Source organism: Lagopus leucura, unplaced genomic scaffold (assembly GCF_019238085.1).
Source record: "Lagopus leucura isolate 7727_CA_CO unplaced genomic scaffold, USGS_WTPT01 Super-Scaffold_100019, whole genome shotgun sequence".
In the NCBI taxonomy this organism is placed as follows: Eukaryota; Metazoa; Chordata; class Aves; order Galliformes; family Phasianidae; genus Lagopus; species Lagopus leucura.
In genome coordinates, this window is record NW_024962273.1 from 1,551,545 (window position 1) to 1,622,491 (window position 70,947).

Sequence of the window (70,947 nt, forward strand, 5' to 3'; positions counted from 1 at the left end):
ACTTATTTATTTATTTTTAATTTTATTCCATTTAAAAGTAACTGCATTGGCGAAAGAGCATATGGGCACTTTGGAATAGCATCTTGGGCACAAAGCAGACGTTGTGTCTTTGGTCATCTCACCCATTTATGACTAGAAAGTACAGATAAAAGTTCATTTGGGCTGCTTTTTTTTTTTTAACCAGGAGTATAAATATGTTACCTGTGCTAATGATATCATCTGGCAATTCATCTCCACAAAACCTGGAACAAAACGTATAAATAAAGTCATGACTAGAGGACACAGCAGCAATGCCCTGCCCTGCTGCGCAGGGACATCTCCTGATGAAGGGAGCCTATAAACAGGAGGGGGAACAGCTGTTTATGAGGGTAGACAGTGATAGGACAAGGGAGAATGGTTATAAACTGAGACAGGGCAGGTTTAGGTTGGATATTAGGAGGAAGTTTTTCTCACAGGGGGTGATGAGGCACTGGCACAGGTTGCCCAAGGAGGCTGTGGATGCCCCATCCCTGCAGGCATTCAAGGCCAGGCTGGATGTGGCTCTGGGCAGCCTGGGCTGCTGGTTGGCGACCTGCACACAGCAGGGGGTTGGAACTGGGTGAGCATTGAGGTCCTTTGCAACCCAGGCCATTCTGTGGTTCTATGATTCTCTGATTCTCTGATGCTATGATTCTATGACAGTGGATTTTGCCCTCTGGATTTGCCCTCCTTTAGAGCTTGGCTCCCAGGGCTGAGCTGGCTGCAGGTGCTCAGTGCATGCAGTTCCCCTCTGTATGCCAACACCACTGACTAAAGGCTTTTTTTTTTTAGTGGAGGGAAAAATGCAGGAAACATTTTTCAACATACGATGGAAGTAAATGATGCAAAACAAGTAAAAAGGCAATTTAACAGGGCCTTAAGGAAAAGAAGGCTCGAGGCTAAGAAAGAAAGAACTTGGTCAAGGAAAACTTCTAAAATGATCTCTAAAGGAGAAACAAATGGGCTCTATCCTTGCTTTGCTACACATGATTTGTAGAGAGGCTGTGAAAAACAGCAGGGATTGGGAAGTGCTTTTGTCACTTTGTTTCTACTTCTTCCTCTGGAAAAAATACGAGGGACTTTATACTAAAAAGATGGTTGCTAAAGAACAAGAAAAAAGCTAACAAGAAAGAAAGGAAAGAGAATTAAGGAAAGAGACACACGAAATTTTGTGAAAAAGATGATACATAACACCTGTTCTTTGGTTACAATATATTTGACTTCTAAAGCAAATGGAAACTTAAACATATTTTTACTGACACTTCAGCACCTCTTCTCCTTGCTTTCAATTAAATAAAATGCAAAATGCTGTTTGAGAGTGCTCGGTTTTCCTACAAAATCATAGAGCATCGCGATAAGCCGCTGGCTGCACGGTCTCACAGCTCTCTTTCATGCAGTTTAACAAAGCAGAAGAGGGCAAAGCACGATTTTCTGAGGCTGTTTACAGCCTGTGTTAATAGAAGGGAGGTAAATTGCCAGGAAAGATAAGTCAGGTGCTATTGCTGCAAGTGTTAGTAGCATGACAAGTGTTAATTGGATGAGCTGTTATGGTGCTTTTCTGAAACAATATTCTGGATGGAAAAAAAGAAAAGAAAAAAAAAGATGCAATCATTTGATTATTTGTATATTGAAGCTGAAATTACCTGCCCACAAAACCGCTGATATCATCATAGCTGTCGTAGATTTCCAAGTAATCAGCCATGCAGGCAGTGTCGTCTTCAACATCAAACTCCAGAAACTGGAGATGAATCCGCTGTCCATACTTTACTCTGATATGCCAGTAGCAAATTTGGTCATTTTCATACTCGTTTGGGTAGCCTGGTGACTTAAAAACATGTTTTGAATCCGTGAAGACTCCACCACATTCTTTTCCTAAGAGGAAAATAAAAACATCAGAGTCCAAGCATTCATTTTGGATACGGCAATGATTTAATGCTTTCAGCTCTTCCATGCAGCAGAACCATAGAAAATCACACAGGGACAGCCAGCGTGGTTGCATGTTCCATCTATTTCAGTAGTCAGCATTCTCAAGAAATGTCAGTAATTCCTAGCTTTTGCCTTTTACAAGTAACAGGCACGATCCCAAACTCCCTGAATTCAGTGGAAAAGCTTCCATTGTCTTTTGTGAACTTTGGGCAGGAGTTCAGTGCTTTATGTAAAAGGCACATGGGGTTTCTGACTGTGCTGAACTTTAAGCTTTAGGGCTGTACTTGCAAGTTACTCTGGCATCCAGCTTCATCCTTTCTTCTTCAAAAACCTCTTTCAAGCATGTCTTGCACCAAAAACCACAAAAGAAAACCAAACTACCCCATTTCTAAAGGTCAGTGCTGCCATGCGCTTCATTGTACCCCTGCTACTGGATGTGAGATGGAGGTGTGTTTCAAACAGGCAAGCAGTTCTGCAAGTTCCTCACGTCATTAGCAGCCCATGGAAGAGCTGAGGCTCCCTTCAGCCAGGGCTTTGCCCCCCAGGCTGCTCGCCTCCCACCTGCAGCCAAACCACTGCCAGTCTGTGCAGCAGCTTGAACGCATTTCCTTCTAATGGGAGAGGCTCAGGCTGTCCTCTGAGTGTTGGCAGCTCTGGTTCCCCTTTGTCCTCTAACCAGACACAGCATTTGGAAAGTAACTACCTCTGGTCCCAGAGGAGAAGGCTGACAGAGGAGGGAGTTGGGCTGACATACATGCACTAATAATGAACGCAGTAGCCTAACAGTTTTCTCAGTGTGCTGAACATCTGTGTGTCCCCCACCCCGCAGAGCTATTTGGTTAACAACTGCCCTGCTCATATAAACAAGCTCAAACCCCACAAGCACAAACAAAATGTGCACAGCTGTACAGACGTCACTGACAACTCCAGTTCCGGCTCTGCCAGCCAGGGCAGAATGCACAGAGCAGGGAAGCCAAGCACAGATAAAGTGAATTTTCCTTTTCTTATTGGGGCTAGCTTGTCCTATCTTTCCAGCTACATGAAGTGACATCAAGATAAACTGTCACAGTGGTCATGTCAATACCTCAGTCATTGGAGCAGCAAATGGAAGTGAATGTGGACATGTCTCACATTTGGTGAAGTCCTGCCAGTCATGTTTAAACAGGATGGGGATGGCTGTTCATGAGGGTGGATAGTGATATGACAAGGAGGGATAAACTGAGACAGGGGAGATTTAGGTTGGATATTAGAAGGAAGTTTTTCACCCACGGGGTGGTGATGCACTGGAACAGGTTGCCCAGGGAGGCTGTGGATGCCCCATCCCTGCAGGCATTCAAGGCCAGGCTGGATGTGGCTCTGGGCAGCCTGGGCTGCTGGTTGGTGACCTGCACACAGCAGGGGGTTGGAACTGGATCAGCACTGTGCTCCTTTGCAACCCAGGCCATTCTAGGATTCTACGATTCTATGATTCTGTGATTCTATGATTCTATGAAAAGAGTTGCATGCACGCTATTTCCCTCCAGAAACGTGTTTCCAACAAAGAAATAAAATAACTGGGGAATGCAACTCTACTTCTCTCACCGTCTACTTCTTTAGGTACAGATTCCCACTTGTCATCTGGACAGCCAAATCAAGACCTTGAGGCTGCACTGTTCCTGCAACATGCCACAATGCTGCTGAGAAGCCTGACAACTCTTGAGGCTCTTCGATGTAGATAAACACATCCCTGCCTTTGCAGTGTTCAATTATAGCTAAGCTTCATGCTCAAATGTCTGGCTAATAATGGAACTCAGCAACTCTCAGAAGTCAGATTTGTGTGAATTATTATTGTTTTAGAATAAAAGCTCTAGCAAACACAAAACAACTGGAATGATTTCTCTAGAATTTATTTTCTGAACACTTGTGTCTGCTTCCAAATCTTCAGCAACAGTGTTTGCAGCAGGAAGACTGAGAACTTTGAAATCAATACTGATTCTTTATGCCCGAAGTAGGAATAATGTAAAAGGCAAGTAAAGGGCAATAATTGCTGAGGGTGATTTTAGTTTTCTAAGTTATCATCTTGCTGCAGAGGTAAGAAAATATGCTTACAGTACAGGAGTTATATTTCATAGAATCACAGAATGGACTGGGTTGAAAAGGCCCACAGGGATCACATAGTTTCAATCCCCCTGCTATGTGCATGGTCGCCAACCACTATATATTTTTTGCTTAATCAACTATTACGACCAATTAGCTCAACAACTAAGCACCTGAGATTAGATATTTGTATGAAATTGTAGAGTAAATGTAAATGCCCTTATACAAAAGATGGTCATTTTAGAAGTATTACTTACCTTGTTAATGAACAAGAGCATATCATTACACTTAGTTTCTGGAGAGGCTTTGGCTAGGCCCAGTTGCCCATGGCAGAGAGCTGTGCTCTGAGCGAGCCATGCCAGCTGCTGGGGACAGCAGAGGGGCTTTGTGCCAGTTCCAAATGAGCCTGGATCAGTGTGTCCCCTTTGAGGACAGTGTATTATTGGTACAGAAGCCAACTCATTCAGAGCCTTCACACTGCCCCATAGCACTCACAGTCTTCGACCTGAGGAGCAAGGAGCTGTTTCTAAACTCACCGTTTGGGTTGTAGCAGTAGGCATCCCATCTCTCACTTCTGTTGAGGCGAATCCCATAGTCCACAATCCCAGTTCTTCCAAAACCACAGTTGGCTCCAGCTTTTACTATGGGGTAACCAACTCTGCCCTTGGCCATCCAGCCAGCAGCACACACATGGAAACCTGCATCAGGGAGGAAAAGTGGCATCAGTGGGATTAATCAATCCCAGGCAAGAAACTGCTTTTTATTCGTCTTACTTGAGGTGATTGATTACTTAAATGTAATTGGCCTAATAAAATTGAACTATGGGAAAGAACAGTGTTTTCAGTTGATAATTTTAAACATAGAATGTGAAATTGCTTTGTGTTGTCCACAGTATGATCATTCGTTCTTCATTTGAAAAGAAAAATCAAATGCAGATGGATGATGCAGTCTCCGGGGTAGCATAATTTAAGTGCTGTACCAGCATTTGTAATCACATTACACACAGAATGAGTTATGTAAGTGAATAAACCGTGTTCTTTGTTTCCCTTTTGAAGTCATGCAAATGTACTAAATCATATCTCATGAAACAATTTGCAGTATTAAGACCTGAGAGTGAATAAAATACTACACACGGAGCTAAGGAAATAAAGTATGTACTTCAAATACTTTAAATACCTAAATAGCCTCAAGTATTTATTGCTAAACAACTAGATCCTGTTAATGCACTTTGTGGCTGACGACTTAGATACAATAGCCAAAGATTGCAGTGTCTGGTAGAGACCAATTCCGTGTTTTCACTGAGACAAACTGGAACATATTTGTGGTGTCCTCAGACTCTGAGCTGCTCAGAAGAGACAAAAGTACCCTTTCTACATGTGTGCTGGTGCTGAGAGCCAGCTTCTGACTCAACAGCGCAGCCTGCACATTTCTAGAGCAGAGGATATTTTCCATTGTTTTCCTAATTCTCTGAATGAATAATCATTCCTCATCAAGAATCAAAGAGAAATGCAGTTCACCCTGAGCTGGGACACACATCTCAGCTGCTGATAGGGAAATAGCACATCTCGTCCCCTGCAGCCCCATGGCTATGCTGCACCCCCAGCTCAGTGATGCACAGCACTGTGTGCACATGCCCCAACAGCAGCTCTGTATCAGGGGTAGGAAACTGCATACAACTCGGGCAAACACCCAGAGAGTTTACAAGTCTCTTAGTCCCAGAGTTCATAACATTCATGGAAAGCAAAGACGTTACGAATGAGTGATGGATGTGAAAAGCAAACAGCTGTGATTTTTTTTCCAACCTATTTTTCTCGCTGCCTCCAGCTGCTGATAGGTGGCTAGGTGTCCTCCCTCGTATTCGCAGACTGCTTTTGCTTCTGCATAGGTGAGCTGGTACTTCCCTGAGCGTGACTCCCGGTGGTACACCCCAGCTGCTCGTTCTGTGGGAACAACAACAAAGGATTTCAGCATCACGTCCCAGCTGCCCACTCTTGGGATGCTCTCCTGTCACCCACAGCTTCCCCAGGAAATGCACCTCTGGATGGTGGCCAGATGAAAGATGCTGAGTTAGTAGCTGTGGTGTTTGCAAAGCATCGGGGAAACGCACCTCTCCTGACCCAATAGAATCACAGAATCACAGCATGGCTTGGGTTGGAAGGGTCCTCAAAGACCACAGAACCCCAGAGTGTTTGGGTTGGAAGGGACACTGCTGCCATGGGCTGGCTGCCCAGGGCCCATCTATGGCCTTGGGTGCCTCCAGGGATGGGGCACAACAGCTGAGGGCAGTTCCAGAGCCTCACCACCTGTGGGTGAAGGATTTCCCCTAACAGCCAACCTAAATCTCCCCTCTTTTAGTTTAAAACCATTCCCCCTTGTGCTATCCCTATCAGATCATGTACAAAGTCCTCTCCACCTGCCCATAAGCTCCCCTCAAGTGCTGGAAGGCTGCAGTGAGGTCTCCCTGAAGCCGTCCCTTCTCCATGCTGAACCAGCCAAGCTCCCTCGGCCTATCTTCATCAGAGTTTGGTTTTGTTCAGAAGTCTTGAACAATAGAGCTGGTCAGAGCCTGGCAAGGTTCTGAAGAAGGGAAGGTCAGCAAATGCAGGGAAGGAGCCCCACGGGACGGCTCAGCCAGCAGTAGCTATGGGAACCATCGGCCCGTGTCGGCATGGCCGCTCCGTGCATCCTGTCGTTCTGGGCTGCTCTCACAGCATACTGTTGGATACAGCTTCGGTGCTTTTCTAAGATGAATCAGAGCTTTGTTTTTAGTCTCCAGAGAAGTGAAATCAGAGCTACTTGGATAGGAGAGAGGCAGAAATTAAAGGGAATGAAAATGGGAAATAAAAATATCTGAGCTTGTGTCGCGAAGGGCAGAACCAGAACAATCGCTGGCTGACATTTCTGTGGCACAGAAAATTAATACCCTTTCTTCATCATTTTTTTTTTGCTTTGGAGGTTCAACGTGAAGCAGCTTTCCAGTGAAGCTCAGAACTTTTCAGGGCTGTGATGGGTTTTGTAATTGTTTCTTGTTTCGCTTGCCTGACACCATATGTACAGAAATCTGCCTCAGAACCAACAGGCATATTTAATCTGAACATTTTAGATTTTTTTTTTATATTTAGCCTAACGTGAGAAAAATGGCTGTCTGTAGTTATTGCTACTCGAGGAGAAAGAAAAAAGAAGCCAAACAAGAAGTGTTTTTACAGTAGTTCCTGGTGCCATGGGAAAAAAAGAATGTCTCTATTAGTGACAGGCTGCAGTTTTGGCTAGGTTGGGATATTTTTAAACAAGAGCACGGTCACCACTGAATTGTGGTTAGCAATGGTGAGATCCCCTTGTAGAGACAGTGACGTTTGGCAGTGCAGCAGTCCCTGGCCTGGTGCCTGGGGAAGTCAGTTGGTGCTGACAGGAGGCTCGGCAGGCTGAGCTGCTTCCTGCAGCATCGCAGGGAGCGTCTCTGGCATGGGCATGGGATAACATGCTCTGGAGAGAAGCCTTCCTAAGTCCAGTCCCAGTGCAAGGAAGAGTCAAAATACCCGACAGCTGGGTGATCATAGAATCACAGCATGGCCTGGGTTGCAAAGGAGCACAGTGCTCATCCAGTTCCAACCCCCTGCTGTGTGCAGGGTCACCAACCAGCAGGCCAGGCTGCCCAGAGCCACATCCAGCCTGGCCTTGAATGCCTCCAAGGATTGGATGATGGTATGTTATTTATTAAAAAAAAAAATCTTATTTAAATTAAAAAATCATTTGTAGGAGGTTTCATTTTTCATTCTTTAAATAGGCTGTCATGTCTAACCTGATAAGCCCAGGACTCTTTCTTTATGGCGCAATTGTGTTGAATTCAGCACGTATAAACTGGAAGTTTGAGTAATGCAGAAAGCAGTGCAGCACACAGCCCTGCTGCACTCTCCAGGGACAGCCTGGAAAGGCGATCATTGATCACTGCAGCTCATAGGTGAGCGAAGTGGAAGGTGAATTGAATTGCACTGACAGTGAGTTGAAACCATGGGATTTGACCCTTGGGTTAGCTGAGCTGGCTGCCTACACCAGTCAAGGAGCAAGAGGCAGACCAATCTTAAGGCTTGCTGCCTCTACAAGAGGTGCAACAAGTGCGGTCCGAAAACTTTGGGCAGAGTGGGTGCTGGCATAGGGGCCCATGGAGCCACCTGGACACCCTGCTTCTCTGCTGGGTGTGACACCAGGGACCTGGGGAGAACCACCAGCAGTTGGGATGCACCACTATTGGAGCTGATGGTAAAACCTTTGCACTGTGAGCTATTCTGACTATTCCTCCTGACAGCAATGTTTTCAACGCTAATCCTTCCAAAGGCATCTGCCTCCATTTGTTGCTGCTAAAACATCAGCACGGACAGGCATCCCATTTTTCAGAATACTGCTGGAAAGCTCTGCTTCTTCACTGTTTCTGCAAGTGCTGCTCCACTGACAGCAGCACCCGCAGTGCCTGGGTGGGTGGTGGGATCCTGCTGGGAGCAATCACCCATCTCTTTGCTACTCCTCTGGAACAAGATAATAGTAGCCTTTGGGAAGATGGACCCCACACGTGTACTCCACCAAGCCCTGACAGCTTCTGCTGGCTCGGTGTGTCACAGTTTAATCTGACAGTATTAACTAACAGTATATCCTAATTAACTGCTCAGATCTCTCAGGCATTTTTTCCTCTCTGTTAATTATATTAGGGAATGTGCAGAAAGATAAGTTACATCAGCAAAACCTCACCTAGGTCAAAGCATTGTACTTATTAACACCTTTAAAACACTAATTAAATACACGTATATTATACATTATATACATACATATCTACACAAAGGTAGGTCTGAATATACACACACAGAAACTATTATTAGTTTTCATGGGGGCAATCTCATGATTGTGCAGATAAGCATACAAGCATAAGCCTACCCTAAATGTGCCCTGTTCCTACACTGGTGTGCCTGGGCCTCAGCTGGGCATCAACCCAATAGGTGGGGATTCTATTGGATATTGGGAAACATCTCTTCCCCAAAGAGCAGTCAGGCAGTGGCACAGTTGCCCAGGGAGAGGGGGGGTCACCATCCTGGGGGTGTCCCAGAGCCATGGGGATGTGGCACTGAGGGATGTGGGCAGTGGGCATGGGAGGGCTGGGGATCCAAGAGATCTTTTCCAACTCTAACAATTCTCTGATTCTCCAATTCTGCCTGAAGGCTGCTGTCCTTACTTGACTTGTCTGAAATCTTTTCCTGCTCAACACAGAATTTCCAGCTCACCTTGCTCTTTATTTGCCTGAAAACCAGTTTACTGGGAGTGTTCTATCCATTCATTTTTCTTCTTCACTTCTTACACAAAAGATCACAGGTTACACTGCTGATGGGACATGTTTCTTCCAGCTCATATTTCTTAGAGGCTCTCCTTGAGGTCCAGAAGCAGCAGGATTTGGCAAGGACAGTGACCCTCTGCTCACCCACAGCAGTTGGTAAGAATGAACCACAGCCAACCTCTTCTGCACAAATACAGCAAGTATGGGACTTGGCCTAACAAAGTGCCCTCAATATGCATGAAACTCCTAAGGTGAAAACAAAATATTTCACTTTAAGTGGAGGACGGCCATGCAGTCTGTGGCACAAGGTGACACTCAGAGAATGGGGCAGCTATGGCCCCTGAAACTCCCCAATACATTCTGTGAGCGGGGTGAAACTGTGGATACGGGTGAGGAAGAGCTGCCCTTGGAAACCTTCTTGCTGGCACTTGAATGAGTGTGTGAGCACATCTGAACAAGACTGCTCCACTCCTCTCATCGGTTTACAGTAAGTTTTGGCTATAACATGCTTGTTTCAAAAATGAGCAACAATAAAATTCCGTGCACACAAGAAAGACATTAGCAGGATGGCAATGCAATCAGCTCCAGAAGGACTCCGTGTTTACTGAGAAAACAAAAGATCTTTTGTAGCACACAGAAAAAAAGGTACAACACGTGAGCAGTTCTACACTAACCTTTGCAGAAGATTTGACATTTGGTTACTGGCTTGCTGAAGAGAGGTGAAATGGAAATCTCCCTCATTTTCTCTCTGGTCTCAATTATGCTTTATCAGAAAAAGAGATAAGCAAGGCTCAGCAGCCACTGCACATTCCTATTTAGCAGGAGGTTCTTGCTGTAATGCTTGGCTGTAGTTAACATGAGATTACGGTTACTCGTCTTGTTCAAATTATTTCTTTTCTTAATGAAAAGATGCGTTAATTGGATGGCTATGAATGTGCCCAATTTTTCTTCACTTGTATGCAATTTCACTGAATTCCATTGGTAATTTAACTGCATTTTGGGTTTTATTTGAATATTTTTTATTACATTAATTAGAATAGATAGTGTGTTTTTAAATGAGATTCAATGGAACATAGAATGGAAAGCAAAGTGGTTATTCCAAAGAGCACACTATGCTTCCAGATTTTGTGTCTCTTTCTTTAGAGCAAGTTGTCAGTTTTAACTCTTATCTTTGGTTTTTATTTACTCTCATTGAAAATGCTAAGGTGTAGCAATACAACGTCTTAAATCCTGTTAGCTCTCTATTCCTTCATTTTAAAGATTTAGGAGACTTTCTCTTCTGACTGACTTCAATACCTACCAGGTAAAGCTACTTAGCTGATGGCTGTTATCACCAGTTCATGTTGCAGAAGCCCTGCCATCCACACCCAGCATGGCACTGGTTGCAGCAGTCACGTGGATATGACAATATTTGCAAAGAAAACACTCAGCACCCACTCTCTGGCTCTGATTGCAAGTGGTGTGGTGTGTGCTGAACTCTTCCCTGTGTCCAGCCTAGGATGCAAGCTTTGCTTCTTCCACAGAGCAGCACTGGAAGAGCAGCTCCTCTGTAAGCTGCTGAGCTGTCCTCACCCACCTGAGCACCTTGAGCAGCTATGGGACACAGGGGCATGTTTCAAGTTCAGAAGGTGAGGGGAATCATTAAAAATGTACAGCCATATGGAAAACAGTATAGATGGCTTCTCCTTCATGTTCCCTTTAGTTTACATGATCCTCTGAGACTGCAGCCACGTGGTTGCTGCACCAGCTATGAATGTGGCTCAATCCCACGTGAAACATCTGAGCGTACAGAAACAAGGACTGCCTGCAGGAATTCCTTAAATCCTTAAAGAAATATGCAGCATCTTAGACAGGATGAAAGAGTTTGTAGAAATTTGTCTATCAAGCAGAGCACTGAGTGCATGTATTTCTTTTGGCACATTTTATGGGACTGTATTTTGAATGTTTTTCTATTGTACTGGATAATTATGAAGCCTATAAAAAAAAAAACCTCTGAGAGCCATTTAAACTCACTTGAGATATAAGAAACTATTCCCACAGCATTTTCTACAGTCCTTTTGCAATCTCCTCTCCTCTGTTTAATGATGTGAACAGACCAATGGCCAAAACATATACATTTCTCCTCTTTCCTAGAAACCTAGGAAATATATTGATATTATTTCCAGACCATTTACTTTCATATGGAGAACCCCAGGCATTTGAAATATGTTCATGCAGAAAATAATTCATTCCTTTGGCATGAGTTTCGTTTCACACACATTTTCCTTCATTAGAAGCAAACTACTATTTAACACTCTTTTCGCTTCACCTCATGCTCTAGGAAAACACATTCAGATGAAGTATTCCATAGCTATTTTTTCCTGCATTTCAGAGCAACAATAAAACCAGCAAGCTCTTAAGTACAAATCTTACAGTCGTTACTCATTTAACACGACGGCCGATTTCAGTGCAGGATTTTGCTTACATGAATGCCTGGCTCACTTTTGTACCTCTAAGTGTTTGTTTTTATACTGTTCCACAAACACAGGGACTCTGGCAATAAAACAGTTGTGATTAGATTATTTCTTACCTAGCCAAATAGAGTTATGCAGCACTCCATCCTTGAATCCCCATGCTTGAGCTTCGTCCCACAGCAGGGCAGAGAAGAAAATTAGTGCAATCATCTCTTCCGAGCTGCTAGGCTGTAAATATTCCCTGTTAAAACACTCAGGGTAACCTCCTCTAGCAGCTGGCTAGATCCTATTGGAACATCTGGTAGCCAGATCTTAAATAGTGCTTTCAGCTGTGAGGTCAGCAAGCCTGCTCCAATTGTGCTTGCTGTAGTATTATTGCACAATTAAATGTGATGTCTGCAGTCATCCATGTGACTCACTTTTGGCTCTCCTCATTCCCAGTGTGTCCAAGAAACCATTCTACCCCTAACTACTGCAGCACACATGAATGCTTTTCAAGCCAAAGTCTGTTCATTCTTCAGCACTCAGTCTTCAAATTCCACAGAACAATAAAACTAATAACTATTCTATCTGCTCCCAGTGTTTCCAGTCACACCATTTATAAGACCCAAGAGAATCACACGTATTGATCCTCATTTAATTTTTTTTTTGCATATATTATATGGATTTAATTTCACAGCACCCTGATCAATTAAAAAAAAAAAAAAAAAGTCAGGAGAATATATTTAATTGGATATTTGAATCGATTCCCCAACGTGGATTTGTAATTGCAAGTTAAACTCCCTGATCAGCATAAAACTATAAGCGTCAAAAACAGATGCTCTTTGTTCTGCAAGTGGGAAATAAAACTAAAATCTTCCCCTTCAAACCACGGTTTAAAAACTGATTCATAGCCTGACAGCCGTCTGCCTGTGTTCCCTTCTGGCCAGACATGAATAGTGCAGCTGCTCCTGGTGGATGAGTGGGAGAGCAGAAAGGAGGAAAGATAAGCGTGTGGAAAATGGTCTGGTGCCTCACAGCCCTGAGCAGCCATTGGAGGACTCTGCTCTCCGGATCTGGTAAAGCTCATAACTTGGGAGTCGGGAGCTGTGCTCGTGGCCATGAGGACAATCAAGTTGAAATAAATGAAAAACAGAAATCAAAAGGAAAGGGTGGAGGACTCTGTGCCTACTCAGAAATATTTTACATAGATGACTGCTGTGCCAAAGAGGAAGATATTCTTCATCACTCTGATCTTATATAAAGAAATGAATGCTCATCTGAACTGCATGCACACACACACACATATCTTCCTCCCACCTACAACTCTGGCAGATGCTCAAGAGGAGAGCTGTGGGGAAGGGGAGCCGAGGGAGAGCCTTTCTTCCACCAAAACAAGAATGTCTAGACTTGTCACTCTTCTGCACTTACTGATGGGAGCAAACAAGTGCTCCTAATAAAAACGGAGGTCAGGCATTGGAACAGGCCTCCCAGGGAAGTGAGATGAAGAGCCCCCATCCCTGGAAGGTGTTCATCTAAATGTCCATTCTTGTTGTGCATATCTATGCCTAATCCATTCGAGTCTGAACCCTCAATGTGGGTTCTTCCTGCTTTAATGTGCAATAGGAAAGAGCCCAAGCTATTTGAATGAGACCTAGTTCAGAATTATTCTCTGACAGTACGTTGATAACTGTCTGTTTTCTAACCATTGATATCAAAGTTGTTTATCTGAAGTTACCTGGATATGAATTGTGAAGATGGCTGTACTACCTTTTTGGGTGCTGGTGAGGGGAGGAGACAGTGCTGAGCACGTTGCTCTGCAGTATCCATTTCTCATTAACTGAAGGAGACTGGCACTGAATCTTTGCTTGTTTGCAGCTGTGATGTATTTCTGATATCTTCTGGGGACCTGAGAGTAATAAAGAGGCATAAGGAAAGGAAACAAAATCAAAGGAAAATGAAAATTCAACAGCAATTTCACACATTGCTAATATAAGCAAATTACTGGATCAGATAAAGAGAATCCTTAGACCTAGAATTTCTCCTTCTGAAATAAATATAACGTGGATGTCTTTTTCTGCCCTGGCCACCTTTCCTCTCTGCCATCCCATTCAAATTCCTCTGGATGATGCTGCAACGTGAGCTGATAGCTTAATGACCCTCTATCAGAGCCAGATGTCTCTGCTGCAGGCAACTCTGTTCCGGCCATCGATGCCAATCCCACAAGACCACAGCAATCTGTATAAAGTGAGTAACTTGTAAAAGCAACGGGTACATACCAGGTTGGAGATGATTTGCAATAGACTAGCATGGTGAAATCCTTGATGAAGACACTTAGACAATAATCCATTAAAAAAAAAAATTCTATATTTTTTACTCAAGTCGACTATTAGTGGCGAAAAGCCTCAGTTACAAAAAACAACTTGGAAATCAAAGGACGTAAAGTGACAAACAGTTCTGGCAGTGAGAGAGTCTGAAGCATCTCTTTTGATTGATACAGGGTCTAATGTTTGAATGAGTGCACCTCCCTGGAGGAACCAGGCTATCTGCTAATGAGCCCAAAGCAATTCAATGGCTTGCAGATCATAGGATCACAACATAACTGAGGCTGTAAGGCTCCACAAGAAGCCAAGAGTCTCAAGTCAGAATTCAGTTGTCCACTGAATATCCTCAAATGAATGAAACCCAATGGTGTTGGAAGGGAACAGAAGTTCTGCAGGTTCACTACGTGTTCCACAGTGGTGAGCAATGGGGCATGGGGAGTATTTTGTACCTGAGGAAACAACCTAAAGTTTGCCATCATGTTGACATTAAACATAGACTCCAGATCCAGCCTATGTGTAAGTCTGTGCACCTCACAGCGTTGATAAAGTACATCTGGCTCCCAAGTGAGCTGCAAAGGAAAGTTTTCGTCTGCAAATCCTAGCAGACCCTCTCACCAACAAAAAGAGATTCCACAGCTGTACGTGGGCACTTCGAGACATTCATCTGACAGTGTTTTCTTAAGCTTTCTTCCAAGTTTTCCACATTTAAATATATCCCAGACAAATCTTACATAAATCTGGGGTGGGGATGGGGAACCTTCCTTAACTCCTTCCGTGCATACATATGTGAAGAAATACTGTTTGAAAGTTATTCTGTGGTTTTTGCTGGTGTATGAAGTGAAGATCTAACTTGGTAATTCCCAAGCTATGGTCTGAAACCTGGTATGGCACAAAGCTGATTGCAGTAAAATGGAGACTAAACAATCCTGTGGTGTAATGGAGGAACTGCTGGGGATGGAGGAATTTAAAAAGCAAAGGATCAGCAATGTATGTGGGTCACAACTCTCTTTTGCATTCATTTAAATATTAAGCATGTAAACTTCTTCATTTTCCTCCTGTTTTATAAAAACAGTGAAGATATTTGGAGCTTCTGTTCTCTAAGCTCTCTAAGATCTATTAGTGACATAGAATATATTGCAGCTATAATGTTTAGAGGTTTGAGAATGATATTGTGAATGCTATACTTAAATGGAAAGGTGTGCAGTTAGAGCCTGTTAACTGGGAGGTCTTCTGTTAGAAACCAGGAGGAGAAAAAAATTACTTCATGGAATGTGCAGGAAAAAGGAGTATAGGGATAAAGACAGTGAAAAATTAACGTTAACCTTTCCTTACAAGAGGAGTTGCTGTGAAAGGAGGAAGTGTGACAGCACTGACCGAATCCACATGGTGGGAAACCTGAGTGTAGAAGAGCTGTTTAACCTATGGAAAGGAAAAGGTCAGCTCAACAACAGCATCATCCCATACTATTGCTTCAACACAGACTGAAAGGCTAAACTCAGATTTGAACCATACAAGCAGACAACTTGTAGAACAATCAAACTACTTATGCCTAACAAACACCTAATTTATCCTGAGATGGTGCTCGAGCCCTTGGAACTTACGCCCTTTGAAGGAAGTCCACTTCCCATTCTATCTTGTTTATACCTCAGTCAGTACATATTTTAAAATCTGTTTTAAAACTCATTGTTAATGAGCTGAGCCGTAGAGGTGCAAGTGGAAGGATCAGCCCACCCTCAAGGAACTCCTTGCAGACCGTAAGTCATCAGATCCCAAGCATCTGCCACACAGCGCAGACAAGCACAGCTATTCCTGACAGATACAAGAGCAGTCTGCTCTTCTGAGCCTCCAGTGGTGGCAGTTCCACAGCCCCCTGCTGCTCACCCCTCCATACGTCTTCCTTAACCAAAACATCATCCCCTAACACAAGTCTTTCCTGCTGCAGTTGTAGCCTATTACTTCTTTTTGCTCCAGCAGACAAAAGGAACGGATCCTTTACCGCCTCTCCGCAGCAGGAAAGTTCTGTTATGTCTGTTACCACATCTCGCTTCCTTACAAATAAACAGGCTGCTCTTTTCATCTTTCCTGGAGCCACACTTCCTAGACGCTCAGCCATTCCTGTTTCTCTCTCCCGTGCCCTTTCCAGGTGGCTTGCATCCTCTGTGAGGTGTCACGCCAGAACTAAACATAGCTCCCCAACAAAAGGCTCCATGCAATCACGTGGTGATTGTCCAGATGACATTTTGGTTTGTGCAGAATCCCAGCTTGACGTTTGCTGTCAATCAGATTTCATTCACAAATGACCACGTTTTAAACAGTAAGCCAGATTTTAAATGACATACTTAAGATACCTAATTACAATCAGCTGCTTCAAGTATGAAAACAAATCCAAAACAAAAGAACCCGATGGGATTTGGTGGATCTACCTGAACATACCTAGTTATTTTTCCGACCTCTCTTCTCCTGAATGCTTTCTGCTTTAGCAGAAGCTGCCAAGTGTTACAGAAATGGTGCATTGTGGAACAACGATGATGAAAGCCTTACATTTTGGTTCTGAATTACTGAGAATTTCACTTTCCAATGAATTTACAGAACATGTTTTGCAAATTGTCACACATTTACTGAAGTAACAGAAAAGACAAAAGGAAACTTGAACCCAATTCCTAACTCCTTTGGTCCTCTACATGCTTCAGGTGATGGCATTTTAGGAGAATTTTATAATGAAACAACTTCTTGTGATTCTACTATTTACTGTCATGGTGTTAATATTTTAGAGATGTATTGTGTGTTATAACTAAATACTTTAAAACTTCCTCTCCTTTGTTTCCTAGTCTAATTCTCACCAAAATCAATGCCCATTCCGTCACAAGGGAGGGAGAACCAACTTTTGTGCATAATGATGTCATAGCTTAAAAAATGGCAAGCAAAATCTTCATGTGAAAGTAGAACAAACCAAAAACATTAGGGATTATTAAGAGCAGATGTTAAGAAACTATAATGGATTCACTTATTAAAAAGTCTGAGCGTTCGCCAAGTTAAAATGCTTGTTAGTTGAAGTCCTACAATGACAGTAATGCTAAATAAAAAAGTTGGACCTATGAAAACTAAAAATATACACTGACATAGAATTTACAAGTGTCTCGTGGATCTTCTCCCATGTTTACATTTTAGAACTCCAGAAATACATGAAAAAACCCACAACACATTCTAAAAATGTTCACGTAGATGCAGTTTTTAGAACATGACGCTGAAGAATGGGTGCCATGGTAAGGATACTCCAAGAAAAGCAGATTCCAAAGATTGCTGACAAGCTCCTAAAAGAAAAAATAACTTGCAACTCCAGCCATGTCAAAGCAACCCGCACCAATACACTGGGTGCATGTATGTGTGCACTTGAAAAGTGCACACCCAGCTGCAAAATGAATGTACGGAGTCAAGGAGTCAGATGTATGGAATTAAGTCCCATAGGATCACTGCTAAGGCACTTCCAGACTAAATATCAAGAAGTTTGGTGTGGTAAAAAACAATACCTAGCCTACAGAAGTATTTAGATTTGCAGCTGAAGCTGGGGAGCTTTAAAGGGGAATGCTGAAGGGCACCCCAGAGTAACCAAGCTACTGATGAGCACGTGCCCTTCACAGCTCAGCCATGGAGGCTCAAGCATCCTTAAGCAGAAGAAAACATGGAACCTGTGTTTCTCAACCAGTGGTGCCATCACAGAGATGTTTCTTGTCTGCTGGGAAACTGAACTTGCTGCAGCGTACAGAGGAAGATCTGCTCCCTGCATGGACCACAGAGCTTCTGTGCTGTGCTCCAGCAGCTGGGATGCTGAAGTCACACACAGGCTTCACCCCATCAATTAACCATTCTTGCTGGGCTGGCACCAGGCTGAGCTCAGACACCAGGAGGAATTTAAAGATGCACAAACACATGCACAAAGATTCTATTTAAAAGGTTAAGTGCTTTTTTTTTCGGTAAACCTGTCCATAAGAATGTTAGTGTCTGTCAAACTTACACAAATTGCCTTGTATAAAGGCAATACATTCTAGAAATGTTATATACTACATATTTTTACACTGATGGAAGCATTAGTGTCAAATCTGTGGTGCCTTTTCAACCACATGGAGGTAATTATTGCAAGAAAGACTGTGTGTCCAAACAATTTGAAGAAATAAACATTCCTGTAAGCTTACATGCTTTAAAAAGAGGGCTTTTAAGAAATCCTTTCATGTGTGCCATGCAGAGATGCTGACTTACGGGACAGTTAATAAGTTACAGTGAATAACTATTTCCACAGAAAGGAAAAAATGCTTTCCTTTTCTTACAGAATGTGTATCTACACGAATTGCCTGACTATTCACTGCTGAGGCACTGGGAGATGAATGATCCCCATCACAATGCACACAGGCAGCAGTCGATCTTCAGAAGCAAAACACTACCTTGAGTGGAGGCAGGAATACTTGTGGAAGTCTTGCCACGTACCTAAATACTTTGAAAAACTGACCTTGTAAGTGGTCAGCAAAACCTCTCCTGCTCTGTGTTCCTAATGCTTTGTTTCTGACCAATACTCATGCCAAGTATATTAGAGAAGGGAATGCTCAGACCATGCTAACATTCAAAAAGCCAGCAGCCTGCTTTGCAATATCAAAGATGAGGTCTGCTCTACATACATTTTCTTCTCTCCAACAATATCCTGGCTTCGATTGGGATTTTCTTCCTAGCAGCTGATACAGGGCAGTGTTTTGGATTTAGGAGAAAAACCATGTTGATAACACACCCACAGTTCAGTTGTCACAGGGCAGTGCTTGCGCTCGGTCAAGGACTTCTCAGCCTCAATTCACTCCCTGTCCTGATTCCCCCCTCAAACACTTTTCTTTCCAGTCATTTCACCTCATCTTGTGTGCTGTGTCAGATTTATAACTGAACACAGGTATCTTCCAGCAGAACGTCCTTTGCTAAGGACTGCATCCATCCTAGACACTGGCATGGCACAGCAGAATCCTCCCTTGGCCTCAGTCTCCTTGTAGCTCAAGGGCAGTGCCTCCAAACCCATAAAAGCTGCCCATAAACATAAATCTGCTTTGAAGTATTGTGAGAAATTCCTTTCTGAAACTCAGAGAGATGAGCATGGTGATGACACACTCAGTGCATTAGTCTCAGTAGTCATTGCTTAAGATGTCCCTTTATGCCTATAATACTCATTTCCTACCACACTGCATATTCATTCTCCTCCTTCCTGCTGTTTCAGCTTTGGAGGAAATCAAAGTTATGTCTTTTCCCAATTCTGTGGTCACTCCATGGCTTTATCAGCTTTTTTGTGTTTCATTTTCTTCCATTTCATATCATGCAGTAGATCTCTGTCTCACATTTTCTGGTCTTCTGAAAAGAGTTAGGCAATGGACTTAGGATCACAAGGTTGGAAACAACCTACAAGATCATCTAGTCCATCTGTCTCCTCATCACCACTGCCACCACTAGCACTAAAAAGTAAGCACTTGCTTACACGGGGCCATAATTCACACTCTGTAAGTTGGAGACAAATAAGGCAGTGTCTCTCATGTGCACAACTCCCTGGAGGTGTTCCAGCAATGCACAGATGTAGCACTTGGAAACATGGTTTAGTGAATACAGTGATGGACTGATGGTTGGACTTGATCTTGGAGGTCTTTTCCAACCTTAATGATTCTGTGAATTCCATGATCACAGCATTCTACAAAATGCTAACTAATACTCTTGGTAGGGTGTCCTAATCCTGGAAATGCCCAGTTGCACAAGTGGTGTCATAATATATAGACATGGTGATATAATGGTGAGGGTTGGTCCCTCTACGTCTGAGGTGACGGTGTTTGTAGGCTTTCCTCCAGGTAGTTACTGACAACCACACCACCATCTCCAGTCAAGGACTGGCTACCAGCAGTCCAGTCCTACCAAACTGGCAATCCCCAGCTTTTGCTGCCTGATGTGCAATACCACTGACTAAGTTCTTTGCTGTGGATAACATCATATTTTCCTCTTCCAATCATCCTGTGGTTCCACTCATGCTTGGTTTATTTCCCTTGGCTGTGAACCACTGTCTCCTTCCCAGGTTGTTTTGATGCATGTGTTACGGAGTTGATATTAGTCTTCCTTTATTTTTATGAAGGTACAATTTCTTTGCTCTCTTCCTCATTATGAAAGAAAATGGACTCTCTTATCTCGCACCAGCATTTTTCCATTAAATCATTTTACGTGATTGTAGTCCTAAACTCCTCCTACTCATGCATTCATGAAAGTGCCCTTTTGTTTTGTTCACAGACTTGGCAGAATGTGATTTACCAGATTTTGTTTATATAGCATTTATTTTTCCTTGTTTTTCAAGTTCTGACTGTTCTTCTCTTCCTCTGCCAGCTTTCAGCTTTGGCCCATGTTTCGTGCCATCAGAATACTCCCCTTCTAAATAACAATCCAAATAGGCAAAGCAATCCTTTCCAGGAGGGATTAACTCAATTATATGAATACATTGACAAGCTACATTTTTTTAAAACCAAAATCACATGTCAAAACTGGATAAATGTAAACCACTTAATTGCTGTTAAATGTTTTTGGTCAGAGGTGTTACAACTGCCGCTTTCTGTTTATTCAGAGTGCAGCTGATTGATATGATTTGTTTGTTATCTTACTCAGAAAGAACTGACAGTAAATATTCCTAAGTGTTCTCCCAGACGAGGCAGCAAATACAAAAATGGGGATATAAATGGAACACAAAAACGTCCTGCCACTTGAAGATGAAAAGGTAGAAAGGGAATTCTTGCTGATCTCAGGAACAAGTAGTCTGCAAGACTCCTTCCCCCACTGAAAGGGGTCCTACTTCTTACTTGAGCTTTCTCCTCTTTTTTTTTCATTTCCAGACATGTGCTGCCCTCCCTGTGGCATATATTCAGGCTTCAATTGTCAGTTGTTTGCAGAACAGCTTCAGATATCTTACAGGAAAGCCAGCTTGACTTGAGCAGAACATGTGAAGAGCTCCCCAGCAGGCAGTGTGAGCAGAAGGAGCAGGACTGGCTGTCGTTCCAGAAAATGCTGCAATGTCCTCTCTGAATATTCACAGCTGCAGCAAATAAAAAATCAATATCCCAAATACAGAGAACCGCAATGAATCTGCAGTGCTGAATGAATCATCTTTCCAAAAACCCAGAATGACACATTATCCTACCCAAACTCCACTGAATGTTGAGTGTCCTGCACTTCGATGCGAGCCTGTTACTGCCTGCACTTGTGCTGCTTAGCTAATTACTGAGAAGCCTTTGTACAGAGATCCAACTAAAGCAGTAAAAAACACAGACATCCAATTTGCTGGCCAAGCCAAAGAAGAAAAGTTAGAGAAAAATACTTTTTTTTCTGTTTCTTCAAAATAAAGTGTTGGTTTTTTTAATCAAAACAGACTAATTTGGGGTCAATATTATAATTCTGCTTGAAGTATTTCATTTTCATTTCAGGTTTTCAGTGCCTTTATTATGAAATATGACTATTTTCTAAAACACCTGAAATGAAAAGTAAAATGCTCTCATTCTGAAGGTGTTGAAACAAATATTTTGACTCCTTTGATGTATTCCTTTCCTCTGCACAACTCTTGCCTATATTTGTTAACAGTTTTCTCCTCCCTAAAATGGCTAGCTATGTTCTATGTGGGCAAATAATCAAAATACACACTCTCACATTCACACACTGTACTCTAAGGCTGCCTTCAGCTGCAGATAACATCACACTGGACGTTGTCAATGTTGATTTAGTGTGTAACAATGATGACTTGTCAGATCTGAAAAAGGGTGTCAGGGAACACGCACCACTCATTTGAAAGCTGGGTGCAGCAAAACATCTTCAGCCAGAATCAGCAGCAGAATAGTGCTAAGGAAACAAAGCTCCAAAGATGAGACAAAGCTCTTAGAGTTCGCAGTGCTGTTTGGAAGTGAGCTGGGTTAGCAGATGTTGTGCCTTCATCTTCGGAAGATCTCTTTATGTGCATGAGCATGGGAAGAATCAGCCATACAAGTTCATCTAGAACAACTAAACCTATGGTGGTTAAAGAAAAAAAGAAACAAAAAGAACGAAACACCCATGAAATCTTCTCTATATATTCCCTAGAGGACCTGTCTGTGGAAATACCTCTGTGGAGAAGGTAAGTGGGATTTCCACAGGAGAATAAGAGACAGCTGTTAGTCAGTACTTGGCTTCACACTGTTCCTTTCAATAAAAAAAGAGAGATGGAAATGAATTACGTGCACATATCTGCAGGCAGTCTAGTCAATATTCTGCAGCTCGGGCTCTGCCAAAAGGCTTCAGGATGGAGCAGAAGTTGGAAAGAGAAGCTGCATTCTCTAAAAATGTGAGCTTTTCATTTTTACTCAATTTTCCCAGTCAGGTTAGGTTTGTTAAAGCTCATGGAAGCCAATACTCAAATACTGATTAATAAATCCTAGGGCTTATCTGCACTAGGGTTTGATATGACTTGACCAAAGCAGCAGTGTCAGTAAACTAATGCAATACAGTCAGTTTCCATTAATGGTTTTTCAGGCAAAGTGACCTTCCTTCAGCATTTTGAGCTCTGAGCTTTTCCAGTAACATCACCACAGAACAGCTCGTGTTAGACCTCACAGAGCACTGGGCTCCAGCTGGCATTACCTTACTTCCCTGAGATACCCTCTAAACAGGGAATCACCATGCCTTCACTTACACATATCTACTGCTTAACTTAGCCCAGCTGCTCCATAGCTTTCCATTTAAGTCGGAATCTGACATGCTTTAACTCAGCGTTTCTTTCATGACACATGGTATGTATTACGTACTCTTTGGAAATGAAAGATGGGAGAAATCTCACAATCTCTTTCAAAAAGCATTTTCAGAGACTGAAGCGCTGAGGTAAGCATTCCCCCAAAGATTTCCTTGAAAGAGTACAATGTGGAAGCATGAAGAAATCCGGCTGACTACAAAATCTGGCAAGAAACAGAAAAGATCCTTTTTTCATATGGACAATTTCAGAATCTGTCATTCACATCCCAGAAACGCCATGCCCTTGGGCACAGCCTTTGCCATGGCCATAGCTCAGCCCATCCCTGCTCAGACCTGGAATCATGCAGGCAGTGGTTTTTATTCCTAAGGAATACAATGGATCAATTTCTAGACATCTATCACAGAAAAGAGAAGATGAGACTAACACTGCTGACAAGGACATCTCCTTGTCCCCCTCCTTCTACTGTTCCTTCCCTCTCATCTACAACCTCTCAGTATAAAATGGCCTGCATGCTGGAATTTATTCTTATATAAACCAGTAATCCCCACTGAAGCACTAGCAACATTATCTGAAAGAAGCATTTCATTAACATGCAGTGATTTACAGCCCAAGAACAGGCATGTGATTCAAGCGTAGCAACGTGCATCTTAGATGATTTCTTCTTCATTGTTTGCCTTCAAGCAGTCATGCTGGGACTATTTACTAAACCACTGTATTGCCTCATAGTACTGCGCTCTGGGACACACATCTTAGAGAAGCTGAAACATTCCCAAGTCTGTTTGGACACTCACCAGAATCCTTCCTGTAAAGGATGTAGATCGCTATAAAGTATTTGTTTCCCAACTCAGTGTTCGATACTGATTTGTACTTCTGTAAGAGAAAGATATTTGACAGCTGAAGTTGCTGGATGTTCATTTTCAGGTATATATCTCTCTCTTGCCTTGCTAGTTAAAGACTGAAAAAAGCAATACCATTTGTAATGCCCAAAATGTATGCCTCTTGAAACAAAATCTGGAAACTTCTCTATGGCCCCAAGGCTCTGTATACTACATCAGAGAATGATGCTGTATTTAGATGAGATCTTTAAGCCAAGTTGCATACCAGAACCACTGAAATAAGCCCCACTGAGCCTACTGACTCTGCTCCATGCCACCCCCTCCTGGGATGTCACACTGCTTTTTGGACACAAGATAAACTGGATGAAAGGCAGCTAAAACCCAAATTCTGTCAGGGTTTTTAAGCTGGCTAATTTCCCACTCTAAATAGTCCCTTGGTCACATAAACACTCAGGACAGGGAAAAATGAATGGCAAGAGTAGATGGGGCAGCTACTTCTGAGACACGACCATCGTTATCTCTGACACTGGACATTTGGACATTTGGCATTGGAGAGCAGTAGGATGTGAGACCTCAGCAGTGAGGTTAGAACTATCAGCAAAGTGCATAAAAGATCACCTACAGCTCCCAAGAATACAATACGTATAAGAGTTAGATGTGCTCCTCTCCTATCCCTGGCACTGAACTAAGGACACATAGAAGGCATCTCTGTTTGACCAGGTTTGTAGGTTGTTTGCAGGTTATCATCTTCCCCTTAAAGCAGGCTGGCTGCTGGAAGAACTGCAAGGCATTGCAACACATCTATTCACTGCAGAGGGGTCAAACCCACTACTCTCTGCTTTTGACAGTATCTGACCACAAGATACTGGCTGTTCTGGAGCATGGGGTCTCTGTTTTGAATGTGAAAACACTTGGGGAAAAAAAAAAAAAGAAAATAAAAAAGCACTGATTAACAGGAATCATATCTCTGAACTCCACTTACTGGAACTGAGCTCACCTTGAGCACTGTGTGCACAGTGTCAAAAGGATGCAAAGTTATTAGAGAGCTCCCACAGGAGGGCTGCAAAGACGGGGAAGGTCTGAGGGCAAGGAGTGTGAGGAGTGGTTGAGGTCCCTTGGTTTGTCTGTCCCAGAGAAAAGGAGTTGAGGGGAGTGCTAAGCCATTGCTAGCTTGTTTTGAAAAGAAGCACCAAACACGCCGGATAGCAGTGGAATATGGTTCCATCAAAATACCAAAGATCCATCAAAGCTCCATTGGAACACCTCAGTGGCTGAATCTGGCTTCATAACGTTAAGCTAAAGCATTCCAGAACTGCCAGCACTGAGATGACACTAGTGCTGTCTAGAGAACAAGTTTGTTTTGCGGCCAGGTTCAAGGGTCAGGCACTGAGCAAGGTTTTCATGATCACAGCTATGAGCTAAGCACCAAAATTCTATTTCCTTCCTTCTTCTGATCTATTCTGACTTAAAAAGAACCAGAATACTTTGCTATTCTGATTTTTACCATCAGACTGAGACGTGGTCAACTTGTTTAAGTACAAATAAAAAACAGGCTTACGGCTGTAAATACCTTCCAGCTTAATCTGGAAATTTATATCTTCTGTAATCTGCTACAGTTGAGCTCTAATACTGTGCTGCTAGAAGGATCGTGGCTCTCTTTTGAAGTTTCCAGTTCAGATTTGTAGGCTTATCAAGAGTTTTTCAAATTCCAAAAGAACAAGTTTGGTATCAATGCAGTCTGCTCACAGAAATCCCAAGAGTTTTAAAGCTTCTTGTACTCTATGCTTGTTGTACTCCTTGATATTCCCTTCTAGTTAGATTCTTTGGAGTTATGAAATCAATGCTTTTCCTATTACATTGATTCATACGTGGTTAACACTGAATTCATGGAAAATCAGTTAACACATAAACTCAAAGTCAACTCCAGAATTAAGGGACTTGCTCCAGTTCAGTATCTTCAATAACTTTCCTTCCCAAAACAAGCACAAACACATTGTTCAGTTCAAATCCCAAAGCAGGCCATGTAAACAGATTGGCTTTGCTTTATTCCCTGGAGTTTAAGAGAAAGGAGGCTCTTTCAGATCTGTGGTGACTTCCCATCATGATCATGGTTACTGGAGAACAGCCTTCCACCCTGACATTTAATTCTGAAATCTGATGTACTTAGATCATAACATAATCACCTCCTCCTCCTCCCTGGCTACTCCAGCTAAACCTCTCCCTTTTACTCATCTCATTAGTAACCAACATTGTGTTTACAAAGCAATAGTAAACAGTTATCCATTGTCAAGGCAGAAAAATTATTATTAAAAAAATAATAATACAGGGTGATAGTTTCATCCACTGGTCTTAAAAAAAACAGATAAGAACATTTGAAGCTGTGGTAATAATTTCCCTATGGGTAGAACTCCTACTGAACTTGGTGGCACAAGGTGACCGCTGTTCAAGCAGAGTGCAATTCAGTGCCAACTGAATGGCCCATAAAAGGAAAATATCTGAGATCTGCAGGCTTCCTCAAGTTGTGCACAGAGGCCAAACAATTTCTCAATCTGCTCTACAGATATTCCTGCTTCTCCCTGAAAGCACAATTCCACATCTGCTAAGTGACGATGTCATATTCTAATTCATTATCCATCGATTTGGCATATATTGAAATGCTGGAAACTAATTAACTTCGGCAGTCAGTGCCATGCAAACTATTTTGGCCAATGAGTACAAGTCTGGTTGCAGCCTTGAGGGGAACATTCAAAAAGTTAGTCAGCTCAGCCTTTAAGGAAGCTTGACACGCTTTTTCCCGCATTTTGTTGGCCTAGGCCATAGACATTCCCAAAATTTTGTTCATGACTGCAGCTCATCTGCTATGTGTATCTAAATGGATATTAACCGTCTTGAACTCCATCGGTGTCTGACTGCTTGGCTACGGTCTTGGACGCAGTCTGCTCCCGAATCCAAGAGCTGCTGATGGAAGACAATTGTGGTACTATTTTTTTTTACTTCTCCATGTTTAAGCACACACGCTTTGCACCTACCATCTGACAGCTCCTACTATGGGTTCAGTCTGTTCCACCAACATAATCTGCTGAATGAAGTGAGTCCGTACACCTCGCTCAGGATCCATATGAGATTCTTTCCTTTAGATGCTACGTGAAGAAGGATCACTCAAGAAATGAAGTTTCTATACTCCCTGTAAAGGAAGAGACAGAGCTTTTTCTACTTCAAACTTATAATCATGGGAATCTACCCCACTTTTTTTGCATTAAAAAGCTACTCCGTGAGGTCTCCTTAGAGAATGAGTGCCCATTGGCTATGACAGCAAACATCTGCAAAGATAATTCACATCAGCCCACATTTTCTGGCTTCTCTAAGCTGATTTCCATGTGTACTGAAGCTCTGCTCCTCTACCTCTGTGCTGTGCAAGTACAGTTAGAATCACAGAATTGTTAAGGTTGGAAAAGACCTCTAGGATACTCAAGCCCAACCTACCCCCCATGCCCAATGTCCACATCCCTCCGTGCCACATCTCCACAGCTCTGGGACAGCCCCAGGGATGGTGAGCCCCCACTCCATGGGCAGCTGTGCCACTGCCTGACTGCTCTCTGGAGAAGGAATGCTTCCTCATGCCCAACCTGCAGTTGCAGATCTAGTCATAGGTGGGGCTTTTTTAACAGACGGAAATGGAGGTTAATCATCAGACTAGAGCTTTAATCTGAGTCACCAAACATACATTATAGCCAGAGAAAAGACTTGAAATAAAAATCAGAGGCCTTAAACACTTAACCACAGAATCACAGGATTGCAGGGGTTGGAAGGGACCTGTAGAGATCATCGAGACCAACACCCATCTGGTTGGCTTGGTTATAGACTATTCATCTTGTGTTGCCCCATTCCAAATGTATCAGCCTCTGAGCACTTTTATGCTCATGGGAGATTTATATAGTGAAGGGTTCATAAAGCAACTGTGCTCCTCTGATTGATGAGAGAGGGCAGCCACCCCCACCATCCTGTGGACCCAAGATGGCGGGCTGCCCCCAAGTAAGCAGGCTGCCCCCAAGATGGCGGGCTGCCCCCAAGATAGTGGGCTGCCCCCAAGATGGCAGGCTGTCCCAAGATGGCAGGCTGTCCCAAGATGGCGAGCTGCCTCTGCCCCAAGGAGCACCTCTCAGTTTTCAGAGGTCTGTGTTTTCCATAAGTTGTTTTCTTATAACGCAGCACTTCCGTCAGCAATGGGTTATTTGTCACCAAGCGCTGACGTCTTTTGCCACTGCCCAGTCACCTGTTCTTTATAACACAAAATTGTTTCCAGATAAAGTGGGTTAGAACAAACAAATTCATCAAAACAAGCCTGAGGACATAAAGGCCACAGGCCGAGCTACGAGCTCCCAGCCAAGAGATGAGTGAAGTCGGGCGCTGGCAGCCCGCACACCTCCGTGCCCCGCTCCCTCCGTCTTCTGCCCCGCAGCGCCCCGCAGCTGTCCGCCCGCCTCGGCGAGCCGCGCCGCGCCGCTGGAGGAGGAGGACGAACGAACCACCTTCCTTCACGTGATTTCGAGGAAGAGGAGCGGTGACACAACGGCCCGCAGCAGCTGGGGAACCTCCGGCTCCTCCTCCAGCGGGAGGGAAAGCGAAAGCAAGAAGCCGGCGGCCGCGGGAGGGAAGGGGGCAGGGAGAGGCATCCCGACGGGAGCTCCGCAGGTACCGCTGTGTGGGGCCGGGGGCTCATCTTGGAAGGGACCCCCTGCGCCACCCCTGCCCTGGGCTGGCTGCCCCCCCTGCTCAGGCTGCCCAGCGCCCACCCGTGGCCTCGGGCACCTCCAGGGCTGCGCTTTAGAGACGCTACACACAGAGCAGAAAGGCCACCACCGGTGTTTCAGGGCTGAGATGTTCAGTTGTGCCATACGCAACTCTGCTTTCGTGTGTAGTAGGGAAGGAGGCTTCACGTACCCTGTATTTATCATTGTTGCATCTAATTCCTTTTTTTTTTAGTAAATGTTGAATCATCATATGGTATTGCATTCTGAACCGTTTGCCACTAAAAGACATAACTTTGTAATTTTTTTTCCCCTCAGGTTCCAATGGATTTATCAAGCCCACTGCATTCCTTGGAAGATAATGGTTTTGTAAGTATTTCCTGATGTATTCGGTAACAGTTTCTCTGAGTGAAGATCTGTGCTTGGACTGCTGGCACAATGCTTCCAAAACCCCTGTCCCACCTCTTTCCATCCTCAGTAGGTGGGACATTCCTCATCCACCTCCTTTAATCAGACCTTCATTTCCAGGTGACGTTGCCCAGTGTGACACCTCTGCACCTTGCACTGCAGCTGGGCCTGGCCCCGGGCTTCCTTTCCTGACTGCTTTCTGCCTCCATAGGAGAGTCCCATCCCAAAGCATCTGCATTACCAATGCTGTTAGAATGTCCTCGTCCTGCTTCATCTGCTGTTTGCTTCCATGGAGGTTTCTTAGGGGGTTTCCTTTCTCCCTGTGCTTCTCTTAACCCAGTTCTTGCAGCATGGGAAGCAGTTTGGATGAAACTTTCCTTTGGATTTCTTGTGTTTTCCTGTTTGTTTTGTTGTTGCTTTCAGGTTGAAAATTGCTGCTTTAGAGCATTTTCCATAGCAAATGGGCATCCTTTCTTCTCAGCTTCCAGCTGCAGCACATGCATCATTTTGCTTTCCTGTGCTCACTCCCACGGTGAAGGAATATTTTCTGGTTCTCAGTTATACGCAGATGGGGATTTCCCTGTTGCTTAACAGGACTTTGAAACTGGACAAAGTAGTTGAAAATAATTTTTTTTTATATGTTATTGTTTTTAGGAAAAACCCAGAATTATCAAGAGAATTAACTAGATAACCTAACAGGCCTTCTCCAAGCCTGACTCTCATGGCTCACATTCAAGTTTTATGTAATCTTAAGTCAAAGGGAGGGATTGCTTCAGTAGGTCTCCTTGGATTTTTTTTCTTCTCCTTGCAGAATATTGCAGTCATAGAAACAAAACAGAACAGAGATTTTCTCTCTGCTTGGGCTTTATCCAGTTGCTGTTTCCCTGTGCTTGTGAACTGCCCTGACATACCTACAATCTGAATTTCCTTTGTTGCCTTTCTCTTGCCCGATGTTACAGTTCCTTATCTAACTGAGCTTGGACACCTCTCATTTTGTAGGTTTTTTCTCTTCAGGCTTTATACACACTCTTAGAGGAGTTGCTGAGAAAGCCTATGGATAAACCTGTGTGGGTCTGAGGTGCTCAAGTCTCAGCAGAAGAACACAGAGACCACTGGCTTTTATGGTTTATTCACAAACTAGCCTGTGAATGCTTCCAGTTGGATAGTTAGAAAGTAATGAGCACTGACCAGTTTCCATTTTCTTAGATTTTGGTCCTGTCCAGCCATGAAGGTGGTTCATTGATTTGGACTAAGTTTTTGAATTAAGAAACAATGTTATATACTATCCTCTGGCATGCAGATACTAGGAACGTTTAATTATGAAGTACTTTGATTGTTCTCTAATTGGGAAATAAAACTCAGTGTGCCTTTTCTCTACAGCATGTGATAAACCCTGACCCTTCTGATACGCCAAAAGATGAGATGGAAAGTCTTAAACAAGAACTGGAGAAATGGAAGGCAAGTTCTGTAAAGTGTGTGGAATCGTGGAAATTAGATGAAAGACACTTGGAAGAGCATTAGTCCATCCTTCTACATCTCAATCCACTCTCCCCCCATCATAACAGATGTTTGTCTAACATGCTCTCTCTCCTTTAATGCTATTTGCCTATGCTAATCTCAGTGGTGGCTACACTTGCATGTCTAAGAGAAATATTTATCCAAAACATTAAAACTAAGTACGTGTAAAGAGTTTACCTAAGGTTTTGTTTGTTCTTGTGGAGATAGAAAATCTAAAAGTCTTTTTACCATCCAGGAAAGACTTGAACAAGCTGAGAAAACAAAAGCTGACCTTCAACTTAGCAAATTAATTGCTGAGGAAGAATATGAGAAAATACAGCATGAGCTGACAGAGCTAAAGGATGCTCAAGAGGAACTTAATAAAGAAAGTGACATGTCTAAGGACGTCTATGAGGTATGGAGAAGGCTTGCTCGTGGCTGTCAGTATTGGAACTGTGAGGGAAGTACTGGTTGGAAAAGAGTAGAATTTCCATTCTAGTTGAAATAGCTTTACCAGTTTGCAGACGGTAGGGCTAATATTTTAAACACAGGTTTTCAGTGGCAGAAGGAGAACTGGTGCAATAAAATCAGTCTTACAGTAATGAGAAACTGAGACTGATCTGATGTGGAAAATGAAGACAAAAAACAGTCTTCCAAGATTCTCCTCTAACTGATATATTTCAGCTTTGTGTGACGAAGATAGAATTGAATGGGATTGAATGGGTTGCTTCCATTGCTTCATTAAATCCCAGCACCGCCTAGAGAAGGTTACAGCACCCAAAGGATTGGCATTTCTTAAGTGACAGTAAGCTGGGCAAGGGCCAGAACTGTTCTGAAGATGGCTCTTCTTTCTGGAACAAATTGGCTCATTACCTCAAAGCGCTGTGTAGTCGTCAGTACAGCAACAGAATTTTCCACAGGCTGTAAAGGAGCTGGTTTCAGTGTCATTTTGTTTAGCCTGAGAGCCTCTGATGAGCACGTTATGCTTCCATATTGCAAGCTATTAAAATATAGTTAATAGGTTAAGCATTAAAAAATAAAATGAACAGGACTTGTCTTTATTTTAGCAGGAAATATTTACTTGCAGGGAGAATAAAAACCAGAGGATAACATAGCCATGACATTCAGCTGTTTCACCTTTGCATACAGAGTTCTGTTACAGCTTCGGTTCTGCTCAAACACATGTTGTTTCTGCTTCCATTGCTCCTTACGATTATTCTGGGCCTTTCAACTGATTAGTTTGGGTTCATGGAGAAATCCTTCTTCCTTCAATTCCTTCTTCTATCAGCGGTGCTCAGTGTTCTTAGGCACAGCTATTTCTGTGTTTTATTTGTGTGAAGTATCTCATGTGTGCAAACAACTTTACCTGTGTGCAGATGATGCTGCACTCATTCAAGTTGGTGTGTGATTCTCTGGAAGTTGCTTTTGCCTCTCCAGTCCTAAATATTTGGACTTTATAGACAGCAGATGTCATTATCATCATCAGGCTTCTGTTCCACATCATCTTCAGCTGATAGGTGCTGGTATGAACGTCTCAGGTGCTTCATGACATTAAGGGAAATCTCTTCCAGTTGCATGTGGATGGAACCCACTACATCTGCAATGTTTTCATCTCTCAGTATTTTGTTCCCTGTCTGGGAAATGCTGGATTTAGTTAGAAGGCCCTTAGTGTGCCCTTACCTGCTAGAATGTCTTCACCTGGTAAACTTTTCAGAACTGGGAATAAGAGCTACGTAGATCTCGTGGTACGAAAGATGAAATGTTTGTGTTGATGTCGGTTCTGAGATGGAACTGCTGATTTATTTTGCACAGTATATGCTTGGAAACACGAATGCTCCGTTTGAAAAGTCTTACTGTAATTTGCTTTGATCAAAACTGCTCCTTGGTGAGTGGATTTGCCTTGCAGATAGTTGTGGAAAAATGCCTCATGCGTGGCTTTCGTTTATAATATTACAAAGCTGAAACACTTTCTAATGACTACAGATTTTGCTGAAACAAACTTTTATCTTTTACTTTTATCTTCTATGTGTTTAATGTTGCATTTGATCCTTTTTGGGCTGTAGACAGAACTTTCTGTGCTAAACCAAGAGAATGCTGAGCTGAAGAGAGAGATTGAGAAGCTCAAAGAAGAGCTTGCAGAATGTTGTTCAGCGCTTTCACAGGATGGTAAGGTAATGCTTGCAATATTTTACAATTATTAGTTTAGAAGGACACATTTTTAGTCAATTCTAGTCTGTTGAGGTCAGCTGTTTAGAATCATAGAATGCCCTGGGTTGCAAAGGACCACAGTGATCATCCAGTTTCAACCCCCTGCTGTGTGCAGGGTCACCAACCAGCAGGCCAGGCTGCCCAGAGCCACATCCAGCCTGGCTTTGCATTTAAGCCTCAACTGATGTCAGTATAAAGTCAGCTTGATGCTTTATTTTCTTACTTTACTTGGCAAGATAATGTGAAGACTAGGGATGTGGAAACAAATACGAGTGTGTGTGGTACTGAAGATATGAGAATAATGAAGAAAAGCAGAAAATAATTAAGTGGAAGACATTGGAGTAAAAAAATGCACATAATATTGCATTTTTCAAGTGCTTGCATTTAATATTTCTTGGGTGAGAGGATGGCAGAAGGAATGTGTCCTTTGGCAGTAGTGAGAACAGAAAGAAAACAAGCTCCTAGATAAGATACTAGTTTTGAAGATAGGTGGCAGAAATGCTTTCATTGCTCTGGCTGTTTTGTCTTGGGGTAAAGAGTATTTTCCTTTTATTTTGAAACAGTTACAAAAGGGAAAAGAGAGACATCTGAAACTCCCTGGTATTTATTAAAGTAGGTTTTCCTCACCAATGTTTTCATGAGTATTTAACCTATCCTCATTATAAAATACTTCTGTTTTACTCCAACGGTGATATGCAAGGCAATTTATTAACAGATTCACCATTGCTGTAGGACAATAATGCAAGTAAGTAAAAATAAATGATAGTGTGATGACACTGATACTTGCATTTTGCAGATTTTACTTAGCAAAAGTATTCTAATTCTACAGACCAGAACACCTGTAGGCTTCCACTGAATTTTTCCCTTGCAGGGTCGACCTCATGTTCAAAGTTAATCAAAGGAGAGAATAGAGAAAAACTAAAATAATGGGCAAAAATCGGAGGAATAGGCATCTGCAGCAAGTCAATGTGGTTAGCAGTTATACCTCTGTGACAGCTATGACTTCAGTCTGCACGGCTCTTAACCTTTAGACATATAGGCAAGGCTGTACTATTTATTTTTCTGTTATGAAATGAATTGCATAAAGTTTGTCCTCTATCTTGATTCTAAAATACTAGATTAAAAAAAAGGTGGCAGAAATGAAAGTGGAGTTCACTCACATGGAAGACACAGAGGGTGGCTTTGCAGATACAAATACCCACTGCGTTTTTTCTGTAACAACAAGAATCCCATTCAAACTGAACCAAAACCAAGCACTGCTTACTTTGGAAGATGAAGAAGGTATGATGCATATTTTAAGTATAAAATTAATGTCTCTGATGTATTTCATTACCATAATGGCTGACTCCATTATGCATGTATATTGTAGATACAAAGGTAGGATACAAAGGTTTCAATTATTCCAGCTAAAATCTAACAGTCTTAGCAGGCATTCTCTGCAGCTGGCAGTGATGTGTTTTTACCTGTGGATTTTTGAACAAAAATACCAAAAGTCTAGTATTAATGATACAGTGAGAGTATCTTTTGACAGTATCTTTTATTCTAAAGATAGCATGGTGTTTTAGCTGATGCCTATTGCTGGTGAGACTGAACAGAAGCAGATATGCCTGAAGCTGTGGGCAGTAGGATATGGTTGCCTGTCAGTTATTTCTCCTTTAACAATGTAAAAGGAGATTTTGCTTAAGAGACTGACAGACTGTCAAGTTACAGTGATTAAACAAGGCTTTTCTTACCTGCAACCTTGTGATTTTTCCTTAGTTGCCGAGAGACTGACAAAGATGGGTAAGCATACTGTGAACCTGGATGGAACTACAGCAGATGTGAAAGTGGTGCCTTTCACAGTTGGAATGGGAGTCAAATTTGAGGTAATCAACTGAAATACAAAATTATATATACACACTTGCAGTACTTATAAATCTTTAAGTTTGGTTTTGTGTGTGTTTTCTCAATCACAAAATACACACAAATTATTTCCTTAGCTCCACGTCACAATTTCTGGAAAGAAGATCAATGTTTCAGACATCCCTGAGCTACCGATTCCTGATGAGTGGATGAGAGACAAATTAGAGCTGAATTTCTACAAATCTGAACATGGAGGAGGAGAAGTAGAAAATGTAAAATATGACAAGAGGTCCAGAACAGCTGTTATTACCTTCACTAGACCTGGAGGTATTGTCTGTAATGTTTTGTTAGCTGGATATACAAGCCATGTTGTCCATTCCCTTATGTTCTGAGTTAACTTAACCAGTGAATGCAGCTAATTCTTCCCCAAGGAGAATTAAATAGATCAGGAAAAGATGTAGGTTCACCCACACATCTGTGAGTAAAGCAGTATTCATCACATTCCTTTTTGATCAAACGTGACTTGATATGCAGCTTGTCCTCTTTGTTTCTTTCTTAACTTTGTCAGAAATCCTTTTTTGCTTTGGATTGCTAGACACTTCTCTTGTGAAAATAAGGAAAACATGTTTGATTTTTAGCTCTTGTTCCATAGCAATGAACTGAGAGAAGCATTCAGATTGCCCAACTGTAGGCATTCTGGTTTAAGTGCATGAAAATCTACAGAGATTAGTGGAGCCACATCTATTTAGAACAGCTGCTTTAGATTTATTTCAGAAGCTTTTGTGGGTATTTACTGATTTTGTTTTTTGGAAATGCCAAATAAAGGTTTGTTTTGTTTTGTTTTGTTTTCAAATTGCACACGAAGAACCTGCAAATGCACTATCATATGTTTATTTCTAAATCCAAGTGAGAAAGGTTAGTCTGCTCTTTGATGTGTGTACAGAATGCATTTTAGGTTCTATTACTGTTCTTTTTCTCATTCTCCCTTGCAGCAATGGCCAGCATTGTGAGATGTGCTAGACACCCTTTCTATGTAAATGGAAGGTGCCATAGGATTTCTGTGTCCCCAAGCACTGATGGACACTTGGAAAAGCTTCAGGTAAAATACTCTAGTTCAGGATACTCCATAAGCAGATCAGATCCATAGGAAACACAAGAAATGGGCAGAACTTTCAGTCCTGAGGACTGCCTAAGTTTTCTATACTAAGTTTCACAAACTGAGTACCAGTGTGACTCTGCAACATGCTGGTAGTCTTATATTTTGTACTGTGAGAAAAAATGATTTAAAAATGGTGTGCATACCTTACGTTGACCAGATTATATCATTACATACCATAACACCTGTGCCAGGCGGGAGGCAGACACAGAACAGTTTGTGAAGCAGGTTAACAGGAGCACAGCAATATGCTTCCATGGCACAGAGCACTGTCCTCTTCAGCCCTAATGAGAGGCCGTGTTGATAATCTCAGCAGAGCGCCTTGTTGTTCTGTGGAGCAGTTGCTGATTCATTTTTTCACACAGTCGTTTGACCCAAATAATAAGTTGCTTTCCTGTGGTGCTTGTCTGCTTGCTCATGATATTCTCACTGAAATTGTCTTTGGCTTTGTATGAGTAGCTTGTAATCAAGTCAGTGCTGTGTGTATAATCAGGCCTTTATAATTAAAGCATTGACTAGAGAGAGTGCATTTATGAGATAGCATTCTTGGCGGGTGCAGTGTGTGATGGGGTTCCAAACTCTTTTTATCTTCAGTTGTAGATGGTAGTGCATTCTCCAAAATCATAACATGTAACCAAAGATCCCGACGGATGCTTGTTTCCAGTATCTCAGGTCCTTTAGGTGTACCTGCAACAGCTGCTGTGTAATACAAGTTTGTTTCTCTTCCCTCAACAGCTCTTTTCTGGTATTTCTACAAAGACCATTCTACTGAAAGGAATTAAAGAGACTGAAGATGATGAGGAAAGTGTGCAGGATATGATTGAAATTCATTTCCAGAAGCCTAGTAATGGTGGTGGGGAAACAGAGAGTATCAAATATGTATCAAAAGGAGCTGTGTGGGTTTCTTTTGAAGAGGATGCTTAGAATGCTGTATATAAAAGTGTATCTCTCTCTCAGAAGTTCTGAGCTTTTGCTTCATCAGAGGGATAAGTTACACCAATGGTTCTCATACAATTGTGCCTTAATGTTTAGAAATTGAAAAAGAGGAACTACCTTTCTGATTTGTTTAATGGCATGAACTTTGAACAGAAATTCAGTAGAACTTAATGCTGAGTGTTCCAGGTGTTCCTGATGAAAGTCATGGAGAAAGACTTCATCTGCACACATAACCTAATCTATGATTGCTTCTTGCAAATTCACAGATTTTGTATCTTGTCCATTTTCTATAGATTTACCCCACTTTAACCGATTCCATCTTCAGTTTTGTTACAGAAGCCACTCATAACCCAGTGTAAAGCACCTTCATGAATCCACAGATCTGGGGGTTTTATTGGTGTGTGCTGGCATAACTCAAATACTTGAAAGCAACATTTATGTGATTGCATCAGATAAATTACTGAATTGGTGATAAAGCTACAACAGTAGTGATATGTATTTATATCCAACATATACATGCTGGTTGTGAAAGGAGAATGCAAAAATATCACTTATCAGATTTACTTGCAACCCATGAGAAAAGACACATCACTAATACTGCTTTTAGCTGTCAAGGTGCTGGCCTTGATACTTCCTCCACCATCTAATCCAAATGGTTCTGAGCTTCTGATGAGTGAATAGTTTGATATATTGTTTTTAACTTTTTTTTTTCCTACACTGGCATTTTTGTTTCTTTGTTTTTCCGATGTAACATCTCACAGTTGTGAAATCAGATGATTGTTTAAAACAAGTTGTTTTGGAGCTGAGCTGGAGAAACAAGGTGATGGTGCACGCAAGGCCTGAGGTATTTATTTAGTGGCATGTGCCTGGCCAGACTGCCAGCTCTGGGAGGTGATGCATTAGGGGGCATTTGGAAAAAGGCACAGAGGGTTTAGGGGAAGTTTGTGGGGTTTTTCTTGCATGTAAACTTGCCCTTTTGTTTCCAGTTCTGACTCTGAAAGAGCTTTGGAATAAAACAGAAATGCAAAAGCTGAGGATTTCTCCTCCATGAGTGGGTGTTTTCTCTGCCATGATCCAATATTTGGCCTTCCAATATTGGAAAGGTGCGTATAAACAGGAGAGGGAACGGCTGTTTGTGAGGGTGGACAGCGATAGGACAAGGGGGAATGGTTTTAAACTGAGACAGGAGAGGTTTAGGTTGGATATTAGGAGGAAGTTTTTCACACACAGGGTGGTGAGGCACTGGAACAGGCTGCCCAAGGAGGCTGTGGATGCCCCATCCCTGCAGGCATTCAAGGCCAGGCTGGATGTGGCTCTGGGCAGCCTGGGCTGCTGGTTGGCGACCTGCACACAGCAGGGGGTTGGAACTGGATGAGCACTGTGCTCCTTTGCAACCCAGGCCGTTCCGTGGTTCCACGACACGTCAGGCGCTGCCTGCTGGGCGGCTGAGCGCGGGGCTGCAGCTCCGCTCGGCGTTCGGTGCGGGTAACGGCACGGAGCGCCGCTCGGCTGTGGGAGCGGGGAACGGCAGCGAGCGGGGGATCGCGAGCGTCCGTGCTTTCCCTGAACGGCGTCGGTCGGATAGGAAAGGAAAGAGAGGGAAAAACTGGGTTCAGCCCGCCAGCGACTTCAACCCCGCTGAACGGCAAGCAGCGCAGCCTCAACGGAAAGGAAAGCGTTACCGTTGTGCCGTGGTGTCCCGGAGCGGGAGGAGCGAGAAGGCTCTCAAAAGCGAGAGCGATTTTAACAGAGCTCCCGAGGTTCGTGCATCGTTCCGCTCCTCCCGGCGCTTTCAGCGTTTCCACCTCACCGCCCACCCGCCGCTCCGCCCGTGTCCTCCCCAAGCCGAGCCCTCCCTCCGCTCCCGGCGTCCCCCGGCAGGCTCCGTGCCCGGCCCGGCCCTCACCTTTCGCTTTCGTTTCTCTCCGGCCGGGCCCGGCGATCGGCAGCCGAGACGCGGGCGGTGCTCCAGAAACCGCCCGCCCTCCGGACGGCGACGCCTCGGCAAGTGTGGGGCGCGGGGTGGGGAGTGGGGGGCGCAACACGGAGGCGGCAGCGGGGTCCGACACCGCCGCGGTTGGCGGGAGCGCTGTGCGGCACAGCCGAGGGCCTGCCGAGCCTCTTGCCCTCAGGCGAGCCGCCGAGCTGCGCTGTGTGCATCCGGGCAGAACGTGCGCGACCTGAGGGCTCCGTGAGTGTCCGTGATCCGCACAGCGCAGAGCAGGGAGGCTTTGTCGGAAAAGCGTGGAAGATGGAAGCCCTGAGAGGGGCATGAAGGGTGTAAGCTGAGAGAAGCCTGAAGAACGCGGGCTGAAGGACGTTCCTCGCGTGGTCACTCCGGGGCTAGCGACAGCTCGTTGCCGCGAACACTAACCGTGCAAACGGGATCGCAGAATGGCTCGGGTTGGAAGGGACGCCAAGGATCATCGAGTCCCAACCCCCTGCCGCAGGCACGGTTGTGTTGGATCAACAAACGTGCTGAATTGTTTCCTTCCGTCCTTTCCTTCATTCCAAGCCAACAAACCATTGCAAAATCTCCTCAGAGTCCCATCATTTGTGGCGTTTTTCTGTATTTTCACTGAAATAATACTGTTTATGTAGCAGGAGTGGAAAGAAAAGATGCTTTTCCTAACAAGGCATAGATGCAAATCCTATTTAGGATGGGTTTCGTGTATTGCAGCAATGGGAGGTCTGGCTCTGATGAAAATCATGTGTGTCGTTATTTTATGCACTGCAGGTTTCAGATGGCTGGGATTACGTTCTTCCAATTTAACAAGGTTGTCCTCTGAGTAAATGGAGAGAGCTGAGTCACAGCATAACCCTTCATCCCAGCTCTTGTGAATTTAACAAGTAAGGACTGTCTGAAGCTGACCTTGACACTCTGAAAAGAGAGTCCTTGTTGAACAGTACATGCAATTAACATTTTCCATTTCCTTCAAATCTTGCATATTAGAGCAAACGATCGTACCAGCCTAACACTGGGCCTTTCATTTGGGAAGCTGTTAAATGTAGTTCTAATTTTTACTGCTTTAACAAAAGGGGATACCGAGGGTGTGGAAGCGACACTTTTTTATTGCACGGTAATGTGAAGGTGCCTGAGGGAATCTGGCACTCATTGAAATCAGAATCTGACAAAGCAATCTTAGTTATCTATGAAAGGAACAAAAGGGAGCCAGTTCAGCAGCCATGGTGGCTCTGGGTAACCTCTGTGCAGGTCACTGTTTTGACAGCATGCCATTTCTCTCTGCGCAGGACATGGGACAGGCTGCTAAATCAGCAAGGACCATCGTCATCTCTGGTGTTCCGGATGGTGTTCTGAACGATGATGTCATGAGTGACATTCTGGTGATCCATTTCCAAAAGGCAAAGAATAATGGTGGAGATGTGGAAGAAGTGAAATATCCAACAAGGGAAAAAGGAGTTGCATATATAACTTTTGAAGATCAAGAAGGTATTCACACTAATAGAGCATAGGAAACGTTCTCCCAAAAATTAGCCGTAGAACATTTACTCTAAAACAAATGATTATACATTCCTTACTGGCATTAGGATTTTATGTGCCTTTAGTCAGTCAGAGTTGTAGGATTTTATTTCTGTTCAGTGAAGTAATGACTCTGAAGAGACTTTGCACAAACTTTTGTTTGTTTCTAGAAACAAACTTAAACACTGCACAACGTGATTTTTGTAGTCAGGCCTTTGGGAACAAATCTCTGACAATTATTGTTGTAAGGAGACAGGCTTCTGTCTCTCTGAACCATTTTGACTCATGCAAATATATTAGGCAAGTGAATTGGATCACCTGTGTGTATGTATGGAAATTTTAGGGAAAGCATCAGGAGGAAAACACCCACACAGTGATGTACTGTCAGACTGGCAATAAGACATTATCCTAGTGCCAAACAAGTGAATCTGCTTTCTCTTTAGTTGTAGAGAGTGTTCTACAGAAGAATGAGCATCAACTAGAAGACAGGAGGCTGCCCAGATACTATCCTCTGAAAGTAACCCCTTACTGTGAAAATGTAAGTTCATCCTCAGTTTATCTAGTTGTGCTTCCTTAGCTATGTTAACCATTACCTAACTTCTCTAATTCACAATTCCAGGTCTTCAGCTCTGTCACAGCTGTCCTCGATATGTCTGTTTTCAAAGATAAATTTGTTTTGGAGGATCTAGTACAAGAACTTAAAAAGAAGAGCACAGCTTTGAGCTTTGGTTCTTTGCAATCCAATGGGCATATTTCTGTTCAAGGGTCATTTCCAACAATCAAATGGCTAAGAGACTTCCTTTTACTAAAAGCAAAATCCCTCTCGGAGGATAAAAATGAAGCAAGTAAGTCCCATCAGAGACCAAAGAAAAGGCTGAACAAACACACACTCACCAGAGAGGTGAATAATTTTGGTCATGATGCTGAAGGGGAAAAGCAAGTGGTTGTTCTTGACACGGATATATACCACTATATGAAGTGCTTCTTTGCCAAGGAACTCCTCGCAAATGCTGATGTTGTGATTTCTGACATCACTGATGGTGATATAACTACACTGCATCTTCAGAAAGGCAGAAACAGGCCTGATAGTGGCCAAGTATTAAGAGTCAAGGAGAAAATTGAAAATCTGTCTATCAAACTTCTTAACAGTTTACGTAAAGAAAGGATCGGCTTTGAGAAGTGCACCAGAGATAAGAAGAAATACAGATCGGTGTGTGAAAGTGTAAGATCCCGCTACCCCGATGTTTTGGTTATTCCTTATGATACTCATATTGATGTGATAGGGAGTTCTTCTGCAGTTTTTGAATTTACACAGGAAGTGAACAAAAAGGTTCAGAGCCCGTTTCAAAACAGGTAGAAAGATAGCATTCATGTTTGTTGCACATTGCGCTTGTAGCGAGCTGTTCTGGTGCAAACCTTCGTGTCACTTCAGGTCTGCTTCATTTCTCCTACATGCAGTCTGGGAATGCTGCGCATCAGGATGAAAAAGCCCATTCCTCCCCAGATACCAAATAAAGAGCAAGGAACAAATGATCTTTGTATCTCTGGTGAGCTTCAAGATGGAAGAAATGAAGTTTCTTCCGTCCAGACAGAGACACATTCTTCCTTTCACTTGCTGCATTCTGGCCACATGCACTCTTGTCTTGCTGTCGTGGAGCTTACGATGTGAAAAGAAGAATTTTTGAAGATTTTTCTTTAGCATAAGAAATGGTAACTGTAAAGCTGGGTGAACCAACCTGGTATGAAATCCTGCACAGAAATTCACGTGTTTCTTTGTGCAGGGAGATGACCACCAAAGATAGGACTGGTGGCTTGCTGCTGCTGCCCTTATCTGCAGAAGAAAGCTCTTGTTGAGATGCACAGAGTACTGTGCTTTAGTACTTGAGTACTTTAGTACTTGAGAAGATGGAATGCTTGATAGATCTGTAGGCTTCTCATGTCCTGAAAAAGGCCTTACAAGGTGGCGCCAGAAGTTCCTGAGAGAAGAAACTGAATTTGTCTTTGTAGGAGCAATAGCAGGTTTTTATCCAGTAGTAACAGCAGCTGCAAGCGTCCCTGGACAGCATGTTATTTAGACATGGAAGTATATCCATAATTTTGATGTAAAATCTTGGCACATTTAAACTTTTAAATCGTACCCTATTTATACAGTTCTTAGGCCCAATGTGGGAATAGTTTTTCTGATCCAAATCATCTAGTGGTGTAGATACACCAGATAGGAGCAGTCCCTTTTTTTTTCCTGTGCAGAACTGATAAGTTAATGCAATAACTAGTAGTTGTAACTGAGAACAGGAACACCTTTATCCTATTAATGCTTTCCAGTTGTGTTTTCCAGACCGTGTCAGAGGTTCAGACTGCGGAGATTTCTGCCATCTCCTGTAAGGACAGGGCAGCCTGATGAAGACTTAGTGTTAATTACTTTCTAAATTGAATGCCTTAGAACACTGAATATTTCTTTTGTTAGCAGCTGTACACATTTTCAGTTTTTGCTAGGTCGAGGTATGCATATAGTTTTAAAAAACATCCTTAAGTCTACTGTTTGGACTTGTGTCTGCCTTGCCCTTTGCTTTCATTTCTAGAGTTAAGTGCCTGGAGTTAAAACTGAGTGCTCACTACAGAATTCCATCTGATTCACGCGTTAAAATGGAGTGCTGTAAAAGTTCAGCCTCATTCACTGAGATTGGGGATCAAGGCAGTCCACAGGAACGTGACAGCTTAGAGCATGTGTTTTAAAGTTAAACCTTTTCCATGGAGATCCATTATTAGTCCAAATGTGCACCCTTTTGTGATCTTTTTAGAAAGCCAAGTTGAAAGTGTGTTTTGTGATTTCAGAATGTGCAGATTGCTAAGACTTGCAGACTAGTTCTTTTACAGGAAAATCTTATGAAATTGAATTTATGATCCTATTAAAGAAATGTGTTTCAAAATGCTTTGTGTTCTTTAAGCAACTCCTAGACTTTTAGTTGGAAGCTCATCATGCTTAAGGCATTTTCTTGTCGTGACTGATTACCCACTGCAGTTATGCCAACGAAAGATAAAAGTGGTTAAACTAGTACCAGTGCTGTGTTTTAAAATACACTGTCAAAGTGGGAGGATGATGAGCTGAAGTGATGTGCTGAACTGGGAGGGAGGAGTGCTAAAAGGCTTATATCTATGCCAGATTCCTGTGTAGCAGTAGTACATGCAGAGGCTGGAGGGGGGCAGGACAGAGTGCCCAGAGCCAGGTCTGGTAGGGCCCCTCCTGCTCCCCACTGACCAAACCTTGCCCTTTTTTAGTGCTCCCCACAGAGCTTAAGCAAGGATGGGATGTTTTTTGACCTCATAAAGGAGAGAATTCTCCATGAAGGTCAGAGCTTTAATGTAATGAGTTCTCTTTTCTAATGTCTGTGTTGACCTTCCATTCTCCTTTCTGCAGAGTCTCGGTGTTGGGGTTTTTGATTCCTAGAGTTTCCTATGCACTTGCAGGAATGCTTAGGGCTCATAAACCAGCAGCACTGATCTCAGTCAGAATACCAGCAGGTCAGGAAAGGGCTGAACTACATCCATTGAGTCAACTTTGACAGCAGCACTGGCAGAGGTACTGCTCACTCCTTGTTGTCTGGGTTTTAGGTCAAAACCTCAAAGTCCTTTAAAGACTGCAGTTGAATAAAACTTTTATTGCTGTTTTACAGCAGTTGTCACAGCTCCTTTTCAGATTCACTGGTCCATCAGCCCATTGTCAGCTGAGCATTCGGGCCACCAGGTGCACTGCCACCAGCACTGCCTTGTTTCCTGGGGTGTCTCATCTGCTGCCTCTGGTCCCATACCTGGATGTCATTTCTTTAGAGTAAATTGGGATGTGAGTCCATGGTGGACCAGCACATACCATCTATTGTTATGCTCCTGATCTCTGGGGCTGCTAGTTTAGGTGGGTTTTGCAGCAGCACTGCCTTGCAATACCTCACTTTTCTCATCTCTTCATCTCTAGTGGTTCCTTGTGGCCCAGCAAGGGCACAGCTCAAAGCAAGCATCCCACACAGGGTCAGTGCTGGTAGCCAAGGGGCTGTGCTGTGACTGCCTGAGCTGCTCTTTTAGATGTAACTCCACAGAGCAACCTTCTTTTTCAGCAGGTGAAAACATGCACTGTGGTCCACCAGGATAGACCCATGTTTGCTGTAAGATATAAACAGCGTTTCAGCAGAATAACCTTGTAAGTGAAATGTATTCCTTCCTTCCATCATAATGCAGTCACTGTGAAAAAAAAAAAAATAGATGTTCAGCAAAAAAAAAAAGAAAGTTTGATTTTTTCCTTAGTGTGGAGATATAAACAAATACAGCAAAGCAGACTGGTGTTAGGTCTGGTAAGAGGCTTGCCAGCTATTATTCTCACAGTCACTTTTTATGGCAAGCAAAGCACTGTTATAACTTGAGCTCCACTCAAAAAAGGGATTTAATATTTGTGTATATTGCAAAATATCTGGGAAAGCGTATCAGATGCAATTCCTGGATCTAAACCATCAGTGCTGACTCAGTATTCTCAGCACCAGATTTGCACTTTTAATTTGAAAAGAGAATTCACTCCTGGGACCTCAACAAAATATTTGTCCTTATTGCTGTGCCGACGCTTGCTGCCCTTTACCAGATGGGGAAATGTAACAGTTCATGGAGTAAAAAAATACAATGCCTAATTTTGTCTGAAGGCACAGTTCTCACTGACATTAAGACAAAGCCTTAACGATAAAATAAAATAAAATAAAATAAAATAAAATAAAATAAAATAAAATAAAATAAAATAATCAGCCAAAACAACCAGCAGAATCAGCCCTGTTCCTGGCAGGGCAGCACCGCACTGTGGTCAGTGGGTAACCGCCTTTTTGTGTTGTCTGGAAACCTGAGTGTTAGAGAGAGGATTTGACATCCCTTAGCAGGAAAATATTATACAATTTGGTGGAAAAGCAATCTCACTGCTGGCCTGAGGGGGTGGGGGAGGCAGACATGATTTACTGGAGTGCTTTTGCCATCGCTGATGCAAAGCTCTGGTGTGGCCCAGGGAGGACAAAGCCTCTGTTACTCCCCATTGTACCTGCACATGTAATAGTGCAGTGTGAAAGGTGCCTGCAAAGCATGTGGGAAGGGGGTTGGTTGGTATGTTGGAAGATCTTTCTTGCAGGTATAATTGTTGTCATCCAATCTGTCTCGGCAATGTTTGAATCGCATTGAAACTTCCTCTATGCATTTGTTCAAAAAAAAAGAATCCAACACCTACTACAAAAGACCTGTCATGCTTATTGAAAGGCTGCAATGCCAGAAAGACATTTTCTGACGGAAGAAGTGCTGCTTCGGGGAGACATCTTATTAAATACATACATATAGGTAGGAAAATTCAACGACTGATTCTTCAAGACGACTGTCAGCCTCGTCCATCTCCATCTGGCCACCCCGGAGACCCAGAAGCATGACACTTGTGATGAAAGCATGCCATGGCCATCAGCCAGGGGCGAGCTGGGGTGGTTGGTGAGTCAGTGTGGGGTGGATGGGGATGCACTCCCACTGGGACAGGAGGAGATGAGCTCGGCACTCTGTGCATCCGGAGGCGCTGAGGCTCTCACTTGGCTCTGGTCCGGCCCTCAGGAAGCTCCCACAAGCAAACACACACGTTCCTGTTTTGTTGTACATCTTGTGCAAGAGAGGAAAGCAGCTGTCGAGCAGGGCCAAGATAGCACTGAAAAAATTCCTCTCTGTTGCTCAACATTTCCGTGGTGATTTTGTCCATCGCATTCAGAGAGGCTGATGGGTGTTTACAGGATATGTGGCTTCTCTCCAAGCTATCACTGCTGACTGCTTGGCTACACACAGGAAAACATCTATGAGTGTGGCCCAATGTCATTCAAAATATCTCATTTTTTGGCGTTTGGGTTTTTACCCTTCAATCTGCCGCAGATGCTGACAAAAGGACCTTTTCCATCCCTCTCTTTAGTCAACACTGCACAACAACCTGGAGCTGCTGGAGCCCCGTCTGGTTGTACTTACTTTTTCCCTTTCAGAATGTCTGCTGGAAAACAAGTCTCTTTCTGCTTTGCCTTGCATAGCTTTCCTTCGTCTCCTGACACCCGTTAATGACCGTCAGAAAAACATCTCAGAGTAACTGAGTGAAGAAGGAGTACTGCCTCTAATGGCAGCAGCTGCCGCTGGATTTAAGCCATTTTTCAGGTGGATTTCCCCTCCCATCACTGCTACTGCCTGTTTAATGGCCGTAGTACAGAGCAGGACCAGCCAGGCCAAGTGCTTTACCCGAATAAAACATGGTATGAGATGCTGGAAAAACAAAGTTCTGCTCTCTTTGTGCAGCTCAGGGATGGAAAAGCCATCCCACATGGCTCTGCTGGTGCTGGGGCTGGCACTGCAGCCAGTGAGCAGCACTGGTGCACATCCACACGCTCAACTTGTACTTCAGACATGCTTTAGAAAGCTTTTTTTTAAAGCCTTTCATTTTGGTGTGGGTACCAGCAAATCTCTCCCAGCGTTACAGTAAAGCAACCTCTCTCTTTGGCGTTGCAAGCAGCCATGCCCTGTGTGCTGGGACTCTGCAGAAATCCATCTCTTTTAGCACCGTCTGGAGCTTCTCTTTATGAGCAGATTGCTCTTGCACGGATACAGCCAGTTCTTAACAACTGGAAAACTGTAATGCACACAGTAAACACCACCGAGAGCTCTTTTTTCCCCCTCTAAGTTACACGAGCACTTCCCCCACGAGCTGGGGGATTTGGCATTTCTCTTGGGTGTACTTTACATTTTCCAAACTTTCTGAATAACGCGTTGAGAGACTTAAGCATCTGCACTGCCAAACGAAATGAGAGAAGAAAGGTTCTGCGGGCTCATTAATGCCTGGCACTGACAGGCCTGGAGGGGCTGTGGGTGTATTTACATAGGGCAGAAACAGGCCTGCGGGGACGAGCTCTGCTATTTACATAGGGAAGAGGGCTTCCTTTGGGGGGGCTCATTTAAATGCAAGCGGCACAAGAGCTGACAGCAGCCTTCTTTCCATACAGCTCTATCTGTGCTTCCAGAAAGAGGCCTGAAAATGTGGTGCTTCGTGCTGTGTTTGGAGCTGCTTTGTTCAGGCAGGTGGGCGATGCCTCTGCTGGCAGAGCATCCACGGCCTTCCTTACTGTGCACAGTGTCCAGGTGAATGGCACTGATGGCAAATTTCAGATTTGCCCTGGATTCTGGCTGCTCTCTGTTAGCTCTGATGCCTGTCTCGCAGCTTTGGTGCTTCTCCTGGTCTTGCTCATGATGCGCAACCAGCATCATTGATGCTAGTGTGCAAAATAGCCCTTGTGCCTCTTGTTTGCACACAGTGCTTGCTGTGATCATGGACCAGTTAACACATCTGCTCGCCTAGCAGCCCTGTGCTCACAGAGATAACACAGCAACCTGGCTGGTCCCTTCCAGCTCTCTCAAGCAGGCGTCCCAGATGGACAACCACAGCTGAAACATAATTTAGTTCCTTTTAGACCATTTCAGGTGCCTGGAGCCTGTGATTGTTTCTGTATCTGATACAGACCTTTCCAATCAGGTGTGTATCAGATGTGCTCCTGCAGGGGCAAACGCTGCATGCTAAGAGCTGCATTGAGCTAAAATGCTAAAAACAAGCGTGCCAGAGGCTTTGCAGTGAGCTGCATCTGGCTGCCTTGACACCGCTGTCTGAGCTGATCTCAAATCCTCAGCTTCATGCCAGCTGACATTTATGCTGCTGCCTCTGCACCAGCCAGTCCCATCCATCACCCTCCCAGCTTTGCATGGCAAATGCAAGCAGCAGTAAATAAAGAATTCCATGGGTCTCAGCGCTAAAGAGTTAAGAAAGCATTGTGCTCTCCCCCAGGGGAGAGCCTATTGCAACTTGCAAACACTTGCTATCTGTTTCCAGGTGGTAATTAAAACAGCCACCCCCACCAAGATGGGATTACATCAAGAGGCTGACAATTTCCTGCAGAAAACAGCTGTGTTTCCACTAATGAGCCACAAGATCAGCAGAACCCAGCAGTTGCCTGCAGTTGTGGGTACAGCTCTGGCATGTGAGGCCCTGGGACCTTTGCGTGATTGGTGCTGCTGTTTCTCAGAGACTGCTGATGTTATCCCAGCTTGCACAAGTTTGCTCATCCTGCTGTGAGATTTCTCCTTTGCAAATGCTCACTGTGGGCAGCAGCTTAGTTAGATGCTATGCAATTGGCCCTGCCTGGAGAGGGTGAATCAGGGCACATTAACCACAGAGGGAGGGGGAAGGCACAGCCATTGTGTCTCTGGGAGTCGTTAAGGATCCCCAACCCCACGCACTCCCCCATGCCCACTGCCCACATCCCTCAGTTCCACATCCCCACAGCTCTGGGACACCCCTAGGGATGGTGACCCCCCACTCCATGGGCAGCTGTGCCACTGCCTGACTGCTCTTTGGAGAAGGAATCATTCCTAATAGCCAAAGTCCTCAAGTCCTGCTCGTCCCACCCTGTTACCACCAGCCCGTGTGTATGGAGTGTGATCCCACTCCGTACGTGCTGCAGGACGGGCGGCACAGAAGGGTGTGCTTACATTGCAACTGTTGTGTTTTATTGTTCTTCCAGTTTCATTTTGAGGGGTTAGGTTTTCTTTACAACACGTTTATGTTTTCCTCTGCAGTCCTTACCTGCCGCGTGGAAGCCGTTAACCTCAGCCAGATGCTTGGCAGCGATGTGGCCATTAATGCTCACCCTGAGATCGTTACCATGTTAATGAATCACGGGTCGTGTGTGCCTGGGTAAGCAGAGATGCAGCTCAGCACGAAGGTGGGAACTGAGGTTTCCCAGGAGCTCTGCAAGCCCCCAGCACCACTCGGCGATGGCAGCACCACTGCAGCCCACATCTAAGGCTGTATGGTTGTGCCCATCTCCCTTTTTGGGCTGGGACTGCCAGAACATGAGCAGGAATCATAGGGTATAGGTGGCACAGCATCTGTCTATCTGACTGTCTAAGCCGGCCCGAACATTTTACAGGCCTCAGGTTTTCAGCTGGTTTTGCATATTCATTTTTATGTGGGTTTTAATAGACTAAGCAAGGTTTTCTTCCTCCCTGCAATCGCTCCCTGATGGAAAACTTATGATGTGCTGCTGGACGTTTCTTGCTTGAAAGCCTCGGGTAGGAAATGGGGGATTGCCAGAGCTTCCTGCATGCCATTTGGGTCCACCTTTGAGATGGGGCCAAAGGAGCCGAGGTCGCAGCCAGGCCCTGTGGGGGGGATGAAGACCTGATGCTGCAGGTCAATAGGAGCACATGGGTCCTTTCTTAGGGCAAAGCAGACATGATGGGCAGGTCAGCCAGTTATCACCACTGAGGGAAGAGAGAGGGAGATCTGGGAGATGCCTTCAAGAACTAAGAGCCCATTTAATTTCAAATATAACGACTTTCTACAGTCCCTAATAATTTTGAGGTACATTAGCTGCCTGCACTCCAGATTGCTGTAAGGATGTCGTCGGGTACCAGACTGTCAGATATGAAAGCTTAATAAGTGACACGCTTTACATTTTTGGTGCAATCAAATATAAAAGCTTCCACTCGCTTAAAATTACCAGAGATAATTTCAACACAGCTGTCAAGTCATTTTCCTAGAAATTGAAGTTTTTCCTAATGTGCTTTTACTGAGATGGAGGGAAATCGTTTCCGATGCAATTGCTCTGCGTGCAGGTATTACTGGAGAGAGGTGCAGCTCAATGTTATGCTGAGAAGGCATTTCTGGATGCGGGAGGTGGTCCCTGCCTCAAATCTGAGTGGGAGCACAGGGCTGAGTACCTGAAGGTTCAGAGGATGGTACAGAGCTGGGAGGAGCGGCTGCCACCTCAGAAGGTAGGGCTGCCATTGAGGGAGACCTGGGCAGGCTGAGAATTGGGTAGAGAACAACCCAGTGTGGTCAACAAGGACAAGTGTAGCATCCTGCACCTGGGGGGGAACAACTGTACGCATCAGTACAGGCTGGGGGCTCAGCTGCTGGAAAGATGCTCTGCAGTCCCACACAGCAGTGGGACACCCCAGAGATGGTGAGCCCCCACTCCCTGGGCAGCTGTGCCACTGCCTGACTGCTCTTTGGAGAAGGAATTGTTCCTTGTACCCCCTTGCATCCAACCACACTGGGGGGAACATGGGCGCTACTGCTCTGCCTGGGTTACACCCATAGCTTGCCATCCCTTGGCCAAGCCAGGAGCTGCAGGAAGGCCTCAACCCCCCCCCCCAAACTCCCACTTCTATTCCCTCAGTGCTCCATTTTGTTTGGGACCTCTGTCTCCTTTCACTGCATGTTTCCTGCCTGCAGATGGACCGCTTTATGGGCTGGCTGAGCCCATTGCCCACAGCCAGGATGAAATCACTGCTTTTTTATTTCATCATTACAGGCCCATAACCGGCTCTTAGGGCAAATGGAGTGTTTTTCTCTAAATAGTTGTAAACATTAACGCAGTGCACTTTAAAAGCAAGAGAGAAGAGTGAGAAAGCACCAACCTTTGTGCCTGTTGCAGAAAGGTCCTACCCCAGCACTGCACCTTGGTCCCTTTATGGGGCCTCTGAGCAGAAAGGTTACAGCAGAAAACTGTTCAAATTACAGTGTTTGCACACCACTGGGAGCAAGAAAGTCAAAGCCTGGGTATGCTCTGACCTGCACTTAGGAGATGGAAGAAAAAGGAGGACAAGCCTTGGATCACATCCAATGGCACTGTGCGTGACGGATGCATCTCAGGATGGAGACATTTTGGGGGGATTTTTAGTTTTCTTTTTTCTCATTTAGCTGAACTAAATGATGCTCCAGTACTTGGGGACCAGTCAGGCACCAGACAGCGTTTCTGTTTCAGACCTCTCTTTTATGATCTCAGTGCCTTCATTTGTCCCAATTCCCTCTGCTTTCTGGGAGAAGGCGGCCGCCCCTCACCCAAAGAGCTCTTTGTGACCGCAGTGATGTGACGACCACAGCTGTGCTGCCTGGCACATCAGGTCGGACTGAGCCCCAGACCTCTCAGTGGAATGGCCTCTTCTGTGTTTTCCTGAAATTTGATATCCTAATTAAGGCTTTCCTCCACTTAACAAGGAGGAATGTGTATCACAAGCTTGCTGAGGCTGCTGCCAGACGACTTGAGCTCGGTGTGATGGGTGAAATGCCATCCCTGCTGCTGCACAGGGTGTGAATGATGCGGTCCCCAACGAAGCAGCCAGCCCAGTGCAAAGCAGTCTGTCTGGGGGGCTGTTTCCATAGCGTGGACACCAGCACTTCTCCCCTTAGCAAGGGTGGGGAGAGGGCTGTGAGGAAGGAGGAGCGACAGACAGCAGGGCAGGCTCTGTGCACACAGAACCCCTAGCATGGATACCTTTAGGGTTAGAGCTGATGTGTGCAGGAGCATTTGCATCTCACCAGGGCTTTGATCCAGCTGTAATTCTGACTCTGCTCCTCAGATCTGAACACTGCATATGAAGCAGCGAGTTAAGATGTGACTTAGGGCAGCTTTTTGCTGTTTTGGGAAGGAGCGAGGCAGCAGAATCTCCCCATGCAGAGCACAGCACTGCCCCATGCATGCAGCTGCCACGTGACCTTCTGTGGGTAAATGCAACCTAGCTATTAAGCTTCATTCCTGGCTGCCAGATATAGGAATATCTACTGTCAGATGGCTAATTCCTGGGATTTGTACAGTTTGACACAAAAATGACAGTGCTGAGGATTCGCGGCTTCCAATTTTGTTCTACACTCCGCCTTTTTTTATTGCGTTTCTCCTGCGGTTGAGAAAATCCCACCAGGCAAGCGATGGAATCAACACTACCAACATCCTAAGAGTGCTCACAGCATAATCCTGCTCTGTTTTATTTCTGGAGAGCCGTTTCTCATTTTAGTTAAGGAGAAGTTCATAAACACCTATGGAAGAGGGACAACAAGAGGGTGAATGTAGACCCTCTGTGTATCTAAGCTGGAAAGGATGAGGCAAAGTAAGGAAGAGCCCTTGGGAAATGTAAATGAGAGGTCTTGAGAGGGTGGGAGAGGTCCTGTATGCAGGCTCTGAATTAAGTGAGATAAATAATGGGTTATGCAAAAAGCAGAAGATAAAAGAGCTCTTGAGAATGCAGTTAAGGTTTTGGGTGTATGGGAAGTCAACTTAAAACAAATAGTGTTTTCATTGTGATTTCTTTTAGAGAGACATGCAGGAATGGGAAGCGTTTCAAATGCAGTTTAAGAACAGGAGTGCTGAGAATTCTGAATGCAGCTAAAGAAAAAGATGCTTAAATCTCTGACTGGGGGAAACCTTTGAGGTGATGCGAAACTTCAGCACAATTGAGAGAAAGGGGTGTTTGGGGGAGGCGTAGGGAATGGAAAGGGAAAGAAGAGGTGAAAGGAATGGGAAAACAGAGAGAAAGAGACGGCAGGAAGAGACAGGAAGAGATGGAGTGGAGGATCATCCTAACAAGATTACAGGGGATTAGACAATTGAGCAGAAACCTCGTTAATTGGGTGCTGACCTTTGGGCTGAGGCTGTCGGGGTGAAGCTGGAGGCGAGGCGGTGATGGCCGGTGGGATGGGGGCAGGAGGGCAGGGTGGGCACCAGCCCATGGATTGCAGTCCTTAGCAGTTCTTTGCTGTTCTTTGGCTCTCCCTGAGCCCCAGCTGCCAGCACAGCAGTCTGTTATAGCAGCACATATAGAGGAATATATGCTGCGATGTTTGGACACCAGAACAGCCCCAAGTTAGAACTTAGAAACCCGTGGTGTACGAAATCAAACTATCAGTGTGGATGGGCAGCTTGTCTGTGAGTGAGGTGCACCAGTGAGGTCTGGAATATTTCCTGCTATCCCCTTACATCGTGGTAGGAGGCAGAAGCCTCCCATCTCCTTGGGTCAGCTCCTTTTTCCTTCACCCTCATGCTTCTTGCAGCAGCACCAGAGGGTGCTGTGTGCCATTGCTCAGAGCAGTGCCAAGGGTTTGCTGGGGAATCACCGATTGCACGACATCTTCTTGATGCAACAGAAATTAAACTGCTTATTTACTTGAAAAAAAAGAAAAGTATAGCAGCTGCAAAGCACGTTCATCAGCCTTCGCACTGCAAGTTGAATTTTAAGCATGCAGCAGAGAAAAGACACCCTGTGTGGAGCAATCCTGTGCAGACAGCAGGAGGACTACGGCTGTGTTAATAGATTTTTACCCTCTCTGTATTCTATTATTCCATAAAACACAACTGCGTTGAATGATACGGACTCCTGTTGAATTAATTATTGATACAGCGCCCCAAAGGTTTGGAAGTACTGATTCAGTGGGTGGTGCTGGGAGAAGGCGGCCCAGGTCTGAGCAGGAGATCCCACTGCTCCCACCCCAAGCAGCCCTACGTGCCAGGCAGCAGAGACCCATTCATCACAAGTATCCACGCAATAATGGAATAAATATATGGTGCTTACAGTACCCAGTAACTCGCTGTTAAGGATTTGCGTGGGATACGGACAAAGCCATTGCTATCCTGGAAGTGAAGCCTTTCTGGAAAACATTAGCTTGTTTTTGGGAGATCTGCTGCAAGTGAGGAACTGGGGGCTGTGTGAATTGTGATGCGCTGGGAGTTGTGCTGGGGGCACAGAGCTGGATCTCAGAGCATATAATGCATAACTGGAAACTCTCTGCCCAGGTAGAAATCTGATTTTAGCAGGAGTTCCCAGCAGTTTGGGTAGCAGAGGTGCTTGGGAGGTTCAGCAACATGCTTTTGTGTGACACGGGATAAGAAACACATGCGAGGCTGGGGGAGAGGATTAATGCATGCATATGAGCTACTGTAGGAGAACACCAATTACTGGAAAATTACATTCTCCAGGAGACTAAAGTAATCTTTTTACCCACATTGCAAACATATTGTAAGTGTGCTTTGAAATGTTATGACTTCAAAACGTGCGTTTTAAAAGTAAAAAACCTATGGCACCGGGAGTGCTTCCTTCATGTTTTTGTACATCCATCACTGCATAACCAACGGCGGCAGCCAGGGGACACGATTGCTGCTTCAGTGCAGGAAATGGAAACCAGAAGGGGATGGACTGGGCTGGGAGGCTGAGGACAGGGCGACAGGCAGGTGTCCCCTCTGGTTTTTATTTCCCTTTTCTTTCACTGTTGGTTGGAGGAGTGAAGAACGGGGAACCCAAAATGACACTTTTCCACCCAAAGCTTTGCTGCTTATAGGACGGAGTGTATTTTGTTCCTCCTACAGTACTCTTATCAGTGATTTTTATTAATTAAGCTGGAGCTCGTGTGGTGTCCGGTGAGCAGAGGTCAGCCCCGGTCTCTGTCCCCAGATCCCAACCAGGCCCATTGCCAACAGGACACTGCAGCACAACTGAGCAATTGGCAGCCTCTCTGCAGGCCAGTTTTGGCACAAAATATGCAATTTATGTGGAATGGAGCCTGCTTTTGGAAAGCAGTGCATTGCCCATCCTGCTGCACAGCACTGGTGCTGCCCAAGGTGTCCCCATGCCCTGTTCCCAAGTCTCAGCAGTGCCCGTGCAGTGGTGGCACTGGAGAAGGTCGAGGCATGCTGCCCTCTGCGGTTCTGCATGGTGTGTTGGCTCCTCTCGCTCCAGCTGAGCCGTAAATTGATTTAAGGGTAATCTGTAAGGGTAAGCTTTATGGAAAGGAATGTGCGAGCTGTTAAAGGGCTTTGGGGGATATAAACCAGAGCAAAACTGAAGCTCTCAGCTGCTGAGAGCAAGGCTTGCCGCAAGGGTACTGCTCCCCACGAACACGATACGCTGAGCAGAACCATTCCTGAGTTAGAGGATACAACAAGGAGAAACACTGAGCAAATCACCCTGCAAAAAACTACTAACCCTTGTGTGCTGGAGGAATGTGAGCCATTCCTGTGAATATTCGGGAGTGCTGGTTGCATGGGCACTGGTTTTGCTGTGTTTGGGGCCCATCTGCAAATGAAGCGGTGCGAGGTCAGAGCTGAGGCCCTCCCAGCACAGCTGGATGGCTCTGCACAGGGGCAATGGTTTGGGAATTCTTAGCAAGGCAGAGCAGCAACCTGTGCTGCAAGTGGAAGACTTGGAAAAGCACGAATCTGTAATGTCTGTCGGTGTTTTCAGTGCAATTTGTATGGTTCCATGAGGCTGATGGTTACAACTCTGAGTTGCTCACCCTCCTCACCCCTTGTCCATGTGGCTCTGGGGGAAGTGCCCATCCTGCCTCTCTTAAGTGGTCACAAACATCTCATTAAAAATAATTAAGAAAGTGCCCCTCAAGGATGGCTTCTGGCATTTGTCCTGTACACCCCAGGGTCGTGCTGGTTGATGGGAGCCCTGTGGATGTCTGCAGCCACTTGTGTGCTGTTGGGGCTGCTGTGCCTCCCCCAGCCCCCGCTGCGCTGCACACAGATCCCGCTCTTCATTTAGCTTAGTCTAATTAATGTGAGAATAATTTGCAGTGGAGGAACTCACTGCTGTGCCAGGGGAATGGGGAGAGCATGGCACTGCCTTTGGTGCATGTGAAAGCTGCTCAGGGAGCTGGGGAAGCTCCGGCTTAAATCACTGCTGGGTTTTTGCAAAGCACTCTGCTCGGAGGGTCCCAGATCTGGATAAAATGTTTAAATATTAATTGGGAAACAGCCGGCAGTGCAGGTGTTCTTCCTCCTTTCCCTTCCCATGCCTCCCTCGTGGGGCTGCTCTCCTCCGACTCACCGACTATTTCCGACAGCATTCGGCTGTATGCAGTCAGCTGGGAGGGATGCAGGACGTGCGTCTGAGCACAAAGGAAATGTGCAAAGGTAGGACAGGGAAGAGCTTGCTCTGAGCTCTGGTGTGGCTCCCGAGCCCTCTGCACTGTGCCTGCGAATGCTCTCAGTGACCCAGGTGTGCAAAAATGGGAACATCCTGGCTTCACCTAACAGAGATGCTTGTCTAAATAAAGTAATCACAGTTCCACTGGTCAGAACCAGCATGGTGATTATAATTGTGTAGCATCAGAAGGCAATAGAATGGCTTGGATTGGAAAGGACCTTGAAGATGATAGAGCCATGGAAAGATTGCATTGGAAGGGTTCTTAAAGATTATAGAACCATGGAATGGTTGGGTTAGCAGGACCTTGAAGACTAAACAACCACAGAATTGTTGGGTTGAAAGGGCCTTAAAGATCACAGAACCATGGGATGGTTGGGTTGGAAGGGATCTTAAAGATGCTCACCTTAAATATCGGGGTGATGCTCTATGGGTGAGTGGTAGGGGAGTCATGCATTGATCTGACACTAATGAAAAGGGCCATCACCTATGTGGAATATCAGTATATCCACCCATAAATTGTTAACTGAATATCAGTATATCAACCCACAGACTGTCAGCAGCACCTGCATGGGCAGTTACTGCAGGGCAGAGCTCACGTACCACTGCAGAGTGGATTCCCACCCCACATGAACCCAGGCCCACTGCTCAGGCTCAGGTTCCCATTTCACCCCATCCAGGGTCACCGTTGGCCTCAACCCCTTGCAGGAAGAAGCAGCATTCCTGGGGGAGCAGCCCTGTGGCTCCAGCACATGGTGAGTAGTGCTTCCCATTTGGCTTTCAAGAAGAAGGAGGCAAGATTCTCTCCTTAGGTTGAAAGAATTGACATCAAGTAGTTTAAAATTCGTTTTGATCACTGACTGTTTTGACAGTGTTAATTGTTTTCCACTTTTTTTCCTGAAATCTCAATCAGCTGCAAACCCCTTCCTGCAGGAGCTGCTTCAACACTGGGAAAGCTGCATACGTTCCCCTCCAGGCTGATATCTGAGTGTGCTTGGAGCAAAGCTGCACAGGGAGGGATGGATTCCAGATGTTCGCGTGTCACGTGGGACTGGTTGGTTTTACAAGCAAGAGAGTTCCCTGAGTATCTGATTTTGGCAGCAATCTCCACTTTTGTCTAAAGAGACACTGCACAGGAAGTTAGAAAGCACGAGACAAGCAGTATTCTTGGGTCCCGTGTTTTTCCTGTGTTTGACAAGCTCTGGTCCTGCATGCGGCCATTCAGGAGCAAATTAGAATCATAGAATCATAGAATCATGGAATCATTAAGGCTGGAGAAGATTTCTAAGATCTCCAAGTCCCAGTCCCAGCCCACCCCCCCCCATGCCCACTGCCCACATCCCTCAGTGCCATATCCCCACAGCTCTGGGACACCCCAAGGATGATGACCACCACTCCGTGGGCAGCTGTGCCACTGCCTGACTGCTCTTTGGAGAAGGAATTGTTCCTCATATCCAACCTGAACCCAGCTTTAGTTAGAGCCAGCCGCTGCCCAGCCCACACCATTGCTTCCCTGGAGGCCATCGGCTGCTGCAAGCAGTCAGTGGTGTGGGCAAAACGAAGCAGTGGGAGCTGGCTTCATAGAAATGGGGCTTGTAGCCCTGAAGGGGCCCTCGTGAGAAATGCATGTGAACCAAGCCATTCTTCTCTCTGCATTTATGTAATGTTAGCTGTAATATGAGACATTAAAAAAAAAAAAAATCAATTATTTGACAAAGAAATAAACCTAGGAGAATAATGTTTGCTCAATATATCACTTCCTTGAATGAAATTCATTTTGCCAGGGCCAAGGCATTAAAAATACATTAAAATATTTCAATATAAATAGAATGAGTGGGTTTTACATTCTTCCCAAACCGCAAATTCGTAACTTCATTTGCATAGGAACTTCTTCTGAGTTCTTTGATCACTATTGTAACTGAGCGTACATAAAAGGAGCGTGCAGAAAATAAATGCAAAAAAGTAGAACTGTAGAAGGGAAAAATGTGAACTGTGGTTAACAGAAACTGGAAACAGTGCAGCAATGCACAAGTCAGGGCTGACTGCTCTTCACAGCATGGTTCTGGAACTTGAGCAGGACTGTCCTGATGTTGTGTAGGCTTTGAGCTCTTGGCTCTGTCACATTCCCAGGCCAGCCCCAGGTAAACAGGGTGTGGAGGAACTGCACTGTAGAGCAGCTTTGGGCAAGGCTGCTCTGGCTGCTGGGCTGTTTGCATGCACTGTGGGGTAATGTCAGTGGTGTAAATGCTGCTCAGCTGGGATCCAAAACTTCTTACATATGGAAATGTGAGTGATGATTTCTTGCATTGGCAGAACAGAAAAATAAACCTTCTGGTTCCTCATCCGTGGGGAGATGGGCCAGATCTGCTCTTTGGATTCTTGTACCTGTATTGGGCATGAACAGGAACAGCAGTTTTTTGTTGGAGAGAAATGGGTCTTGCATGGAGGTGTCTTCTGTGTAATTCCTTCAAAGGCAGAAGAGTTTCTCAACCACATCCTTTGCCGATGAAGATCACCAGACCTCTTGTAAATGGTGTGTGCTGGTGAGGTGCAGCCTCTCAGCATCCCTGCTCTTCCATCCGCCCTTCTGAGTCATGTGAAAACTATAAAATGCAGCCATCATTCTCTACATTGCTGTTGATGTACATTCCATGAGTGTATTTTAAAATGCAGCCACATGGAAATGGAGTTCTGTTCAGAAATTGCATGCCTGGGAGCCAGGATGGCAGGTGTATGGAAGGGCAGTTACTGTGCCAGAGTGGGAGCTCTTGTCAACCCATGTCGCTGTGCAGCACCTTCCATTGTGCATCACCTCCATCATGGTAGCACCTTCCATCCTGGTAGTGCCTTCCATCATGACAGCATCTTGGTGTTGGAGAATATCAGAAGTCCAAGAGCATAACGATGCAAGTATAAGACAAGTCAGACAGAGGCTGTGTTAACTATGGCCATAGTTAGAGAACATTTGGGCAGAATTTTCTCCTCTGCCTCCCATCGTGGCAGCACCTCCCACCATGATAGAGCAGCTTCCCTAAGCAGTGTGGGCAGAGGCAGACAGTAATGCAGACACGCACCACCCCAAAGCAAGGTAAGGTTGGGAGGAAGATGCTTTCAGACACAGCATTCTCTCTGACTTTATCTCCTAGTACATAGGTTTTATTCCAAAATAAAAAGGATTTATTCAACCTGAAAATTGTATCTGTGCTTGTATTGCCTGTGATGGCCTTAAGGGAATAAGCACAGCAAGGAGGTGAGGATGGGAGACAAAATGAAGTGTGCGTGTAAAAAACAGGTAAAACAATGAATAACATAGGGGATGTCAGCTTGATTTTTAGAGATTGCTGTAATGTCTCTGTCCCAGGATATTTGGGGTATGGGAAGACAAAGTGAGAAACATGCTTTGGGGTATTTTTCCTGTCACCTTGTTAAAGGAACTGATTTATGACAGACACTTGAACTAGATGGGGCTAGTTTTATTTTGTGTTTGATAAAGTGTGACATTTTAGATATCAGAAGGGGATAAAATAGATAAGGAAAATCTCAGGCGTCTTTTTCTTTTTTTAAAAATGTGTTAGAGAGAATTATGTGAGTTGGGAAGTGAAGTAATTAAAGTGAGCAGGAGAAGGATCTTTCTTTAGAGTAAAACCCAGTAATTTGAAGACTGACACACCATCTGATGCTGTTAGGAAGGATTGCTCAGCACATACTCATGTAAATAACTAGAATATCATGCAGCTTGGTAAGCAGCTCAAATATGGATAGCATGCTCCTTGTGTTACAATACAAACCTACATATATATATCTAGGTGTATCAGAATCACAGCATGGCCTGGGTTGCAAAGGAGCACAGTGCTCACCCAGTTCCAACCCCTGCTGTGTGCAGGTCGCCAACCAGCAGCCCAGGCTGCCCAGAGCCACATCCAGCCTGGCCTTGAATGCCTGCAGGGATGGGGCATCCACAGCCTCCTTGGGCAACCTGTAACAGTGCCTCACCGCCCTCTGCATGAAAAACTTCCTCCTAATATCCAACCTAAACCTCTCCTGTTTCAGTTTAGAACCATTCTCTCTTGTCCCATCGCTGGGTATCCAAGCTTCTTCCTCAAGCATGTTGTTGCTTTCTTATCCATCCTGTGGGCCCTATAACTTTCTAATTCCTTGTAACATTCTAGAATTATTTTCTTCTTTTCACTGTTTTGCTGCTTTGGTGGCATCTGTAAATGGTGTCACGCTTATCTCAATGGCCTCAAGAACCTGTAGCAAAAAAAAATCATACTACCACGTTATCAGTGTTTTATTGCTTTTGAGCACAACTGCTATGAAGATACAAAACAAAAAATACACCCAGATAAAATTCTGGAGAGATTTTGCCTCTGCAGGCAGGGTCACACTCTGGGAGAGCATTGGGAAAACTGAAGCTGGTCACCATGCTCAGTTTTTCATGCAGAGGACGGGAGCAGGAATATCACTGGATGGTGATGCTGAGCTGGATGCTCCTCCGTTCATGGAGCTCAGCATTCCGTGGGCTGATGCTGGAAGGATGCATCCTTGGGCACTGAATAAGAGGAAACTGTACATCAAAATGGTGAGGGTTACGTTCACCTAACCTAATGTTTCTTGGGCAGCTCAATGCTCAGAAAGTCAAAAATTGGGCAGCTCGCAGGGAAGGAAAAAGCCTTCTGGGCAGCATGTTCAAGAAAGTGGGTGTTTACTGAAAAAATCACTGCCTGATGACAGGGCAGCAGAAGGGTGGTGGTGTGTTCGTATTTGGTTGGAAAAAGCCATCATGATTATCTGCCTAGTCTGAACTCCTGTGTAAAACGGGCCCGGGGATCTCTTGGTTTGAACTGAAGCTTTAGGTCTAGAAGGATAAAACACCTCTTCAAATCAGAAGATTTCTCAACGGTTGTTTCAGCAGTTAATAACCTACGCTGTTAAAAATGTGCTTTCAATTTTAGCCTGAATTTGAATCTTGCAGGCACTGGGTTGCGTGTGCTTTCATCTGCCTGGCTGGGGAGCCCTCTATTATCGCATTTAAATTCCTGCAGTAATTAGAGGCTGTGAGTGGATTGTCTCTTCACCCTCTTTTTAAGGAAAACAAATGGAGTTCCCAGCATCGTTCATTATCCGCGAGTTCCTCCAGCATCCTGCGGCTCTCCTCTGAAAACTGCTCCAATTTAACAATTCCCATCGAGACCCACGGATGGCACCAAGCAGAAGAGCCCCTTCCACTCACTGCACTTAGCAAAAATGTTCCTTTAAAAACTATTTCTGCAGATTCTGAAGATTCTGGCTCAAATGCTATTGCTTGGTGGCCACAATGGCTCAGATAACACAACCCACCTTTGTCCATACAGATATACGTTACATACAGTGTATGGCAGCCAGACTCAAGATGAGCCAGGCTCTGCTCACCTCTCCAAGGGGTACACACTCATTTTGTCAGGGAAGAAATTTGGGGATAAGATGGTGAGAGCTATCTGCATCCCACACACAGGTGCATTCGGAGTTTTACGATGAACTAGCTAAGTGGCTCGGCATAATGCTCTTTACTGAGATGAAGCTACAGAACAAACATCGCAGAGTAATCCCTGTTGAAAACAGGGAGGTAGAAAGTTTCTCACTGCAAGGTGTTTTGGGGCCGTTCTGGCAGGTTTAGCTATATGACCTATGGAGAAACCTTGCTGTGCTGTGTGCAGTCCTGCTCTGCTCTCAGCAGCGTTGGGTTACCCCGGCTCGCACTGAGAGCATCACGTTTGCTTGTGCCTGAAAATACAGATGGTGCTATTAAAAACAAAAGTGACTGAAAGTAAGGAAATGTATTCAATTAAAATGAAGCCTCTCAAGTTGTCTTTGATATGATGATACAAGCTGATTTTTGATTGCAGCTCTTTCATCCCAGCGGTAACGCAGGGAAGCGCAGGGATTTTGGAGCCTCTGGGGCAGCTGCTTGGCACACCAGAACCGTGTGGATTTAGGACAAGCAGAGCTCAGGCCTTTGTGTTCGTGCAGAAAAACTAATGAGGATGCTCTACCCCCTCACAAGTGGCAGCCCACAAACCCCAAGCAAGTGCAGTGCTTGGTAAATAAGACACCCACTGCATCTGTGGAGCTCTCCTTTCATTTCTGGCATCTAAAGCAAAGATATTTCTTGTAAGTAAGGATCCACTGCTTGCTTCACACAACATAATCACAGAACAAACTGTCCCCATGATGGTTCTTTTTGGCCTCACTGCCTGTGATGCTGCACCCCCTGCAGCACTTAGCACACGACCTGGTTGCACTGTGGAGGTCTCCACCCATTGCACCCCTTGGTTTCTGCTTTGTGGCACCTCACACTGCCCATGGGGCTTCTCTAGAGGCACATTTATCACAGGAGTGATGTCCATCTGGAACTGTAGGCACTGAATCTCCTAGTTTTATATCCCAGAGCTAACTGCTTCAAGACCAGTGTAGATGTGGCAGTGAGGGACATGGTTATTGGGCATGGTGGGAGTGGGTGATCTTAAGAGGTCGTTTCCAGTCTTAATGATTCTATGAACTTTCGGGGAGGGCAACTGCTAGCGGTAGGTCTTGCAAGAAAATCCTCTCCCTCCAATGTGGCTGTATGGTTTACAAAATCCGCAGGCCAACGGGAATGTAAGTGGAAAATAATGAAATGTGGGGTTGTATATTTTCATCTGTCATCAGTCCTAAAATTTCCATTCAAGGAAAAGGGATTCAGAGAGTTAAGCAATGCAAAATAATAGATGGCAGAAAAAAACCCACAACCTCTGCCCTCAGGTGCTGAACAAGAGCCAGTGGTACCAAGGGAAGCACTGCTAATGTTGTGGGTGTTTGTCTCCAAGCCCAGACCTCATACTGTGTTTTGGTTATTCCAGATACTCAGCAGGGAGAAGGGACATTTTCCAGGCGCTCCATGCTCTATGTGAACAAAAAGAAAGAAAATGCAAAGCCTGCAGCAAATTCCTGGGCTGGGCTGGCTGGAGAAGAGCTGGCTTTATAGGGTGGGATGGGGGAGGAGAACTGGGCAATGCCACAAGGCTTTGGAAGTTTGGTTCTGGTTCAACAGTCAGGGACTGCATGACATAGAGCCCTTCTTCTAATGATTGATTCAGGTTGGATATTAGGTACAATTCCTTCTTCAAAGGGTGGTTGGGCACTGGCACAGCTGCCCAGGGAGTGGGGGAGATCATCATCCCTGGGGGTGTCCCAGAGCCGTGGGGATGTGGTACTGAGGGACGTGGGCAGTGGGTATGGGGGGTGGGGTTGGGGTTAGGTTTGGGATCCTAGAGGGCTTTTCCAACCCTAATGATTCTAGGATTCTATGATTATGAATAATACATTGGAGAGGACCCCAAGAGCGGCAGCACCAGGCAGAGAGGAGCAGCCATAGGGTCGTGTTATAGCCAACAAAGGGAAAATTACAGCCTAGGGTGTGAAAACATAGAGAAAAAAGAAAATGTGGGCTATCCCCCAAACTGCAAAGGAATGAGGAGAAATCAGAAAAAGCGTAAAGTCCCAGAGGATCATAGCAGGGATGTTGGACTGGATGGCCTTTAGAGGTCCTTTCCAACTCAAGCAATTCTATAATGCTATGATAAAGGAAAGATGCTGGGAAAGTCAGGAGGGCAGGCAGGGGCCTGTACTGCAAGCTGGCTTACAGGAGCCCGCTGCTGCTTCCTCCAGATCGGGTTTGTATTGTGAGTAACACAAAACCCACATTTTATTCACACTGCAGCGTAAATAATACAGATGTTTACCCAGCGATGTGTAGGCTTTCCTATTCCTCAGCAAACAAAATGAACCAGCAGTGTTGGATTGCTGCTGCTCGAGGTGAACGCGGGCGTTGAGACCCCGACAGGCAACGTTGTCCCCGAGCTGTCCTCACGGGGTGAGAACACGGTGTTATTGACATAGCACAGATCGCTACCGCGTGTTGTAGCAGAGTTTATAAGAATTTATCAGGGGAGAAAAAAGCTTTTCCTTTTAATAATTAATTCATTATAAATAATGCATTAAGAAATGCTGCTTTGATTTAAAGCCCGTGGTGTTAATACATGCTAAATTCTGGTGTGCTTGACAGCAATAAATCCGAGGAATCTTGCTTGTTCACATCCCGGCTGGCTGGAGCTGAAAGCTGTGTGCCTGGGGCTGCAACAGGTAACGGGGCACGATGGCTAACTGTGCCCATGGCTGCTGCAGCTCCTGATAATTGCACGTACTTTGTTCTCTGCTGCCCTCCTGGTCCAGCAAAGCCACGCATAGAGAGAACAAGCATCCCCCGAGCAGCTGGCTTCTGCTGCTCCTCCTCCAACAGGTGGATGTGTCTCACACCACATGGCTGGGACAAGGCAAAATGGATGAGAGAATATGAGGAAGTGCCTTACACTTTTCTAGATGCCATTATCGAAAGCTGATTTCTCTTTTTTAATACCCATCCTTTGGCCACCACGGCTGTAACCACCGACAGAAATGTGTCAGCAGAGATGATGTGCTCCAGCCCTGAATTTACACAGCGTCTTCTCATGTATTTGCTGCAGGGCCGACCTGTGTTGTGTGCTGAGCTCGAGCAGTCAGAGCTGCTGCTCTGGGGGCACAACACCCATTTGAATGCTTCGAATTGTTAAAATATTTTGTGGTTGAGGCCTCTTCTGCATCCTGGTGTGTGGCAGGGCAGAATAAACTTAACGTTAGAAGGGAGCAAAGGGGTCTTGGGTGTTTTTATCCCATGTCGACCTGAAGCTGTTGGGATCAGTCTGTGCTGCGGGCTGCAAAGCACCAACCTGGAAACCTCTAGTGCTGAGTTTCTATGAGCTGCCATATTTGACTCTAAAACTTGTTTTTTCTCAGCTTCCAGTCTCCTGTGATGTGCTCCAGCTTCCCTTCCCAACACCCAGGGATAACAAGATTTTCATTTCTGATTTATAAAAACAAGAGAAAACATTTATTCTTGGAGAATGTGCTTGGTTTTAAGCTTTTAAGACTTGTAGTGGAGGCCCCAAACTGAACACAGCAGTGGTAGGTGTGGCAGCTGGGAATGTGGTCTGTGGACATGGTGAGGATGGGATGGGGTTGGACTTGTCCTCTTAGAGCTCTTTTCCAGCCTTAACGATCCTGTGGTTCTATGATTCCATGATTCTGTGACTTCTTTGTACAGAGTGAGAAAGGAAAAAGTGAATGTTTTCATTCCAAAGACGTTTTTCTGTCAAACATGGGAACACCTCCCAACATCAGTTCAGCGAATGAACTCATCTCTACACTCACATCACTTGTAAATGTGGATTTGAAGCTGATATTGTCCTGTCCTGTCCTGGCTATGGAAAGCCCCTATCAGGCCCTGTGGCTCTGAGTCCCCCTTTCCATCCCAGAATTTTGGAGCTGGCAATTCCTGACCACAGACAGCTCCATTAAAGCCTTCCCCGCGGACTGAAATAACTTGAAGGATCAAACAGCAGAAACCCGATCCCACAGCCCGAGTTCTGACCATGTAATTTCCATTGGAGATCAGCTCTGGGGGTCCGCAGTCCTGGGGGATGTGCAGAATGGTCTCACTATTGATTAAAGGCGAAGCAGTGTCCACACCAAGACCCCAGCAGGAAACCACTTTGTTGCTGCTTTAGGGCTGCAAATACCAAAGCAATCTCTCACCTCATGCATGTATTGGCACAGGGAAGGGAGCACCCTGAGCTGTATTTATAGAAGAAGAGCCTTTTTTCTGACGGAGCAGAGGAACTGACCTCGTCTCCGTGCAGGTACCACTATAAATAATGAGACATATAATATTTCCACAGCTGTGTGCTGCCAGATGGCTCCACTTTTTTAGGCTTAAAACAACTTCCTTTGCAGGGAGACAAGTCGGCCCTGTCAGGTCCTACAAACGCAGCCCTCCCAGAGGAGACGCGACCCACAGCCCTGGCTGTGAACCTGGGGGAGCAGAAACATCCCAGTGCTGGGCAGTGTGTGGGAACAGCCCCCTCCTCCATGTGCCAACAGACACAGTGTGAATGCATATCATCTGTGAGCACAATGGCAGCGTCAGCACCATCCAGCAGACCCTCTCCGTGGGTGGGTGATACCCTGGTGGCTTTGGCCAAGCGCTGTGGTGATACTCAGCTAGCAGTGCCCACTCTGACCCCGTGTGTGTCATGGGCATGGTGTGCAGGGCATGGTGCATGGAGCACATGGTGCTTTGTGCATGGTATGCAATGCATGGCGTTCGGTGCTCTCCCACCAGCTGCCCTTCAGCTCCTCCTGCTGCAAACGCCTGGCAACTAAGAACCAGGATTTCTGATTACTGCTGCAATGGGCAGGAAGGCATGGCCGTAGAAATTACTGGTGTTTGGGCTTTTTTTGGACCCTCCTCACACTCTATAATGAATGTTAATTCACTGGAAGCCTTTCCTGTTTAAACAGCACTGGATGCATCTCTGAAATGTATTACGATACATTTCCATGCTATTATATATTCCCAGATGTCATTCCCAGAGCTTTACAACTGCTCCAGATCGCAGGCTGCATTTCCCACCCAGCTGCCATGGGACCATGCCACCGGGGTGAATAATTCACTGATTTTCAGAACACACACCTTTACAAACCTCTCTGTGATTGCACAGGGCTCTGCGGAATAGTAAGAAAAAAACTATTTTAAAAATAAAACCAGACAACTTACATCTCTCCTCTCCGCATCCTCCACATCCTTACATCCTTTCTCTCCTTGTTTCAGACTGAATTCAAGCCGGGGAAGCAGTGAAAATCTATAGCAGGGAATAAAGCGTAATGATCTTCTGAGGTTACGTTTGGCTTCGAGTTACTAGGCAATATATCAATAAGCTGTTTGCTTAGAATTTATTTAATTTCCGCAGCTCCTCTCAGCTGTGTTCAGTTCTGGAGGCTCAGCTGAAGAAAATCAAAGAGGCGGAGTGGTGCAAAGTGCAGGAATGCCTTCGGGACTGTGGGCAGCTGCCCCAAACCTGAGGGTAGCGGGGGGACCGAGCTGCTGATGGGTTTAAGGTCATACAATGTGATTTAGGACAACGTGCTTTCTCTTCTTAATTAGTATAAATGCAAATAAGCTCCTGGAAACAGCCCTTGGTTTAATCTCTCGCAGTCCATGCAGTTTCTTTGCATGCTGGGGCTGGGCAGAATGAATCCCAAATGCTGACATTTGTTTTGACACATCATCTCCCTGCATCCCTGCCCCACACTGCCGTGTCTGCAGCTCTTTACACGCCGCACCTGGGTCTGCACGTCTGAGATTGGAGCTGAGGTCATTAACCAAGTATGTGAACTGCCTATTTTCAAATGAATAGCACATGTACTCAATCTCTGGGCTCTCGGGCAGAAGTTCAAAAAAATAGAGATATAAAACTGGGGTGATTTACTGGGCCTTTCCTAGGCTGGAATGATTAATTGTCTGATTTACTGGTTCCTTTTTTTCTTATGTCGAAACTGATGTGAGAAAATTAAAGGGAGTAGAGCAAAACTGGTTATCTCAAATGCCTTTGTCATATTGCTAAGTAGAAAAAAATGATACTGTGATGAATAAATGTTAGATATCAACCTTCTGATTCCTTTCTATGTGGCAAGGAGAACTGCAAGCTGCAGCCGCCTCTGTTCACCAGCTCTGTGTTAAATGCACAAGGGATGCAGTTCTCCGTTATGGGCAAATAAATGGGTTAAATTGTCTTTTTACGTGATCAGAAATGGGCAGAACAGGAAAAAGGCCCAAGGCATTGGACTCTAAGAGAGGACACCAGTGGTGCTGCTGTGAGTAAGCAGCTCTGGGAAAACCTGTGTGCAGCAAAGCAGGGCCAGAAACACAGGGCAGGAGGCCATGGGAGCACGGCTCTTACTGTCACCTCTAATATATGGACTGCGACAGGCAGGATATTAAAAATAAATGCTTACACAGCCAGGTCAGCTTCATGTTCTGCTTAATCCAACAGAAGGCCGGGCTAGGGAAAGGTATTGATTTCCAAGGCAAAGGGGGGAGAAAAGCTGAGTTACTAAAAATGTACTGTAAGCTATTGAGTGCTTTTCTCCTTTGCTTTCCTCTGCAATTAGTCATTTAAATTTGGAATTGCTCTTGTCCTTTTGCATTAGTTTTGGGGTTGCTGTGTAGCACCTTGATATTCAGTGGAATCATGGAACCACTGAATGGTTGGGTTGGAAAGGACCTTAAAGATCATAGAACCATGGAATGGTTGGGTTGGAAGGACCTAAAGGATCATAGAGCCATGGATTTGTTGGGTTGGAAGGGGCCTTAAAGCCTGTCCAGTTCCAACACCCTGACATGGTCAGCACACCTCCCAGCAGCTCAGGATGCCCAGGAACCCATCCATGGCCTCCAGGGATGAGAGACCCACGCTTCCCTGGCAGCCTGTTCCAGTGCCATCAGCGACACGTTGAACATGCTTTAAAGGTGATTTAAACATAACCATGAAAGCACAGCCTTTCAGGTTGTTCCTTGTTTGCTCGGTGGTGTTGCTGAGCAATATGAAGTCTACCAGGTGATGCCAAGATCACTAACCCCACTTCAGATGCTCAAAGGAGAAAGCGAATTCTAATTGCATCTAAGAGTCTTTCCAATGAGGGGAGAAATAGATTCTTCTAAGTCCCTGCTAAGAAACAGGTTGGGCTTATCTGTATTCCTAGGCAGCCTGGCTAGCATGTGCTTTGGGAAAACTCATCCCAGAGCACAGACTGAGGCCCACACACTGGTGCAGTCACAGTGGGAGCCATGAGAGGAGCAGGGAAGAGTTAACTCCCTGAGTTGCGAGCATTACCTGTCACGTGCCTCGGCTCTGTAATTACAGCTTCATGCTTCTCAGAAAAAAGGTTTTCATAAGAGTCTTTTAATCTAAGAGTCCAATTATATTAAAACAATGACTTCCATACTTAGATCCCCCTTTCTATGCATGCTTTTGTGTTTGGTATAAATTTAGCAAGTTATATGGAAGATTAAAAATATGATTGCTGCTTGCCTGGAGGTAAGCAAAGGCAGTTCCCAGCAATGCAGCTCTGCTTCATATTGCCATGAGGTGCTTGGATCTGGGTGAGCTTTTGAGGCAGCAACGTGGCTGCCCTTCCATGACCATCCTGTGCCCAAAGCCATGCTGATGTTACTGGGCATCGACACAACATAAGATGCATGGGATGCAGTGGAGTGTTCTCAGGCTGGATTTTGGCCTGTGCTGAGATCTGACATTTATCCACATTTAAATCACACTGATGATTCTGTTTATGCTGTATACAAAGGGACACGATGTGGTTTTCCCTGACCCATGATCTCCAATGAGAAGCAATAATGCTGAAGGACGCAGGGTGGAGGTACAGGCAGGGCTCCAGAGCTTCCAGGCAGTAATGGATTGATTCTGAGCATTGATATTTATAATAAGAAATGTATTTCTGGGGGGGGGGGGGTTTCATCACATCTCACAGCTGTTCCTCACCTTTTGGTCTCAGGGTGCATCGCTGGTGCTGCCTGCACATGATTGCTAAGGTACAGCTCAGCCTTTCCCTGAGTGATCTCAACTCAGAACCACGGGCTCAGGATCCAGAGGCCTGATATTTATCGCCTTCCTCCCCAGCTCTGCTCTCCTGAATCAATAGCGCTGCAGGGTTAAAAGGTTCACTGCCTAGATCTTTTATTTATGCATTTGTTTTATCCTCCCCCACCAGGGCAGGGGATTTAAGACTTAAAAATTCCTTCTTCTCAAAAGGTATGATAAATATTGATGCAGTGCCTCAAACAGTCTGAGCACAATCCGGTTTCTGTGGGGACCGGAAAGCAACCAGGTCTCTCTTCCAGACTGGAACAAGGACTGATGAGCTCTGGCACTAACGAGCTGGCGAGGCTGCAGCTTCTGTTGGACTTCATGTCACGTGGTGCTTGTACAAGATCAAGTGGAAATACTGGAGGAGATACCATCATTTCAATAGCAAGTGGCCCAAGGCTTTTGTTTCAAATAAACGGACAAGCTCCTTTGAGCCCAGTAATTAATCTGATGGATCCTTTCAATTTTATCAGCCCGTCTGTGACACCGCTCTTTAATCTCAGCAGCTCAGGCTTTCATTAGAGCTGAAGCTGGTGACAGCAAGGCTGAGCTGCTCGCAGCACCGGTCCCTGCCACCCTGCCCATGGCTCAGGGCAGCATTGCTGGCTGCAGGTCTCAGATCCCAACATCAGGGTTTGCAGCTCAGTGCCCGCACGGAGCAAGAGAGAAGAGTTGGGTGATGACTGGAGTGTGGGGGAAGCATGAGGAGCATCTGCCTTTCCTCCAGCTTTTATTGCTCAGATGAATTATGGCCTCAAGGAGAGAGGCACAGTGTTTTTTACTGCTTTCAAGGAAGCGTGCTCAGGTGGGGTTTCTTTATTGCTTAGGCCACTCTCCTCCCTGCAGCTGGCTCAAGGTGGCTGTTCCCATTGGGAGCGACGTGCTCCGTCCCAGGCAGACAGCCAGCTCACCTCCAAGAGCCCATCTGGTGAGGTTCAGCTCACATTCCACCATCCAACCAGACGTGCAGTTTGTTTCATTGGTATTGTTTATGAAAAAAGCTGTATAGTGCCATTCCCCTCTTTGGGACGGGTTGGCCAGCCTGGGGCCTTCTATCTTTTTCAGTGTGGGTTCCTGGGATGTCTGCTAGGGGCATGAGGGGAGTGCATGAAATAAATGAATCATGTAGTCATAGAATACTCCACATCAGAAAGGATCCATAAGGATCATCGAGTCCAAGTCCAGGTGAAGCTCAGGAGGAAATTAAATTAAGGCCACCCTAATTCCAAAGACGGCTGTTGACGTGGGGATTTAATGAGGTTTAACTAATCCACTTTATAAATTAATTCAGATTAATTTCTCTGGGCTTCCCCAGGTAGGCAAGCTCAGAGAGAGAAAGGAGAAAGCCTTCTAGCAATTGGCTTACTGAAGGTGAGAGGATTATATGAAGAAAAACCTAAGAGCGATATGTATGATTTTAATCACACGGTTCCCATTGAAATTAAGATTAAACAAGCCATTAATAGCCCCAAACTTGTCACTGCGATAAGAATCATGCTCTTATGGCTCTGCTGGCCGTGACCACCAGGCTCCAGCAAACAGCTCAGTGTAGGGCTCAGTGCTGCAGCCCAAGGGACAGCCAAGATTGAAGGCAGGATCTCTGTGCTGACAGCTTCATGCATTGCACGCTGCCATACCACAGCAC

General features: G+C 44.9%; 3 protein-coding genes across 5 annotated transcripts in view; 2 read left to right on the forward strand and 1 right to left on the reverse strand.

Moving 5' to 3' along the window:
• TNFAIP6 (TNF alpha induced protein 6) overlaps positions 1–12,093 on the reverse strand; it is a 14,046-nt gene extending 1,953 nt beyond the window's left edge. Inside the window, exons 1-5 of the mRNA XM_042877860.1 lie at positions 11,907–12,093; positions 5,823–5,960; positions 4,557–4,718; positions 1,662–1,890; positions 202–242 (exon numbers count right to left, since the gene is read on the reverse strand). Coding sequence (XP_042733794.1) covers positions 202–242; positions 1,662–1,890; positions 4,557–4,718; positions 5,823–5,960; positions 11,907–12,000 — 664 coding nt within the window. The 5' untranslated portion in view covers positions 12,001–12,093. The remainder of the gene's footprint in view (positions 1–201; positions 243–1,661; positions 1,891–4,556; positions 4,719–5,822; positions 5,961–11,906) is intronic.
• Positions 12,094–27,819: 15,726 nt separating this feature from the next.
• Positions 27,820–37,520, forward strand: NMI (N-myc and STAT interactor). Its single transcript, XM_042877970.1, has 11 exons — positions 27,820–27,865; positions 28,153–28,385; positions 28,760–28,810; positions 30,230–30,307; positions 30,603–30,761; positions 32,410–32,517; positions 33,673–33,835; positions 34,313–34,419; positions 34,534–34,723; positions 35,389–35,495; positions 36,288–37,520. Exons 1-11 carry the CDS (start codon positions 27,820–27,822, stop codon positions 36,474–36,476), a joined length of 1,431 nt encoding a protein of 476 aa, XP_042733904.1. The 3' UTR covers positions 36,477–37,520.
• An 870-nt stretch (positions 37,521–38,390) lies between these two features.
• On the forward strand, positions 38,391–42,896 carry RBM43 (RNA binding motif protein 43). 3 transcript variants are annotated; one of them, XM_042877818.1, is made up of 4 exons: positions 38,391–38,492; positions 39,741–39,939; positions 40,413–40,507; positions 40,589–42,896. In XM_042877818.1, exons 2-4 carry the CDS (start codon positions 39,744–39,746, stop codon positions 41,324–41,326), a joined length of 1,029 nt encoding a protein of 342 aa, XP_042733752.1. In that variant the 5' UTR covers positions 38,391–38,492; positions 39,741–39,743; the 3' UTR covers positions 41,327–42,896. The 3 variants fall into 3 exon arrangements, with proteins under 3 accessions (XP_042733752.1, XP_042733750.1, XP_042733751.1); XM_042877817.1 differs by lacking the exon at positions 38,391–38,492 and adding an exon at positions 38,556–39,338; XM_042877816.1 differs by lacking the exon at positions 38,391–38,492 and having other exon boundaries at positions 38,554–39,939.
• Positions 42,897–70,947: the final 28,051 nt, after the last annotated feature.

Bases quoted from the DNA above. Each gene is read 5' to 3' on its own strand.
- NMI (XM_042877970.1), top strand. From the start codon at position 27,820: ATGGCGAGCTGCCTCTGCCCCAAGGAGCACCTCTCAGTTTTCAGAG. The intron at 30,762-32,409 runs GTATGGAGAAGG...TTTGGGCTGTAG, and splicing joins TGTCTAAGGACGTCTATGAG to ACAGAACTTTCTGTGCTAAA. The intron at 35,496-36,287 runs GTAAAATACTCT...TTCCCTCAACAG, and splicing joins GACACTTGGAAAAGCTTCAG to CTCTTTTCTGGTATTTCTAC.
- RBM43 (XM_042877816.1), top strand. From the start codon at position 39,675: ATGGTGGCTCTGGGTAACCTCTGTGCAGGTCACTGTTTTGACAGCATG. The intron at 39,940-40,412 runs GTATTCACACTA...CTTTCTCTTTAG, and splicing joins AACTTTTGAAGATCAAGAAG to TTGTAGAGAGTGTTCTACAG. The intron at 40,508-40,588 runs GTAAGTTCATCC...TCACAATTCCAG, and splicing joins TAACCCCTTACTGTGAAAAT to GTCTTCAGCTCTGTCACAGC.